General features: G+C 37.1%; 1 protein-coding gene across 1 annotated transcript; it reads right to left on the bottom strand.

The window, feature by feature from the left end:
• Positions 1–29256: 29256 nt before the first annotated feature.
• LOC116173510 lies at positions 29257–46069 on the bottom strand. The gene is made up of 10 exons (XM_031491015.1): positions 46011–46069; positions 34133–34243; positions 33942–34069; positions 33608–33735; positions 33435–33557; positions 33179–33382; positions 32937–33126; positions 32695–32876; positions 32429–32591; positions 29257–32378 (listed from the first exon to the last, which is right to left on the bottom strand). Exons 1-10 carry the CDS (start codon positions 46067–46069, stop codon positions 31900–31902), a joined length of 1767 nt encoding a protein of 588 aa, XP_031346875.1. The 3' UTR covers positions 29257–31899.
• Between the last annotated feature and the right edge of the window lie 26020 nt (positions 46070–72089).

Raw genomic sequence — 72089 nt, forward strand, 5'->3', positions numbered from 1 at the left:
AATCAATTTAAATTTATCTGTAACGTGTTCTTGCGACACAACCAACACCTACATGGCAATTTTGCAATACTTCTTGGGTTGTATGAGCTCTTTCAAGGTTTGTCTACAAGTCACGCGAGAAACTAAGTGTAAAAATTATCTCGATTCATTCATGAAAGGTGCGTTTTTTTATAGAAATGGAAATTGGGCATTTTCTTTCCTGACGAAATTGCTATACATGCAATTTTTAGAGCACATCAAATATATTCACTATGCATTATATTTTAGGGATCTATTAGCAGTCCTCCAATTGTTATTAGAAAATAAAATCCCTTCCCGTTTTGAAATTCCGTATACCTAGTTTAAGAAAAATCGTTATTTTCTACACAGCAATATTCAGATGCGGGAGTTGTAACATTTTCCACTTCCTTGACAGATTATGTTCAAAGGATTTATAAACAACCCGACAATTACCCCGTAAAAATAAAATTCAATCCCGTTTTGAAATTTCATAGTTAAAAAGATGCGCTTGTTTTCTATGCAATATTTAGTTGCGAAGGGTTGTAACTTCTTACTGGTACATCAAATATTTACATTTCCTTGATAGATTATGTTTAAAGGATGTGTTCCTACTTCCTAAATATGATGCGCATACGGAAGGGGCTAATTCTTACCTCTTACAAAAACAGATACAATTTCAAATGCGAACTGTCAAAACTAATAAAAATAAATAGTCAGGTTTACTTCTGAGGAAATCCAAATACTGAGTTATGTACAATTGGTGGTCTTCTGTTTGGACCCCGTTGATTTCGATTCCGCCTGTTGTCAAGTCCGAAAATGGACCGGAAGGGAGATATTCAAGATGACGTTCAATATATGGCGGTCTTTGGATCACCTTGGCGTATTCTCGATGCTCGATTTTTGCAGTTCAAGGATCTGGACCCACGTTTTTGGAGGCAAAAAACACGATGGAAAAATGAGATCTCAAATTTGGGCCAATATGGTGGTAAAATTTTTTTTTACCTTATTTCAAAATGATCTTAATTTTAAGGAGCTGGTATGCGGACATGGGTTTTGGGGTCAAGGAACTCAAATGGAAAACCACGAGTTTTCATATTTATGCCGAAATGGCGCCAAATTTCGAAATGTTACTACTTTTGTCATAATACTCGTAGTTTAGAGAATTCGATGTGTGGACGTAGGTTTCTGAGGTCGAGCCGGTAGCCAAGTTTTGAAGATGGCTCCTGTGATTATCGATACGCTGGCTGACAACAAAAATGCAACAAGTAATCAGGTCGACAGGATTTTCCTTAGCCGGACAATCTCGGCATGTCCTCCATGTAGCATTATTGTTTTCTTGTCAATCTCTAAAATACGGTTTTTAGCGCGTTTTTTAAAAAAGTAGTTCAACAAAAAAAGTTTCCTTCATATTGAAACTGTAGCATAATAGTTATTTACATAAAAATCCGGAAAATGACACATTACTGGCGAGGAAATATTGAAGTGCGAGGCAATCTTTGGGGCCGAGTACTTTAATTTCCGAGTCAAGTAATGTCATTTTACTGACGAGTTTTGTATTAAATTTTACCCAAAATCGTATTTTATTATCAAATTTCACATTTTGTACAGAACATTTGATTACTGTCAATCTGTCAGTGATGACAGGAGTCATTATAGCAATGTCACAGATGCGGCCCGTAAAATGACGTTGCGGCGGGTAAAGTGACAGGTGCGGCCAGTAAAGTGACAAGCGGCAGGAAACGCTCTGCTCGGCCTGTGTCATGGAAACTAAAATTTCTTGACAGAAAGTAAGCATGAAAATTAAGGTTTTAGGATAATTTTGTGTAAAATAAGTCTGCTAATGAAACCTCGATCCGTACACAAAAACGCGCTTAAGTAGCTCGAGAAATCGAGTACTTTCCAACTTGTTCCCGTTAATTCGATAAAGCGTTATCTTGGAATTTCGGCCGAAATATGAGAAATCAGGTTTCTACCGTATCCGGTCCTCTTTTTTCCCACTCCTTGGCAGCAAAAACCTATGTCCGCATGTATTTTTTGGTCGAAGGTCCGCATACAGAATCTAAAATATTCAGAGCATTTTGAAGAAAGGTACAAAAATCGGGATTTTTAGAACAATTTGGGCCCAAAAATGAGAAATCGCGGATTGTCATTTCCGTCCTCATTTTTGACCTTGCCATCGGGTTCCTTGACCCAAAAAAGGTCAGCCCAGGCCCTTGAGATCGGCAAGTTTCCTTCTAGCCCGTTTACAGACTATGACACAGGCAGAACCACAATCAGAGGGGTCGAACTAAGGGGAAACCACTTGTAACTCAATTGTTACGCGAAATGATTCTTGCATGGGCAAGGAGAGCTTTTACTAGAAAGTGGGCCGATTAAAGAGACTATCCAAATAAAACCAGAGTATTTTAGACTATTTAAAAAAAAATGTTTTCATTTAACCAACTACAGAAGATACAGATTTTTATTTTTTTCTAGATTTTTATTTTATTTATTTTATTGCCTTTAATTTATAGTGAGCGGAGTGTTAGCTAATTAGCTACTATTCCCACTCGACCCACTATACAATCACAAACATACCTTATCTGGGATTCGAACCCAGGACCCTTGTAGCCAGAGCTAGCGCTACTAACGTAAACTCATCTAAGCTACGCAGGTCGGTAGATAATGGTCGCAGATACAGAAAAATTACAAGATACCAATTATGTTTATTAAACAAATCATGAAAGTACTCTCTTATTGTACAATCTACTAGCGGTGCACTGAAAAAAAGTGCAGGGGTCGAAAATTGAAGATGATCCCTTACAAATTTGACAAAATCGTGGAATTACAACACCTTGTAGATCGATAACGAAGGGCATGCAGACCTTTTAGGCATACAATAAGACGGTGCCAATGTAGTGTACGGTCTACCTATAATAACCATGCAGGGATGGAATGCAGTTCGGACTGAAGAAGCCGCAACGAATTATTTCCTGCAGAGTGAGTTATTGTCCCCAAAGGGGTCGCTCGAATTGAAAAACTAAGCCATAGGCGTATTGAAAATTAAGAGCCCTTTCCACTGATGCCTCATTTGAGCAAACGTTCAATTTGTAATTAGTGAAGGGGTCACAATATGTCCCCCTTCCAATCAAAATCGACTTATTTTTACGTTTCTTTCCAAAAACTATTTCCTTAGGGTTATTCAGTCTGTTTCGTTTTCGTTGTGCCACCCTATGTATGTAAATAATTGTATTTTATTTGTGTTTTAGGGCATTTCCATAAAAATAAAAAATGCGCTATTGTGGCCACTTTGTCCGTCCCTACGGCTCTGTCGCTACTAGATCTGTATATTAAAAGCTATTGTTCTACTTTTTTGCTATTAGATTGGTTATGGTGTCAAGGCTTGTACCAAAGAAGGAACGGAGGTGTCGGAGGAGGGTACCATCAAAAGCGGAAAGATCGTCTACAGCTCGACGAGAGACATCCACTGGGGAGGTAAAAACTTAATTGTGAAAACCTCGAAAATGTTGGAGGAGGGTACCTACAAAGGGAAAATGCAATATTTCGGAGAATTTCTCTAAGGATTTGATTCTTCTTGCACGTGCCCACTCAATGGCCAAGATAAACGGCGGAATAAGCGAATATTATTTCACGTACATCTATATTTTATAACGGATGGTATCAAACTTTCCTTTCGTCCTTCTTCATGCAGGTTAGACGTAGGTAGACATCTTCTAGTATAAAAACAGTCACATCAATCATTCAATGGGAGTTGTGCACAAATTACGCTCTATCTAGCGCATGGAGAGAAAAAAATAAGTTTCGCAGTGGACGGCTACCTGAAACTGTTCTTAAGCGACGTATAATGCATACACGGGGGAAGGTCGGGTGTTCGAACCTGGGCTGAGGTAAGAATTTTTCATCTGTGGCAGAGATGGGAATTTCCTTAGATCAGTTTCCAGCATTCTGCCGATTACTCTGAATTAGATTTTCCTGCATTATTCCTTAATCGTAAGGTAAATACCGGAGTAGTATAGAACAACTTAAGACCCCTTCTGCAGGGGCACCTCTGAACAGCATTATTCGGGTGACTCTGTAATTGAGCACAGGCCTGTTGCCGGCCCAGAACAAGAGAAGGACAATAAATAAATAACACAAGGGCGTTGGAAGTTGGAATTTAACTGAAACGTAATTCGATTTGCTTATATAGTACCTAAACCCGAGTGTTCTCGAATGTTCGCAAGTGTGTTCGAATGTTCTAAAACAAAACACGTCATATTTCCGGGAAAGATTACGACACATTCGCCTTCGTTCTTTATAGCCGATATTTCATGGCCCCTCGATCTCTATTGAGATTTCTGGACTGTTCGCTATACAATATTCATTGGCGGGGTTGTAACTTTTATGGTGCATCAAATATGTTTTTTCCTTAATAGATTACGTTTAAAGGATATATAAGTAGTCTTCCAATTGTTATCTAAAAACGAAATTCCTTCCCGTTTTGAAATTCCGTAGTCTTTAAGGTTGTAATTCTTCTGGTACATCAACCATTTTCACTTCTTTCAAGTTTAAGGGATCTATAAGCAATCTTACAGTTGCCTCCTAAAAGAAATATAAGGTTAAGCCAATAAAAGAATTTATATCATATACACAGCTACAACCCCTAAACAGACCGAATCTGCTTATATCACACATTATTTAATGTTGTGGAATTGGTGGTCGTGTGGCAGCTAACAATCCAACATAATCTAAATAGGTTTGCGTTCAATCGAAAGTAAAGGAACGACCTTTCACCACTGTTCGAATAGCACCTACTCTAAAGCCAAAGGGTGGATAAACGTCCAGACGTAGAGATTAACATAGTTTTTTCGAAAAGGCAATCTCTCGTGTGGGAGTTTACGTCTGTCGACATCCTTCGCCAGTCGCCCAGTAAAGCATAAGTCTGTACCGGTGCAGATGCCCAAAAGGCATGCAGGAAAACACTCAAGCATGAAGATAAATAGTCCAATAACTTAATCTTCAAAGAACAACCCTTGGCCCATGGTGTAATGAGATCAATGAATTGGCAAATCTTTTTGGAAAAAGGTAGCAGGTAGTATGCGGAGATGAAAGAGCAAACAGAATCTTTTACTAAAGAATTCCAACGGCAATTAAACGAGGAAATAAGGACAGTACTGGGCACACTAGCAACTTCAGAGGATCTTGGGAAAGTTTTCGTTTTATAACCCGATCAAAGTTTTTCAGTTAGTATAATGCTTCCTGACAAGTGTAAGCTAAACGGCACAAGAAAAAAATATTTCGAAAGAATTTATGGTAATTACTTTGAAAATTGTATAATGTATCCTGTTTACTCCTTATGAGAGAATTTTATACCTACATCTCTGTAGGATTACAAACGAGATCACCTGCCTTTATGGACGTTCTCGTTGAAATAATCGCGATATATTTCCCTCATTAACTCAACAGCTCAAGGGAGCGTTTAAGTTATTTGGATACACAACTGGTAATGCGGTTCTGGCAAAACAACATTATTGACCCAATCTGATACGCGTTAGAAAGCGCCGTTTGGGTAAAAGGGGAAATAAATCCAAAAACGGGAATTCCACTGACAGTCGGATGTAGCCCGTTACTGAAGTTCGGGGTGCAACCACCCGCGACGACCCTCAGCTATTATACTCACAGATAAAGTTGATTCAATTATAGGCAACCGCATCTGCCATCTGTTGGCCATTATGAGTGCGCATTGGCCGTACTAACGTGATTAACTCATTGCTAATCTCTCGGCAGCAGCTTGACTTGGCGTCCTTTCGGCGTCGATAGCATCAGATTAGCATAGCGATAAGATACGTGATAATAGAGATGAGATGGCTTAATTTAATAGAAAGAACAGCCTAGAATTGACAAACACTTCACAGCTGTCAGGTTGAATTAACTGTGCCACTTCTGTATTTTCCGCTCCGTTTATGCGCTCTTAATTTTTTTGTTACTGTACCTACTAGGTATACCCGAAGCTCATTATCCCTCAGCCACCGGTACCGGCTTTAAGACAGTTGATTGATCGTAAGGAACGCTTTCGATGAACCGTAATTAAGTTACCTGTTGTGGCGGCAAAAATCTGTACATACATCACGTTAATTCGTCCAAATAACAGCATGAGAGCAAACATTAGTCACAGGAATTATCTGATCGTTATTTTAAAATCACACATTATTATTCTCTTGAGGCCATTATTAACACATTAATATAATATTTTTACAACAGGGCGTGCCTATCGGACCTTCTGTCAGCTACACTGAAAAAGAAGTCAGTTTTGATCGTCACGATTGGAATTTTTAAAAGATTATAAGCAGCCGCATTCAATATTTAAATCCATTTAAAAAGAGGCTGCTCCCATTCACGGGTAATCGCGTATATGATATTAATGCGCCCAGAAACGTCCTGGACAGATTTTAAAACGAGTTAATGCGACAGTATAGCTACCTCTAGCGTCTCATTTATCATATTTATAATGCCCTGTATTCAAACAACAATGGATGATGTTACGACCAGGATTAATTATAAAAATATTTTAGAAGAGGCATTGAGTGTCGTCCGCTTTTTGTGTTTGTTTCCGACAGTTACTGTGATAAACAAGGCAAAGATGTAGCCCGATTTTATGTACAAAAGACCATTTGTATTTGGAATTGGCCCATTCTGTTATTAGCTCGCGCTATATCCGAGAGATGTGCTGCCAAATGTACAGGAAAGGATGAATTTTGTTTGTATAGGCAGAATGAACTCTTCCTTTTCCTTCCTCACACAAGAAAAGTGTTACAATGACCGATTTTGCAATTGAATTCATTCCAGATAGTCAGGCTTTTTTAAGGAGTAGGTCAGAGCTGAGCTGCATAAGTGGTTTATGATCTAGGTTGCAAAAAGAATCCTCTCAGGTCAACATGTTAAACAACAGGATGTATACGAGTCGAGCCGAAGTCAAGAATATTCGCCCTCACCCCACCAGGATATTCAATTCGCCGTTTGCAACCGTTCCCGTCGTTCAGAAGACGAGGACAAATTAATATTTTAGAATTTCAGTCACTTTACGCCATTATTAGCAGGTTTTCGTTCCCTAGAGTAAATTAAAACAAACGAGCATTAAAGCTGCAAGGCCATGCAGGTTTACGTCTATGTCAGGTTGAGAAGCGACTTTGATGTCGACCTGAAAAATTCCAATTAACAATAGGTGTTAATTAGACTAGCGATTTTAGAAATTTCAATTCGGTCAATTAAGTAAGTGAAATTAACAGTAGCTAAATAAATGTGTTGCAGTAAACGTCATTCCACCTAGTCGCGTGGGGTATCAAAAGAAAAGCCCTTAATTGATATGAATTTCAAGTCCAATTACAGATTTTGACACAAATTTAGAGGTACCGTTACAACCTTCAGTAGTTTTTTGTTTTCCGAATTTTGTCACAGAAAACAAAATTGGGCATGTGTTTCAAAGCTCTAATAGTAAGTAATAAAATAGCATTACCGACTTTAGAAACAGGACAGTTTTTAATTTTTTAATTTTTATTGTTTCGGAATTTATAAAATAAGAAACAAATATACGGATTCGTAATTTTTTTCTCTTTAAAAAAACCTAAATTTGCCTTACAGGATTGTTCCGCCTGAACCCCATACTAACGTGTTCTTTTACAGCAAAGGCGACGTCCTTCGGGAAATCAGAACTAATTCAAATTTAATAAAGATTATTGATTTATTATTTACCCCTTTACCTTTATCCCTGAGGCCAGAAGAGTTATTAGCCGACGAGCAGCTGAGGCATATCAATACAATTACATAGCAAGAACCACCCCCAACTCTTACGATATATGAGTGTTAATCATAGACAGAACGGACAAGTCATTTTGAAACGTCCGTTACAAGTGTTACAACAAGAAGTTCTTCCGTTACGGGGCAAATATTCTGGGAGTGAGAGGTGAATTGCCCTGAGAAAGAATATTGCCAGGATAATCTTCATGGGCGAATTTGTAAGACTTTATAAGATTTGATTTAGCTTTTTATAGATTTTAGATAACGAAATACACTTAGTTTTGCAGAATTCATCGGTGAAAAGGAGAAAAAAGGCTTCTCTTCAAGACATTAAATCTCGGCATTTGCAAAACTGAGAATTTTCGCTAAGAACCCAGTTAATTAAGAAACCTAGCATCTATACATATGGTGACATTTCCGAATTAATTCAAATACAGAGAAGTGAATAAAAACAAGGATGGCACATTTAAAATGACAAGGACAAACTTAATTCCCGTTGATCGTCTTTTTGTAAAAAAACCTGTTTATTCCTAACTCGATCCTTCTTCAGAGTTTTAAATGGATCCACAATTTTTATTCAATTAACTATGTGTTATACATACGATTTTGTGTAACGTTCTAAAACGTAAATCTCAAATCGATGGTGTACTAAAATACCTTTTGTTCCCCAAAAAAGTCCCGAAAGTTGTGGATAGCCAAGTGAAAAAGCCGTCAAGTAAAGCTTTATTATACCAGGTGTCTTCTACATATACCATACTCCGTAATGTGCTACATACAGGTTCAAGTCAAAAAACTTTTCTATAAAATTGAGATCTTCGTTAAGAGGGGTTTGCTGTTAATATAATACTACGTAGTCATTTATATTTTTGTATTAAATTTTCTAAACCTAACTATGTTCAAAAATAAATATAAAGAGATGAATAAATATGGCCCAATTAAACGAACTCTTTTTTTTTCCAAAAATGTTCCCTTACTAAAAATAATTGTATGCGGCGCGCGGGATCGTAATGAATTTTTGAAAGTGGCCCACAAGATCATTTGGGTTGGCCGAGCAACGTCCTTGACCTTAATTACTTGCATAACTAAAAGACGATGGTTACATATTCATCAAACGTTGAAGGTGATCCAAAACACGTTCCTTTCTTACAATTAATTATAATACTGGAGATGTGTGCATTAGCATTAGTGACATTTTGTGTATCAGTTTTCTAATTAATGGTGTTAGATTTTGTTTTTATATAATGCATTTTGAGAGAGAATAGGTTGAAATAATTCGAATCCATTTCTAAAAATTTGGTATCAGTGAAGTTAAATAGACGATTTAATTTTCCAGCGGTCTAAGCCCGGGCTTTGTCGGCTTATAGGGTAATACACCACTGTGCCTGGGGCTGTGTCTTCCACGTGGCGAGACGCAACAGTTTTAAGAGGGGAGCAGTGTAGCGAATATTCCAGAAATCCCGATAGACATCGAAGCGCCATGAAAGATTAGTCATTGGTAATAAAGAGTAATCCTTCCGGGAAAAAAGACGTGTTTATTCATGAACATTCGGAATCGATCTAAGAACTTTCTAGAACAATTGTTGTTTACTATATAAGCAAATTGTAGTTGTAAATAAATAAACGACGAAATTAAATTTACGTCACATTCAGGTTCCCTTCCCATACAATAATATGATGCTTCGACACCTTGTGCATTGTATGTGTTACAACCCCTTTAACTAGAGTAGCCATATTACAGTCATATACACTACAACAGTTTACTTTCCTCCCATTTTCCATTAATTTAGACCAAGATAAGAAGAAAGACTTTGCATTACTGTGTGACATATTTCTTTCGAATTTCAAAAGCTTCTAAATCCCTTGACGATATACCTACTTCTTGCATGAATGCTCTTGAAGTACAATTTTGTTATGTTGTAGCTCAGTTGTCAAATTTACTTTACGTCGTAGAAGTGTTACAGAACGTTAAGATATATACTGTAAGTAACGGTAATCAACTCAAACTGGAAGCAAATTATTCATTAAAGTTGAAAGTGGTTTTGATAAGATGATTAAAATTTAGTGTACTGTGTGGATAAAGCACGTTATTATTCCATCTATTAGGGTAACATGACACATTAAAATTACAAACACTACAAAACTTCTCTAGCAGCTTTCCTCCCTAAAGTAACACCTAAACAATAAACTTAGATTAGAGCAGCTTTCAAACATAAATAATAATCACTTGCAGTTCCTATTTGCAATTCCCACGTTCCGCCTTCGCAAATGCCACACGCGTGCACCGCATACATTAAATATCAACCGAATCCGATTCATACGTTAATCCATCAATACGTCATTTCTGTCGACTAAACCGCATTTATGACGTTTAAGTAAACAAACCATTTAGAATAGTATACCTCTAAAAGTGAAATCCCTCTAGACATCCCTCCCTTAGAAAATTTTACAACCAAAAGGCAACGTTGTTTCGCGAAGCGATTTATTAATATATTCCTTTCGTGGACAATATATTTTATTTGACACCATAAAAACATCACATACACTTGCTGGTTATATTTCATATGTTGTTATCAACCCTCGGCCCCCTTTGTGTGCGTGCAGCAGTCGGAGATCGTCACCAACATCGCTACTACCTAAATACAAACAGAGAGATTATTGCATTGCTACTTGTTTTTTTTGTCACTACGATTTCTATTTGTTTAACAGATATGGTAGTTGTTTGATCATTCGGCATTTTTCTATCCATGGGAAAGTGACGAATTTGGCTCTGGAGCTAAAACTTTACGGAATTAGTATTTTTTTCAACTTCAAACGTTAACACAAAATTAACATGCAATTTATATGCAAAGAATTTCAAACGACCACTACCGCACTGTTAGTATATATTTAATTACTGTTAGTATATACTTAATACGTACGTTGAACGCACTCTAAATACCTTAACGTTGTGTAATCTGTGGAGTTTCTAGTTCTATTACTACTAGCGTACCAACATTGTCCGGAAAAAGCACTCTGGAAGAGGTAGATACCACAGATTTGCAAACTTTTGAAATTTGAAAAAAGTTTGCCATAATTAATGCAAGTCTTGCTTTTCTTCTGACCGTTGATTTAAATAAATCGAAAATTGTAACAAGAAAGGAAGGTAAACTGCTTAATGTAGCTACCCCTGTTAAAGGGTTGCAGCGAATGTGTGTCTGACGTTGAGCTAAGTATGAAATTTGTATGAGAAACCAGCATCAATAGAGCTATGATTTTCAATTGCGTATACGGGACTTCGATCCATATAGATATTTTAAATATGTCCTGGTTCTTTTCCCTGTATTTCTATTAAATTGGCAATAACACTATGTGAATAAATGGAAGATTTTTTAATTAATTGAGCTTTTCCAAAATTCTAAGTTTTGCATGTACAAAGATTGTTTTTTTCTCTCACCAATGCAATGCAAAATTTCGCTCGTTTATCATCAATTCTACAAAGAAAGGTAAAAAAATCGCTTTTCAATGAAATTCGAACACCTCAACAAATTTTACGAACTGAATTGTAAAAAGACTCTATACCCACCCCATACTCGTTTATTATTTAAAACTTTCGAACGAATTTGAAGGAAACGTTACCTTAAGATAAAGTTTTCAACGGTATTTAGATTAAATTTAAGTGTGGATTACATATTTTGTGGGGTGTAAGCAATTAGAGGAGTGATCTCATACATTTGAAAATACCTACTGCCAAAAATTCGAACATTTTTTTTAATTTCCTTAACGAATTAGGATCCTAGTTTTTCAATTATAGTGTGTTGGTGCATATGGTAGCTCCTACGCATGATAGCAGTAGAATGGCGCGATGTCAACAAAATCAATACTGCGTGAATTCATTCTACTGTGAATTGTCCTATAGTAACCAGTAGAGACAAGTCGAGCTGTGCTATAGTGAGGTATTACAACGAAGACGACGCTCTTCCCATAGTGAGACAACCGACGAAAGAAAAATGCCGAACACGGAAATGGAGGCCCCCGTGGAAGTTCATTGCGTACAAATAAAACTTTTTCCATTTTGATCAGCTGATCCGGAATTTCTTCGATTAGGCGCAAAAAAAATAGCTTCCAGACAATCCTCGAAATACAGATAAGTATAAGCCAATTTGAGACTATACGCCAGATCAAAGGAGCATGTAGTACATTGGCCCTACAGTTCTTTGCTTAATTGGTCCTACCAGGTTGGTTGTTCTATGCCCACCACACTTCTTTGTTCCTTTTTGTTTAGCCAGAAGTATCATCAAAGTCTTCAGAAAATCTTCAGACCGTTCCCCTGATTTGTGTATTATGTCATATCATAAAGATGTTAATTCCTTCACTCCATCTTTCTCAAGACACCTTAATCTCTCTACTGAAATTCCATCTATCACTCTAGCTTTACCTGATATATCTTTCATGGTTCTTCCTACTTCGGTAAACAGTGCAGGCTCCTACATTGGCAGGACAGACTGATTCTTCGCTTTTCAGTTCCAATTGCCTCGGTTTTTCATGTGTTTTAAAGAGATCTACTCCATCGACTTAGAATTCTTTCTCTTCTTGCAGTACTTTTCCATTCCTGTCTTCCACCTCATTGCTACAAACAGCTCCTTGATGATCTAACCCAGGTAATCTCTTTAACCCTGTTGCAAAAAATATAATGTGCTTTCCTATCCTATCAAGCTTTTCTATTTCATTACATTGATCTTCCCACCACCTTTTTCTAGCTTCATCAGTTTCTTTTCTTAACTCCGATATGGTCTTCTTCCTCTTTCGATATTGATGTTTTGGTACCTTCTTACCTCTTCCATCTTTGCTATCATTTCCTGATTTATCTTCAGCTGCTTTGAATATTCTCGCCTTAATTCTATTTCAACTAAATTCATCACCTTCCTCGAATTGTGACAACTTCGGATTCATTATTTCTTACACATCAATTTTCCCACTTCATCCTTGTCCATAAACATTAATGTGTCTAAGTTTCATTTTCTTTCTTTAAGTCTAATTCTTCCATGTGTAGAATATGGTCACCATAAATATTGGCACATGGTAGTTTGGTTACACACCTGGAAAGTTTCTTACTGACAATCCTACTCCGTTTTTCCCTATCTTTTACCACTGTAAAAGAACTTTGCATCATCACAATTCTCCTGTTCCCGTCCCTTCCATCTTGTTTCACTTACTCCAATTAAAACCAGTCTATTTTTAATCATTTCTCACCGTAGCTTCTCAAGCTTTTTCCCCTTTAGTACACTCCTGACGCCCCCATCCTCAATTTACATTGGTCCTTCTCCTCGCTGTTTTTCTTGAGTATACTGCCCACCCCGGAGATCGGAGATGGGGTGTATTTTAACTCCGGAAAATTTCTTTTCATCTTTCTCTGACACTTCTCGAGGGATAATACCGTGAGGTCTTTAAGGAGTGGTTTCCCCTGACCTTAGCTCCATAACGCATTGTGAGAATAATTACAGGTGTTCGGTACACTGAAGACGTACGACATAAGTTTAAGGAACATCGTATACTAACTGTACCCTGTATTTATATTTATCACACCCTCCTCGAAGTGAAAAACAACGTACATGTATATACGACTCAAAATGACATTCATGCACACGATACGCGTACCAAAGACTTAATCAACATAAAACGCTTAAGACTCAACAGGAGTAGGAATTCAACCAACTATCACGGTCCCAAATTGTTTAATCATCTACCTGACACGCTAAGGACTGCCTCTTTAAATAAATTCAGAATTGATCTTAAAAAAATCTTGCTAACTGGTAGCTTTTATTCGATCGATGAATTTTTGTCCTCCAAGCTGTGATGTTAATTTTAATTTGTTTTATTTTTAAATATGACAAGTGTAAATACAGTAATGTATTTTTAGCACAAATATATATTATTATTATTATTATTAATTCTCATTAAATAAAATTTTAAATATTAATAATAACCTCCTTTTCCTGGATTAACTCCCTTATTTTTGTACCTTACAACCCCCTTTTTTTCATTTAATTTTAACTAAACTTAATTCGATCTACGGGTTCTAACTGGTGCTTTCAGCAAAGAACCAGGTATTTGCCACCCCTTCAATTGTCATTAACACTTTGTTAGTTCTAAAAAATAATAGTTCGAGTGAAACTTACTAAGTACTTTCCATTTCCCTTCACCTTCTACGTTTATTTTTGAACTTCCCGCCATCTTTCGACCTTTCGACCACATTGAACTTAATTTGATTTAACATATATATAATTTAAACAATTTTGAATTTTTTTCCCGTGACTTTAAAATCGCCCCTTAATTGTCATTACCCTATCACCCTATTTGTGTTTAAAACTACAATCAATTTCGTCTTAAAATTTATCTTTAGGTAACTCTTCATTTTCTTATTTTAGCCGCCTGATGAAGACACGCCCTCCTTAAATAATAAATGGGTTTGGAGAGGCTTAGAAGTTTTGGACAATTCAATTTAATTCAACACTTGGAGTGTTAACGACTTGGATATAACCAACGAAATTTTATGAGGATACATAGAACCTCAATTCTATATTTCTGTGACTAAAGAGTATTAAAGACATGGATAAGTAATATAGGGGTGATTTTGCGTAGGCCCATTTGGTTGTAGGAAGTTTCTTCGGAAGTCTTGCCTCGGGAATATTCGATTCCGAAACACGCCCTGGAAGATTCGACCACCGGGTAGGATTTGATTAAAGATTCGCTCCCATTTGAGAATTCGCACATGGAGAATTCACCCTGGACAGAATACTATCTCATCAGAAACTTTTTCAAAGGAAAACTCACATTCAAGAAATTTGGAAGTCAAAGGATTCATCTTAAAAACCTCGTCATTGACTGAACTGGTATGCATAGTCTGTGTCAAATTGTCGAGTAAATCTCATAATAAGTTACCTACCCTTAAGAATACTTACCTCAAACAAATTCCATCCAAAGATTTATAAAATTGCTCAAAACGGCTGATTGCACCGCAAGATGTAATCCGGAGGTTACACATACTTTAATATCCATGGTAACGCTCAAAACAATTTGCTATTCACGGAATTTGTAATAATAATAATATTTATTGTCCAAACAGACTATCTAGTCTAAATAAAGGACAAACTTAAATATTGTTCAATAAAGGCCGCGCAGAAATATAGAAAAATTAACAAAAATTAACAAAAATTAACAAAAATTGAACAAAAATAATTATAATGATAGAGTCTATAAAATGCATTATAGGAAACAGAAAATACCTTTTCACCAACTTTTATATTTGATCAGGGTATGCCACAAATTCTCCCTGGAATACTCGCTCTGGTAATTGGCGTTGGAAGAAAAGACCCGCTAAAGTCGCCCCCAGTAAAATCCGATCATGGAAAATTCATCCCCATATCCGCTCACGAAAATTTGCTTTCGAGATCATTTCTTTATTTACACAGACATTTATACAGGGTGGCCATTTGAAAACGAAACAGAGCCTATTTTGGGAACCTCAAAACTTTTACGAAAAAATCCTCGGACCCGTCAATTTTTGATTCAAGGGGGTACCATTTTTTTGCTAGCTTCGCCCCCCTAAGGGCAAAGCCCTAGCGGGGGTGACGACGACCCCCAAAATTTTAAATCGAATGGGGGGTCGAGTGATACCTTATTTTGAAGGTATTTTTATGTGGATTATAACCCTTAAGTTTTAAATCGCTACTAATTTGCCTAGCCGATACAGGGGCTAATAAAAGTTACAAAAACGTGTCAACATTTTCTTATGAAAAATAATGCTTGTAAACGAATTAGTTAAATAACAAAAATTAGTACAACAATAAATACAAAAAATGTTGTTGTCCTACATTCTGAACCGTACTCGTTGTTCTTTTTCTTCTTTTTAATACCTGTAAGTGGCTATGCCAATTCTGCAACGGAAATCTTGGTTATTGTTATTGTTATTGAAGAAGCCACAAATGATCAACACTTTCTGTTTAATGTATGTTTTTCTGACGAGGCGCATACACAACGCCCCGAAAAATTGAATGTTTGGGCTGGCATTTTTGGTAACCATATCGTAGGCCCCTTCTTTTTACCTGGCAATCTAACAGGAGAGATGTACCTGGAGTTATTAGAAAATACGATTCATCCAGCATTAGTGGAGATACTAGAAAATAACAACGAGTACTTGGAAAATCGTCTAGTATTTCAGCAAAATGGTGCGCCACCCCACTATGCTGCAAGGGTTCGTCAATATTTGGACCAAACGTTTACAGGACAATGGATTGGAAGAAGAGGAGCTATTGAATGGCCTCCTCGTTCCCCGGACTTAAGTCCGTTAGATTTTTTTTATGGGGACATTTAAAAACTAAAATTTATGCTAGTCAGTCAACATCGCTAGAGAACTTGCGACAAGGAATAATTGATGAATGTCGTCAAATCACCCCAGAAGTTTTGCAAAATGTACGGGAAAGGTTTGAACAAAACCTGTATTATTGTATGGAAGTCGAAGGCCAACATTTTCAACATTGACTTGAAAAAAACTGATTTAAATCTTAAGAGTTATAATCTACATAAAAATACCTTCAAAATAAGGTATCACTCGACCCCCCATTCGATTTAAAATTTTGAAGGCACTTGTCACCCCCGCTACGACTTTGCCCCCAGGGGGGCGAAACTAGCAAAAAAATGGTTCCCCCTTGGATCAAAAATTGACGGGTCCGAGGATTTTTTCGTAAATGTTTTGAGGTCCCCAAAATAGGCTCTGTTTCGTTTTCAAATGGCCACCCTGTATTTGATAGTAACAGTGATAGCAAATTTTCCGGGGCAATGCTTCGGAGGACCAATATTCCGGGGGCGAATTTGCCGGGGAGAGTTTTCCAGAGCCAATTTACTGCACATGGTAATAACTTTCGTTTTCGTGAAATATGGGAACTGTATTACACTTGAATCCCAAGCGATTAAAAAGAATTGAATCTATTAGGTTGATAGGACCATCAGTCAACATCCAATAATTAATAGAGTAACATTTGAACCATATTTTTTGAAAATTGTTTCCAATACACACGTCCCTTTGTAAAACTTGGCAAGTCATTTACCCCCAACTGTTTTCAAAGGTACGTAATTAATCTGAATTTTACCTGTACATACTTGAAACTATAAGAACGATTATAAAAATTAAAAAGTATATTACAAACCCTCAATCAGTCCAAAACGCATTTCTATATAAACACAGTGTTAATATCTATACTTACCTATGAAACAGTTTCTGTTTTACGTATAAAATTGCTGTAAACTTCGCAATTTTAAATCATGTAAAATATTATTATGGCTTGATCTCAATCTTACTTAATCGCTATTTTAATCACGTCCTCTGTATAAAACTACCCACCAAAGAAGCAGAAAGTTCGACATTTAAAAATTGGAAATTGGTGATAAACACATAATAAGCATATAATAACCGTTGATTAAAGATAGTTTCGTATAATATCGAAAACAAGTATTTTGCCATACCGTATCGTTTAGTATGTGTGACAACGTTCCCACTTAATCATATGCAGTTTCACATCATGTTCAGGTAGTTAATGTACTTATTAATTTTATTGCATGTTTATTTTAGATCCGCAATTACCTACTCTGATGTAAAAGACTACAGTAATAAAAAAAGAGTTAAGCGATTGACTCCGTTGATTATAACATAACATAAATTTATCAATTATTGGTAATCGTTACGGATGTAAATTTGGGAGGTTTATTTTTCGTTCAATTTGCAATTATGGGTTGAGGAAGCCGTTGCCCAAGGTGATGATTACGGAGATGCACATATTTCACACCACTTCTTTAATTGGGGTAGGTAACATCGGAACACAACAGGTAACGTGATAGTAACATAATGAAAACATCAACAATTACATTATAATTAGCCTTCTGTTAAATTAGCTGTACATCTCACGGGAATATAAAAAGAGACATAAAAATTTGCACGAAACTAAGAACTCAATTACACTTATCAGAGTAACCTTGTCAAGAGGTCTGATTGTTACGCAACTTTATTCGTTGTGTTAAAGGTTGTTTAGGAGTAATATTAAATATATGTTCATTTTAACGAACGAGCAACCTCTAATCATTGCCCAGACTTGTAATTATCAGACTGGTAATTATTCGAATGCGTGTTTGCTTGTGTTCGGTTAGTTGGCTTGAAGTGCACGGAATGTTGCACTTTACCTCGACATGTGCATTGTCATAAATTATTACAATTTGCCTCTATAATGAACGAATTCTGCACCTCATAACAACCTTTGAGGGCGCAACCTATCAGTTTCAAATTTCACTGTGTGCTCAAATAAGTATTTGTTGGTGTCAGGCGATTCAGCGGACATTAATAAATTTGTGGAACGTGGAACACCCATGTATATATAATAATAATAATATATATAATCATAGTAAAAGGGATGGTGTAGATAAGCCGTGAAATGCCTTCAATTCTGGGGCACATACGCTTGCTCCATGATTCTTGAGAGCTTAAAGTGATGGATGAATCCAGTATCGTCTTTAGTTTTGTATTTTATCACAGCACACCACATAACGACGACATCTTTTATTGCTTTGGAATACGAGACAGCATAAAATGCATTCCCTGTTGCTTATTTCCTTTTGCTGGTTGCTCATTGCTTAATGCTCCGGTGTGCGAGCTTAGGGATCTAGAAACAACCTTCCAATTGCCATCTAAAAATAAAAGTCTATCTCGTTTTAACATTTTGAAATGTTTACGAAAATTCGCTACTACTATATCAATCTAGATATCAATAATCGATAATTGTAGGGGTTGTAAATGTATCAAACAATTTTTTAAAAAATTCGCTTTTACCTACATCAATAATTCAATTTTTATTCCATTCCATTCCACTTGTCACCTCCTCCCCTCTAATCCAGCAGCTCACTCCTACCACTCCCTGTCATTTCCACCTCCGTACAGTTCCATAACATGTGTTCTGTGCCCTCTTCTTCTTCTCCGTATGTTCTACATTTCTTCTTGTCTCCATGTCTCTTTCCCTCTCTCTTCATATACGCATCTAAATTGTTTTAATATTTTTTCTTCCTTCTCACTAATATTTTGATAGGGACTCCCTTATTAGGGCTTTATAAATATTGCTTCCGCGTGCGCTCTCTAGATTCGCCTTCTGGTGTTGTATTTGCGCATCCAGCTCTCTTTTTGCCTACTAATTTTCCATTTTGCCTCCTCTCCTACTTCTGACAACAGCCCATCCGAATCCATTTCTTTCGTAATATTTTCCTCTTAGTTCTGTTCACATTTTTTTTACGTTCATCTTCACTGTCAAACATTATTCCACTTACCCACTTTTTCTATTGCCCCCTACCTCGAATCTTACCGCCCTGCCTCCATAGCTCTCCATTCTTCCTATCATTTCTTTCACATTTTTTTATAGGGGTTTGGGAAACCCTTTATAGACTTCCCCGCTCGGCTCTATAGCGAGGGATGAGTGGGACTTCCTTGCGTCTAGGTAAGGTTTATCCACTAAAACCCTATCCTCTCTCTACTTTAAGCAAGATGACGTCAAGGGCCCTCCGACGCATTCTCGCTCGAGAGGTAGCTCGAAAACAGGTGGTCGTCTCCGGATGGTAGCCTTAGTGTATCAGTTTATTCGCGTTAATCCGCGTCGCGTCTCTATCTTTACCGGTCCTCGCTCTCTTCTCTGGACCCCACTTCCGTCACCAGCTTTTGCACGGCGTTCCGACCCTCCGGTGTACTCAATATGATGGCAACCACCGTTTCCATTGTCAGGCATTCCCCTAGTTCTACTTCTGCCGCCAGTCTGCGCGCGTGGCATCTCTGCATGTCGGGGTGGTCCAGATCTGCGTAGGATTCGATTCCCAATTCTGTAGAGATCAGGGGCGGACTGGGTACTTACGGGCCAGGTGAAATTGCATAGGTTACGGGCCATTAAAGTATTAGTGTAGTAATGAAGGTGGGGGGGGGGTAGCTCTGAGGTGCACCACAAAAACATTTTAAAGTACTCCTTTCTCGAAAATCAATTACCATACAGTTAGTTTTTTTTTACATTGCAGCTGATAATTAAAAGTAACAAAATACAATCCACACGAGGTGCGTCGCCTATCATTGTATTTCAGCACTTTCATGCTACGACAAAAAATGATAAATTCATTGTAAAACACTTCAATTAAAACAGAATTTTTTAACAACCTAACATCAACCCCAATAAGAGAAACGTGTTAATAACTTATTAATAGTGCAAGAAACTAAATACAGCACATAGGTACTTATAAATTTGCAACGGGCCATTATGATCTACAGGCCAGGTGGCGATCGCCACCCGCCCCTCCCCGGTCCAGTCCGCCCCTGGTAGAGATAACTAGCTAATTTACCGTGGGAGACACAAACTGGGTCAGATGGTAATTAACTTTCCCGTGCCTCCTGTTTGTCCGTTCCCTGACATCCCTTATCAATGTTCTTGTCCAGGATTCCCGTTTCTCCCATCTCTCTTGCTATGCGCCCATCAGGCCGTCGACGACCCAGTTCTTCCCTTTCGCGTGATTCCAACTGGCGGCAACACGGCTATCACTGAGGGTGGTTCCTCAAGGCACACAGGTTCCACAGCAGAGGTCCGAGGATCCACCCCCGTACATGCGGAATGGAAGGCGCTTTGTACGTCTAAAGACGCCACCAAGCACTCTCGCTGGTCGTCATCGTACCACGGTTTTCCTCCCGCACTTCTTCTACGATCTGGAGCAGTGCGTCCTCGGTGAACCTTCCTCTCCGGAATCCGTATTGGTACGGTGTTATTCTCTCTTTAGTGACCTTTTCTGTAATTTTGCCCGAAAAGTCCAGTAGGAATATTCGCCTTCCACCACCTACCGGGGTAAACCCCACTCTCCAGCACCTGTTGATGATCTACTTCCACATCCAAGGAAACAACTTTGCAACTCTTTTCACGATAACCGCGGGTATATTCTCCGGTCCCGGAACCTTATTTACGGGTATCGCGGTCGCGCATTTTCGGATATCCTGGTCGGTGATGGGAGCTGTTTTGGTATCTCCCCTATCAACAGTCAGCTGGATTTTCGGGTCTGTCAAAAGCAAGAGTCCTAACCGCATCCTCGTAGGCCTCGTCGGTCAGCCCCTGAAGAGGGCTTTATTTTCCTAGATTTTTCTCCACGCCGTTCTTTTGCTTTCGCCGATTGACGTTCGTAGCCTCGTTCTTGAGGTGGTCGTACTCCCCACTCCTCCGGCGATGCGGGAGCCGCCTTCGTGTCCTGATGCACGCACGTCTTTGCTCCGATATCTCCTGATTCCACCAGTAGACACAGCGTGGCCGGGCATCACCTTCACACCTGTTCTGCTTCTATTGCCATGATCACTACGTAGTCCACGTATGCCGGGGACGATAACTTTCATCTTCCCACTACCACCCCTCCACCTTGGCCCTGCCTTAATAGATACTTTTTCCTTAAGTGGAGATTAAATAAGGTTGGTCTAAGTGGGAATCCCTGAGTTAGCTCTTTAAATGTCCAAACTTCAGACTCCTTTCCCACACAATCTTCGTTCCCTCTTATGAAGACCGGCACAATTACCCCTTCCTTCCATTCTTTGGGTAAACACCCTCTTTTCCGCACCTTTTGTACTAGATTTCTCATCCTTTCCTTGGCCCTATCTGTGACGAAAATTCTAGCCTCATTACATATCTACCCAGCTACCGCTTTCCCTTTCTTTTTAATTGTTGCTTGATCTCATCTCATTCAACTTCCTCATTTCATACCTCTTCTATAGCCTCCTCTTTTTATTGCTTTCAACATGTTTTTATTCCTAATTATGTTTCCTTCCCACATGTTCTATTTTTCTTTCTTCTCTGTTTGTCACTTTCCAAAAATTTTTTTCTGTTTTTATTTCCCTGAATCGCTCTTCGTATTCTTTCTGTTTTGTCATTTTTTTTCTTTACATTTTTTTTACTTGTTTTTTGTTCTCTGTTCTCTCGCCTGTTTCTCTTCTATTTCCCCTCTTTTTTCTTTCACCATCATTTAATCTATTTTCTTTCTTCTGTACACTCTTGGTCCCATCACTCCTTTCTTTGTTCTCCCCCGTCTACTTCAGTTATTGGTTTCTACGTTATTGCTTTTTGAATATTCTCCTTTATATTATTCCACTCGCCTCCTTATTAGCCTCCCTCTATATAGAGCTCCATCGAGTTTCTTATCCATAACTGTGTCTCCCTTCTCTGTTCTCCCTTCTCTCTTCATCTCTTGAACCTCTTATCTTCCCTTTTATTTATTTATTTGTTATACCTCTCTTGTTCTGGGCCCTCAACAGGCTTGCGCCCAATTACAGAGTGACCCGCATAATGCTTTTTAGAGGTGCCTTTTAGACTCAATACCACCGGTTGGTGATCCGATAGTATTATCCTTGATAAATTCATCTCTTACTTCCATTTCCATTTTTTGCTATTGTGTAATCAATTACCGAACTCCCCTTTATATTTCCGTTTAAAATTCTCCAACTTCTCTTTTCTGATAATTCCAGTACCCTCTTTGTTGCACTCTTTATCTCTTATTTTTCTATCTTGCGTTCCTCTTCCCATCTCTACCCATTTCCTTTAATACCTATTCTCCTCCCTTTCATCTACCATATACTCTATTTTATATTTTAAGCCCATTTTCTTTCTCTCCAGTCATTCTCCTCTGACCTGTATTCCTTCCTTCTCTTTTGTTTCATCCTCCCATATAAGAATTAGTTGTCCAATAATTGGATTTATCTGTTGGGCATTAAATTAAATTTCATTATCTTTACCCTTGTTAATATATCTCCTTTTGCTCGTCCCTTTATATTGTCCGTCTTCGCAAATTGGTTCTGCATATACATACATTAATTCGGAATTATGTTCTTTATTTTCCTCCAATTCTTTTCTTCTATCCATTATTCTACCATCCCCACGACATCGTACCATCTTACATATTCCCAGAATTGAGATCTTGACTAGCTACCCCCGCTACATTTCAGAATATCATTTTCATGTTCCATTTTTGTTTCGTTTCTCTCTTTTTTCTGGTGTGTCTATACCACCCGCTTACCTAGATATCAGGGGTTGTAAATTTTCTGGTACATCACATATTTTTACTTCCGTGATAAATTATGTTTTAAGGTGCTTCGTCTAACATATTCTCAAACATTAGTTTGTTGGGTATTTATAATCGATGTTGCGCTTCTATGGTTCATCTCGTGGTAGTTACGGTCGCGTTGCTTCCACAAACCACTCTTGTCACTTACCTCAATTACAATCACCTAAATCCTAATCGTTGTACTTATGTTCTATGTCTTAAAAAGCGTTCAACGCACGAAAGGGATTTGCAAATATGAGTGCTAGCAATGAAAACTCTGTTATTATTGCGAATCCGAGTAGCATTTGCATCTAATCATTCAGAGCATTTCATTAATTTTGCAGTAAGGACGTGCCGTTATTGTGCATAGTCCTTTTATAACGAGAGTGTTCTGAAAAGTAATAAAATGCATGTTTACTTAAAATCTACAATAAAAATTCTCATAACGGCGCCTCAGCGCTGCGTTTGTATTCCGTGTTGAAAAGCCAATTAAGCAAGGCTCGATTCAAGAAAGAGAATTTCAGCCACTATATAATCCACTTCATCTTTCTCGACAGCCGAAACAGAATGGGTGGCGTATAAAAAATATGGGGTGCAATAAAAAGCATCAAATTCAGTTTTATTATGAAACAGTGTATAAAACGCGTTTTTGATGAATAATGTTATCGCGGACGTCGACTTGGGTTCCCAGTCACGTTCGGCGGTCCTGGATAATCGACAGTCGCGCCAGCACTCTCACGTAGGGTAATCCTCAAGAAAAACTTTTCAGCCGGACCATTTCCTTCCCACTTTCCAATAAACTAGCAAATCTGCTAAAGCGAGATGAGGATAATGGCATTGTGTAGGTTTCGAGTTAGGATAACCTATGCATTGTACGCGAGTTTGTATAGGAGATTCTCGTTCGGGGAATTTGGACTGTTATTGTCAGAATTTCAACTCTCTTGTTCCTTTTACGAACCTTTTTCTGTTTCGGATGATAAAAACCGGAGAAGCGGGTGTTTGTCGTTGTTCTTTTTCAATTACTTTGATATCCGACTTGTTTTACTTCTCTTTGGATTTTCCGAACCGCGTTTCTCGCAAATGACCATAACGATATGTATAATATGAGATAGAATGTGGTTCGTTTCACAGTTACATAAATTATTTTTGACATCGAATATTTATTGCGTTTAATATTGTAAAGGTTTCACAAAATCCTTCATTTTTAATATACTTTACCCATCATCTTTTGCATATGACATTTTACCTGTTCCGGTTGATTTATTAAAAAAAACTTCAGAGTAAATTTGACATGTGTACCTACCTAGTTTCTAAAACTTCCTCTGCTCCATTTTTATCAGTTTCCATGAAATATGACACTTCGCAGTAGATCTTACAACAAAGAGTTTGGCTATGATAAAAGGTACAACCGTACCTACCAGTTTCTACTCAAACATCGAGATAGTTTGGATGACAGCTCCGAATAAAAAGTCTGATAAGGTACCTTGTAATCAGGTGACAAAAACTTTTACTTTGTTGCTGTTCATTTTAGTTGATTTAGTGTTTTTAAATACCATTTTAACGCTTGCGAATCCTGAACGGTACAAAGAATATCGATGAATTCTAAAAAACTGCCAGATCCTATAACAAAGTTTAAACAAATTCTAAGGGCTCTGAGAACGCTGAAGATTCTAACGATTTTATAGCGATGCTATCAAGATTCTAAAAGACGACCCTGGGTGGATCATAAATTAAGAATTAAAAATAATTCCCAGAGTATCCCCAGGGAGATAAAAAATTGTCAAAATATTCGAGGCATACTACAATTCCAGGCGTTATTTAATAATCCCTTAAAAATATCAGCCTCAGAAACCACTTGTGTCAAAAGATGAGTGCGTGCAAGAAGATGATGAACAGAACAAAACTCGCATCCCAGACTGGCCTAGCTCTATCGTGGAGGAAAGAAAAAACTTGATATTTGTTATTAAAGAAAACACAACGATGAAGAGCGGCAGCAAAAAGAAATTACAAAAACGAGACAAATCTGGACAGAACAAACAATAGAAAAATACAGAAAACATCTAAAGCAGATAGAATTCAAAGAAACTGAATGTGATGCTGCACTAGAAGAAATCAGAAAGGCATATATTAAAGCGGTGACAGAAAACACATCAAAAATAAACAACTGGACACCAGGAAGGGGCAAGTGGTGGGACACAGAATGTAAAGAGAAAAAACAAATTACAAAAAAAAGCCCTAATGAATTGGGAAGCAGGAAAAGACACAACGCAAACGCAAAAAAGGAGAATTACAAAAAGAGGAAATAAGAGAAATACAAAGCACCAAAAACGAAAATGGAGTGTGGAAATTTATAAACAAAGGGAGGAAGAATAAAGAAGGAATACCGGACGACATTGGAGAAGAAGAAGCGAAAAAGTACTTTATACAAAGTTTAAACGAACATATAAGCTTCAGAGGGGAAAAACAAAAAGAAGTAGTGAAAAGGAGGATAAAGAAATAGGGGAAGAAGAAATGGAAGCAGAAATAGCAAAGATGAAAAAAAAGAAAGCTCTTGGACCAGACCAAATAACAAATGAGATGATAATACATGCGCCGGAAAAATTATTAACAGGGTATGGAGAGGAGGAGGCTTTCCGGAAAGTTGGAAAGAAGGAGAAATATGCCCAATATACAAAAAAGGAAACAAAGATGACATCAAAAACTATAGGGGAATCACACTCCTAAACTCAAGATACAAACTTTACGCTAAAATACTAAGCAACCGCTTAAATGAAGAAGTAGAGGACAAAGAAATAGTAGATGAAACAAATGGGCTTTAGTAAGGGAAGGGGGACGATAGACAACATATACATAATAAATCACGCAAGTACAACAAGAACTGGAAAAGAAAGGAGGTAAAGTCTACCCCCTATTCATAGATGTAAAAGCAGCATTCGATAATCTAGACAGGAACGAATTATATAAGAGGTTGGAAAAGAAAAATATCGACAGCAGCACAATAGAAAAGATTAAAGAAATCTATAGAGAAACAAAGAGTAAAGTTAAAGCCAATAACAAAAAACACACAGACTATTGTTGGACGGAAAATCGAGTCAGGGAAAGATGCCCACTAAGTGCAACCCTTTTCAACATTTATGTGGCAGACCTGGAAGAAGCATTAAGAAAATGGCAAGCAGGAGGAATAAAAATTGGAGGACAAAAGATATGGTCATTAACATACGCGGATGACATGGTGCTCCTTGCAACAAAGCAATCAGAAATGAAGAAAATGATCACACAGTTAGAAAGATACGCAAGAACAAAGAAATTCATAATAAACACAGAAAAATCAAAAATAATGGTTTTTACAAAAGGAAGAAAGAAGAATAAGGACGAGACATCGTGGAAAATCGAAGGAAGAGAAATAGAAGACGTTTCGGAATTTAAATACCTTGGGTACACGCTAATAAAAAACGGAGCACCTAGTGCTCACATAAGACAAATAAAGAAAAAAAGCAAATGGATTAATACCGCAGATATGGAGCATAGCAGAAAGAAAATTCATAAATAACTATAGAATCAAGAAAATGATGTTCCGACTACCTGATCAAAAGCAGAGTGTAGTACGGGGCAGAAATATGGGGGTGGAAGGAGATAGAGGACATCGAGCGGATACATAACAAATACCTAAAATAGATTCTAGGATTGGCAAGAGATACCCCAACTTACATACTTCTGGAGGAAACCAAACAAGATAAGATGAGGATAGAAGCGGGATATAGAGCAGTTAAATACGAAGAAAGGATAGAAAGAGGAGAAAACGGGGTTACTAAAAGAAACTCTCAAGGGTAGAAAGAAGACCAAAAAAACAAAGTGGACAGAAGAAAGAAGAAGATATTTCCAAAGGAATGGGTATGCAGAAGATGAGGCGGAAAGATTAAGGAGAGAGAGAGTAAATATACCAATGATTATGAAGGAGAGAGACAAAGACAACCAATTACAATACCAAATCTATCGAATAGATAACAGCACCTACAATACTACGAACGTAGAAATAAAAACATTATACTTGCCAAAATATCTACAAAAGAACAACAAAAATATAAAAACCATTGCAAGATTGAGATGCGGAAATGAAAACAAGAGCGGGAAAAGATGGAAGAAAGAAAAGTGCAGACCATGTAAAGAAGAAACAGAGACCATAGAACACGTGATATACAGATGCAGCAAAACCAAGACGAGCAAAACAGTAAAGGAAATATTACAGGAAGATGGAAAAGGAATCGACTGGATGAGAAGGACGTTGCAGAGAAAAGAGGAAGCGAAAAGAGAGGAATAAGAATAAATATTATGCAGCTATTTCTGATTTGGTACTACTTAGTATCATATGTATGCTATTGTACATACCTAAGAGTCCCCGAAGCCGAAAGGCTAGGGTTAATAAATAAATATTAAATAAAACGTGAAAATAATGAATTCAAGGTTAGAGTAAAATTCGCTGCACATGCTAAAGCAAAGTTTGAACACGATTTTAAGATGATTCTATGAAAATTTGTAGGCGATTCAAAATAATTCCAGGGCCATTCTAAGGTGAGCCTACTAAGATCCTACAGACACTATTCGAGATTCTAAGGAAATTCTAAGGGGTTCCCAAGACTATGCCAATATCCCAAGGAACATATTTTAGCAAAGGGTTCTTACACGATATTAAGAAGACTTGAAGATTCATAGAATCCACGGGGCATTCTAAAACCTTAAGAAGTTTGGAAGGTTCCAAAGGTTCAATGAAGATTCCAACAACTATTGGAAAGTTTTAAGGCGTCAAAATGGTCCCAATGTCGTAACAAATTCAATGGTGTTGAGGAAAAGGAGAAGTAATTTTGAGGGGTGTTTGGAATAACGAACCACTTTATTACCGATTATTCCAGTCACCCCTCCAAAATTACTTCTCCTTGACTTATATAGTTCCTTCATTCTATTCCTTTAGGAAACTGAATGTTTATATTTCTCAGTCGTTTATTGACGGATTTTAAATTCTTTTGGACGTGCATATTAGTTTTGATGTATATTTTAATGCCATTAGATTAAATATTGTATTATCAACATCATGAATCTTCTCTATTGTTATTGTTTTGTGTACAACAACAGTGACAACCCCCGCAATTATATAGTCTTCTAATAGTCCGAGAAAATTCCAAGACGACTCTGAGAAGAATGTAAGAAGTTCTATGACGATTCTAAAAACCGCAATGGTTATGACTTATGACGATTCTAAAGGTTTCAAGGATTTTAGGAAAATTCAGTAGAAATTCTATAACAGATTGATTCTCAGAAAATTCTCAGGATTCTATACAGTGAATCTAAGAAAGCGGGAGGAGGCTCTAAGAAAATTCTTACAATATTCCAGAAGAATTTTCAGAAGATTCTAAGATTACGGGAAAGTATTAAAGTTTTTTATTTATAATAATCATTTGTGGTATAATTCCTTTGTCAACTAGTTGGGGGCAATTAGATCTCTAAAAAAACAGTACCATACCTTTAATTATTCTTTAATTAATACACATAGAGCTAATTTACGATAACGACACCATATTTGGGCTTTGCGGAATGACACTTTGAATATATCGCAAATGACGGATTCAATTAACGGAATACCTATAGTGTCCCTGCAACGGGCATGCATATGTTAAAACGTGTCTGGACAATACGAAAAAATTAGCCCGATGCAGTAAAGTGTTGCAGCAACTTTACAGCCCATGCCATCAGTTACCCATAAGTTGGCCGTTGCTCAGGTGTTTGTTTTATTCTTTTATCAATAAATTTAAAAGTCTCGCACATGTACAATTTATAACAGCGTGAACTATTTATTATTTCGGCGATAAAATTGGAACTGAACTGAAACGCAACGATTTGCTTGTATAGCAAACTCCAGTTTTCTTAAGCGCTCGCGAATGTTCTCGAACATTCTAGCATTAAACACACCATATTCCCCGGAACACTCAAAGAAAAAGAGAGGTAAAATTAACCAAAAAGAGCATATAAAAAGGCGTCATACATCTACTTTGGTATATTTTACTGCTTCAAAATGGTTAACATACTGTTATCATATTGACTGTTGAAATGACTGCAAACAAAGTTATCGTACCAATTATACTGGTACTTGACAAGAACATTTGTAGGTATACTGTAAAAAGTGCTTGAGGAACTAATATTTGGGTTCATTAACAATGTTCTCGTTTTTTCAACAATTTTGTAGTTGTGTAACGATGACACTGTGTTTCAACTATACTTTAGTTAATTAACTGACTAAATGGTCTATTATAACAAAGTTAGCAGTTGCTTTGACCATGCATTTTTTGTCCGTCTGTCTGATTACAAAAAAAACTTTTCTAGAATAATTGCTCTTTATTTTGGAATAATCATTATAAGTACACAGAAAATACAAAATACAAATAAACAGTTACCACTGTGGTAAATAGAATACTTAAATATAAGATTAGTATGTAAATTAACATAAATACACTTCATTATAAATGCTAAATATGATTAGGAACTAAAGAGCTCTTGTTGTGTTAAAAATATTTTGGCCGAACATAGGTTTTACCATTTGGCGACATATAAGTGTGAAGTGGTGAATAATAATCAAAATGAGAAGGAGAAAACATAAAAAAAGTGTCAGTGGATTCTGTAGTAGGTAACAAATATGATTGAAAATGATTGCAAAAATTTCCAAGTTTGTACTGTGAACATACGAAGTATATATTTTCGTTACTTGTAAGAACAATATCCACAATTCTATATAACTGCAGTTTTTTTGTTAACAAGTAATAGTCAATAGCATATTGAGTTCCTTTATATATGATGTCTTTTTTAAATGTCATAATATCATCGCCTATAATATTGACTGCATCTAAATTGAGATTTTTATAATAAAATTGATCCCGGAGATTTTGCTGTTTAGTGGATTTTGAATTATATGCTATAATATTCTTGAAACCATTATTATTTAACAAACGATAAGAAAATTTTAAAGAACATTTAATGCCAATGGTATAAGGGATATTTTTACGGGAATTCGTATTATTTGTGTACATTTTTAGCTCGCGGTGTTTTGATTCAAAACGGAAACACCAGATATACTTGAGAGGACCTATTTTTTTTATAATTGTTGGATAATGCAGAAGGAAATGAAATTTTGGTTTTAGGGTATTTCCAAACAGTTTCACATACTGCAGATGGTGTTGTTCAATTTTCAATGTCATTAATTTTAAATCTGTGTCATTAAATTCGGTCATTAATATTAAATCAATCATTTCTAATAAAAGACGTAATAATTTCCAGTATTTGTTATTAATGGGAACTAAATCACCGATGATAAGAGGAAGGAAGTGACAAAATGTCCACATCTCCCTGGCCGACATATGCAGCTTTAAGTTAGTTAAATGATTTATTTTTATAGGAGGGGAAATGTTTCCAATTTCTGTTTTACCATAATTAAATAGTTGTTTTCGACTATTCAATATTTTTAGTGAAAATAGATGATCCTTTTCAATCAGGTGGGTTAGAATTTGGCATACATCATAATGACAGACTCCTTCAAAGAGGTCATGCATTATGTCGACGGCATAGTTATTCACGACATGGAATGAATCAATGGTATTGAAAATTGAAATTTCCCGTATACCACTCTGTTTAGCCCTATTTTTTACTTCAATTTCATTCGAAATATCTTGTTGATAATTTTCAATGGTTCTAAATTTTGAAAGATTTTCTTGACAGTCGGATTTAATTTCACTTTGATTACACTTACAAAATCTGCATGGAAAATTAGCGCTGAAACTTTTCGTAAACCCTAATATGGAATTCAGCCCCAAATTGTCTCCAACAATAGCCATCAAAATATAATGAATCTGATGACCATGTACCATTAAGCCATCTTTTTCTAGTAACTGTATTTCTTTAATTAGTAAATTCAGGGTTGCATCGTTTCCGTAACACTTATCAGTAGATTTAAATAACAGAGCTGTAAAAATATTTTCTAATGATGAAACATGGTGCTGTGGTAGTGTTGGGAAACTGTAATAAAATGCAGCAATTGACTGACTGCCAGCATGTGAACCAAGCGCATTATTTATTTCAAAATCATCAAAATACAGAATGTATGGAATCAAAGTCTTATTTTCAAATTTTGCCTTTTTTTGTTTCCAAATTTCTCCATTTATTATATTATGTATTGTAGATTTTTGTGCAAGGTTTGTCATGTTTTCAATAGTGTCTTTCAATACGTTTGGCAACTCAAAAAATTTTTGAAATTGAAACTGTAGTGGCATTAAAGCGCCTTTGCTTGATTTAGAATCTAAACAGGGTGTACTATTGAGAATTATATGATCAACTTCATTATTGGTTTCAAAAATTTTTGGTTCTCGATAGAGGTCCCGATTTTGAAGACTTTTTGTGTACTTGTGATAAGTATTAAAATTGCAAAACGGATCCAGGCAGAAAGCCAGAAGTTTATCTATTTCACCATTATTATTATTCGTCGTATTAAAAATGTTACTCAGTTCAGTAATAATCGTACCCAACAAATTGTTAGTAATGTCGTTAATAAGTTGGTCGACATCTTTTCGGGCATAATTTGATTTACTGTAAAGTTTAGTAACAAATATTAAAGCAGTGGCTTCAATGTTCTTTAAAGCTGATGCTAAGTCATATCGAACATTTTCTCTTTCCGAGTTACCTACAGAAGAATCCGTGTTATTTTCATGTTGACTATATGATTTTTCTAATCGATTTATTGTATCTGACGATTTATTTATACATGATTTATTATTACCTTTAAAGTGTCTTTTGAATGCTTTTAAAGATTGATAAGTATGACAACAGTCAAGGCAGTAAAAGTTGCCATACGGTGTAAAACTATGAAAAAGTTTAAAATGTTTGATAAGTTCATCCACTCCATCAAATTGATTAGAAACACTCCCTGCGTTTTGCTTACATTTGTAACACTGAGGCATGTTAATAGTAAAATAAAAATTAATTTTTTAAATCGTTAAGCAAACAAAGTAAATTTGAGCACGGATTATCTTCCGGCAAGTGAATATCAAAAAAATATTTTTGGATAAAGATCCACGTATTTTGACCACATCTTGGATACTTCAAATTTAACACATGAAATATTTTAAAACACGAATCAAGAGCGGCTAAACAATTATCAAATTTATACTTTATATCATCATAGAAAACATAATAACTATTAATATGTATTAAATCGTCACCTACTGCTACTATTATAGGTTGAAGTGTTTCTCCTCTTTCTAGTAGAGTTGATTTTAATTCTTCGATTTTGTTGTCAAAGTCATTAATGGTCCGCGTGTGCAGAAAGATCGAATTTTGTGAGTCTTTTATGGTTGCTTTAATGATCAATTTCTTGTTCTGTTGATTTTTCTTTACATGCTTTATTGTGGGCGGTAACACAGCATGAAGAAGCAGTGCTACAATTACGTCAATAATTTCTGAAAGACAATTTGTTACATTATTGTAATAAACAAGATTAGGAAATTACCTTCAGTGTGATTTAGACTATTTAAATATTTCATTAACGTTAAATTTTGCTTGTCTTTAATTTTAGTGTTATAAATTGGAATGATTTTATTTTTAAAATATATCCAATTCCTTATTAGTCCATAAGTTTTGTCCTGGTATATCGAAAAAAAATCTTGTTCAATCTAAAAAGTGGAGTAAATTTATATATAATAATAATTACAACCTACTGTTAAGCAGGAGGTAGTAAGTATACTGTATGTAATTATAATAATAAAAAAAACATACCAAATTGAAGCCATGAGAATTTTTTAAAAGAGGCCAGTTCGCTAAAATAGACGTAATTCGTGTTTCTTCTGTTTCTTTCAAAATCTCACTTCTTCTCCTTGTAAAAGTCTTTCGCCAATTTTCTTGAACGTCCGTCCAAGGGGAATTATTTATCCGAAGCCAAGCAGTTAAATTCAAAATTTCTAGTGCCATAAAATATAAGTTTTCAAGTAATTGTATTACACCTGTATCTAACTACATACCATCGTCCGTTATATTCTGATCATCAATTACACCAATATTTTCGATGTTTGCGACAGTACTTGTTCGAGGAGTGATTGGAGATTGTTGGATTAAACCAATTTTTTTGAGGCGTTTTGTGTGATTGTAATATTTGTCATACAATCGTCCCGATGGAATTTGTTTTAGTCCCCTTTTCTTATAGTAGATAAACTAAAATGAATTATTTGATAATGTTAGTACCACACCAAATAGTACAAAATACCTTATCATCATGAAATCTTTGCTCTATTTCTTCGGATATCCTTTCGAATCCTTCTCTTCTCAGTTTTACATTATTTTCAATATGCCACGCTGTAATAGCATCTACCATTATTTTACGAGCTGCGTCATTGAGTTTTTTATTTTTCTCGAATACTAAGAACACATAGTTACCATTAGGGAAATTCTTTAGGGCATTCTCCAATTGCTGCAAATGTTATGTAAATTATATGATATAACACTACATGAGCAAATCATACAAAAGTTCTGCCAAATGTAGATTCCACCGATGATTCAGATGACGAGTTGGCTGCGTCAGTGTCAGTATTTATCCATAAATTTGTGTAACTATTTGAGTTACAAGGAAAATCGTTGGGTATGTTCTATTAACAAATAGTTTGTACACATAAATGTTGACATTTACAAAACTTACGTTTTCAATTTTCCATCTGGTAAGGCGATGCCGAAACTCTACTTTTATACCTAATTTTTTCTCTTTAAATAGTTCATTCAAATCCGCTTCAGTTAGCAGTTTTAGGCGTTCAATGGTTATATCCTGATCTGTAACAATAATTTCCCAAAATAATGAAGTTCCATGTGGAACAATTGTTTTAACTGTTTAAAATAATATAATTCTTTAACAAAATGATTAAACAACGTTGCGTTCCATCGCGAATTTGTTTTGTGTGTAAGAAAAAGAGAAATAACTGTAATATGTACATTCCAAGGTGGTGAATACATTCATAAATAATGATAAAAATACTTACCTAAAAACTCCTGGCAAAGGCTTGAGAACCCCCAGCTTTGTAATAAATTGAATAAGTCGCCTTCTTCACCCGCACTCCCATTAACATTAGCACCCTCATCAAACAATGTCAAAGTGTCGATGTTAGAACTAGAATTATTATCAATGTTGTACAATGTACCAAATACACTTCCAATATTTTCCATAGCGTACCGTATGACTGACGAGCATTCAAAATGAAAATGCTGGGTTACATTAGCTACATACAATGCGTAATGCGATCTTCGCGAATTTATCACGATTATGCAGTTACTATGAAACGAACTGCAACGTTAACTCAAACAAAGTCGCCGTTTATATTTCATTTTATATTGTTGATGAACAATTTCGTAGTTAGAATTTACTTATGACGTGGTAAAGTGACTATGGTTTCTAAATAATACAACTATTGATGTAAAACGATTTATCAAATTCGTTGTTACATTACCACAAACAATTGTAGAGGTTTACAACATGGCTGTTACTTCACAATTTTCACCAAATAATTTGACAATTATCACAACATTTTAACAGAATATGTTGTTGAACTACAATAACCATTTGTAAAAATATAAAGTAATTGTTATTTAACAATTTTTGAAACAGAAATGACTACATTTCGGGTAGATTGTACAGAATTAATATGACAATGTTTTATTGGTAAATGAAACAAACCAAATTTATAGAATTAAACTAAATTCTATTTAACTGTACTAACGTTTAAGTAAACTGTTGGTTAACAAATATATTTGTTTACTTTAACTGTCGATATTTTTTTGAGTGAGGTGATTGGGTCACATCCGTCTTCTTTCTTCATCTCAGATGGCAAATCTTTCATGGCGCCTCGATACCTGGCTCGATATTTGGTACTATGTTGTCAGTAATTAGACTCATTAATCAATCAGTGACGGAATGACAAAATCAATGATAAAAAAGGGTTTAGATTTAACAGAGGACCAAATTTAGATGACTTTGCCAATGGAAATAGTTTTTTACTTGAGTGAAGGAAGGTAATGTCAAAATTTGAAAGAAAGGAATAAAACTCTATGGGTCACCTTATATTAAGAACGTTTCAAATGAAAATGTATAAAGCAGAATCTCTAAAATTCAATTTTTGGTTTATGAAATAGGAAGGGGTGTGGGGGGATATAACACGTATGGTTATGTAATTGGGGTACACTTCCCATGAACAATACTATGTGTAGCGCAGTGAATGGTGCTGAGATGACTTGCTCCACTATTTTTCTACCCTTAGTCAAGTCGAGACGGTGGAACAAGTTAGTGGAAAATTAAAGTGTTACCATAAAGTTTGTTACTGTACCAAATAATCAGTTATTGGCATTCTTGACGCATAACAAATGAAACTTATGGCAAAGAGTAATTATTATTAAGTATTCTTCGCTTATGGTTCGATTAATCAAAAGAAACCATGACCTGGGCCTGATAAATTTAAGAAAAATGCACCGTTGTAAGTCTTCTGTTAAGTAGACGCGTACATGCCGATTTAAGTATAGAATTTGCAAAATGAGTTGTTAAATAAATATTATTGCTTCACACTTGCCTCAATCCTTTTCGAGTGTGTGACAGATTTGAAAAGTACCTGAGCTCGCGTATAAGCAGCGGAACAACAAATCTAAAGATATCCTTCCTTCGACTCGTTTAGATAGCACATCAAAGACAACCGCCATGTTTATGAAAACCGCCAAGTCCGTACTAAACAGACCTATATAAATACACCTGGAAGAACCTAAATCACGCATTGACAGGCCGTTATAGCGATCTCACGTGCAATATTGGTCCTTATTGGTTGTTGTGTACTATCGGCAGTAAGGAATAACTAAATATAGAAGACTGAGTGTTGGCAAACAGACAGCTTAGCTGGCGGTAAATGGGCAAACAATACAGGAGAACCCCGTATATTGATAATCTGTTGTCTACATCCCCTTATACTGTTAGGTTAGGTACTACAATATTTATACATGGATCGTGAGGTTTTAAACATTGTCAGTCGGTCAACCAAAATGCACCCGACTCGCATTTATCATAGTTGTTCCTCTGTGTCGCTCGTCACTCTTCGCTTTATTACACATTGTCATGCAAGTTTATGTTTGATTATTTCTCGTAATGTTCACCGAGGGGAAGGTTGGCAGTCACCCTTTATGGCCGAAAGCTCGTTTTAAATAATAGCGATCCGAAGACGTTTTACTGGCCATCGTCGCAGAGAAATATCGGCAATATCTCAAAACAAATGTCTCGAGTGTCTCGACGATCCTACATATTTCACATATGAAACAATATTAAAAATATCCCCTGCTCAATTTTACAATTTTACACTTTTGAGTGTAGCCCTAATAAAAAGTATAAATTTAGAGCGACGCTCTTGCTGTGTGTCACACGTGACGCTGACGCCTGGACGTCAAACCGTTGTTGGAAGGGTTTCATAATTGCGATACTATTGACATTCGAATCGTTTTAAACTTCTATTTAGCATACATATTGCCGATTCATGTTCACACTTTTTTTAATATATCAAATCGTTTAGCAGATGCAATGAGTAAAATGGGCGCGTTAATAAATTTTACCCGGTTTAATTATTGTAAATGGATAAGCAAACAATTTTTGTTATCGTCCGAACAGATTTTTTGACCACAAAACTGCCGGGGGCATGTTAAATAGCGCAACTAAAAACCGGACAAAACCTAAACTGCGTTGTATACACAAACCCGATCATTATTCGTGGTCATCTAAAAATTAAGCGATGTGTTGCAATTGTTAGCCTGCGGTGGTAAAGGGTTTCAGACTGACGCAAGGGATACCTAACCGCCATCATTGCCGTGTCTGGACTGGATACTCGAATTCAAATCGTAAACACAATCTGTTCGGATAAAATTTACCGCAATAGGATAAGGGCAATATTATTTATATTAAGGTACCAAATCGGGGTTGTTATTTATTATTATGAGGGTTTTTATTTTGCGTTTCAATACAATTATACACAGTCGCACGACGGTGGAATTTATGGAATTTCTAGACCCGTTTTACACGCAATGTATTTTTTATGGGAATATTGAACACACGCGTTAGATGAGTTCTAGCTAACCAGAACTTATCAATCATAGGTTGGTGAACTCGTTTTAGCATTTCATAAGAGAACGGTACTTCATTGAAAGGAGTCTTAATGCTCCTTACACGAAAGATACATTCAAAAACTGGAATACGAATATCAGACTAAAATCCAATTAATCCAAACTTAGGTGCCCAATTAATAAATGAGTTTCGGTTGGCGATATAGGTAAGAGAAAGATAGGTAATTAAAATAAACATATGGCATAACATAAAAAGAAAGGTGGTTAACCAAATAAGGAATCCTATGAAAATAACTTTACCTCGAAAAGATACAACCAATCTCAGTTCACGTAAATACTCTTAGATCCTAAATTTGGACAATTTTAGCTTGATGACTTGAATTTTCCACTTCAGTTATTCAACATCCTTCGCAAAATAAGAACCTGTCATTTCAACTACAAAAGCAAAAGAAATATGTTCTCAATTCCAGTCCTAAGGGTACATTGAACGAAACAACGGGACGTTACATCCGCAGTGCAATCTTGACTTACCCATTTTCGAATTTCGGTTCTTTTATCTGTTGGACCATGAGACATAATTGAGAAATAAATGTTTTGTGCGTAAGAAAAGACAAGAAAAATGAAATATACTATACACATAAAAAGGTCAAGGCAAAATCTTTCCTCCTGGAATACTCAACTCCAGAATATTCGCCCCAGAATTGTCGCCTCCAGAAGATGCACCAAAAACAATTGCCCAAACATCGTTCTCTGAGAAAATTTACTTCTGCTAGGATACTCACCGTGTACAAGCTCCTCGAGAAAATTAACGTTGTGATAAGTGTACTTGATTTTAACGTTTCCTTTTATATCTATGTATACTTCCTTAGGCAAGCTTCGGGGCGGATCTCCCGAAAGCGAAGCGAAGCTTTCTTCACTGCAATGCAAATGTGGTATGTTAGAGCATATTTTTTTAGCGATTTTTCCAACCCATGTTGGAAGGCTTCATTATGGCCATTTTTTCCGTCCGTCCGTCTGAGGCTTTAACTACTCCTGCAGTTTTCAATATAATATTTAGTTAGTTATTTTTGCATTCGGTGGTTTATAGCTCTGACAAACAGCAAAAGTGATTCTTTTCCCAATTCCAACTAAGTTGCGTGTAAGAAAAGACAAGAAAAATGAAATATAGTATACCTACAACCAAAAAGGCCAAGGAAAAAAACCTTCATTGAACAAAGAACCTGCCATAACACACACAAATACTACAAAAAGAAATAAAATTACGGTAAGAGAAAAATATACAAATCAAACCGAGAATGAAACACTTCAAATTAATCGGGATAATAAATACGAATAGTAAACAGATAAATCAATTTAGTACGATAACACATCAAGCACATCTCCGATCATTTTAGACAAAATAGCTAGTATAATGATAAATAGTACATACATAAAGAACATCAAAATGGCATGGCTCCATTCCAGCATCGGTTATTATTAATTTATCAACCATTACCACGAGAAGAACATGTGAAAGTGCCATCAGTATTCGCTAAACCGAAGAAAAGTTAATTAGAAGCTCCCCGTCTCATATTGCTAAGACACAAGAGCTGCAGTGCTCACATGATGGAGGTGCAACATGATACAGCGATGAATCTGAACTTTATAAAGGTACTTCCTCCCCGAAATAAACGGTTAGTGCACACGTACAGGACAATATCACACTGATAATATACGTGAGAATTGGAGGAGTTCTGTTTCAAATCCAGGATGGACAAGAAAAAGTAATCAGTTATTTCAGCAAGGCGTTATCGAAACCAGGACAGAACTATTGCGTTACTAGGAGGGGAGTTATTGGCAATACTCAAACCCACAAGTACTTGTACGAAAGAACATTTTTATAAGGACCGACCATGCCGCTTTGAAATGGCTGTTGCAATTCAAGAATTCCAAAGGTGGGGTAGCAAGATGTATCGAACGTCTGCAACGAATTCGAAATGTTGATGCTCTTTCAAGAAGACCATATCCAGAATATTGGGGGACTGGCGACGAACCGAGGAGAAAAACAGGTTGATGGTAGATGAAAATATGGCAACCTACGGAGGGAGCTAAACAACAAGAAGATCCTGACTTCAAATTGTTCCCGGGCTAGAAAGCAGCTGGGAAACGGCCCGCATTGAACAAGGTTACATGTAAAAACCCGTCTCTCAAATCTAATTGGGCGCAATGGGTTCCTAGAAATAAAGTTACAAAAGTACTGAGGGAGGTACATGATGGGACGGTCGGTGGGAACTTGAGAGTTAGGAAAATCTGTAAAAAGTGCGGGAAGATTTTAGCGGATTTGTCGATTTGGAGCTTCGCATGAAATTCATTCGAACCTAGTCATGAATTTTGAGTCTATGTATGTTATTCCAGGGCGTCTGCAAGAACCAGTACAACTCCATGTGAGAGAACGATATGACTACCGAGATAATGCAAATGGATACCAAGCTGGAGATTTTGTCTGGTTCTTTGATCTTTGATTGAGGAAGACGTGGGTATTCTCCAAGGTACAAACGTCATGTTACGAAGTTATAAAGCACTGCTGTACTTTACCAGATATTGAAACCACCTCGAGGAAAACCAAAAATCCTTAGGAAGAATATTCGTCCGTGGAAGTACTTGTAGAAATTCTTCAAGGACTGGATTATTGCCCTGCTAGTGAGACAGTAGTTCTGTTTTAGTTTCGATAACGTCTTGCTGAAATACCTCTTTCTTCCCCATCCTGAATTTGAGACAGAACTCCTCCGATTCCCACGTTGTTAGCGTCCGTGTCCAAAACAAGGTTGCCGTGCGTATCAGAATATCCAAGGATAGGCGACGGAATTAGGGTTGCCTTTTGAGCCATTTGAGCGTTGTCACTCCACTCGAACCTCCTTTCCTCTGTTAACAGTTTTGCGATGTCTGCAAGTCTCTGTATAAAACGTCTGTAGTACGCACATAAACCCAGGAAGCTTCTTAGTTGGCGTTTAACTTTTGGAGTAAATACTCCTTCACTGGACACAATGAGCCCTAAATATCACACGTGACGTCGGAAGAAATTGCATTGTTTTGGGCTCAGCTTTAAGTTGGCCTTTCTGAGTCGTTGGAATACGTCTTCAAGGTTCTTAATGTGATCCTTCAAGGTTTTGCCAACTACGATAATATCCAAATAAACCAGGAAAGTCTCTTAAGAACCGATTCCACTAGTCATTTAGGAATGGTTGTCGGTTGTCGTATTGTACAATCCGAATGGCATGCCGGTAAATTGCCACATTCCTGATCTAAGAGTAATCGCCGTTTTTTCCTTAGCAACTCCACTTGCCAATAGCCACTTTTTAAATCTAACGTTGTAAATACCCTTGATCAAGCAAGAGTATCTAAAGTGTCGCCAATTCTCGGTAACGGATAGTAGTCCAGTAAAAGTAGACATTGACCCAGAAATTTGAAAAAACAAGCTGGAAATTGGCATACTTGGTGAGGATGGTGCTAGAACTAAATCCTGAAAAGTCCCAAAAGATCCCGGTTGGGGAACGGACGCCATCTTGAAAAAACTACCTCTAAATTTGATTTTCCGATTTTTGAGCATAACAAATGAACGGATGGTCCAAATTTCGTCGTCAAGGTGTCAAAATGGTTGTTTTTACGTTTGTTTTGAGCGAAATAATTATTTCGTATAATACGATGCCCTTGCAAATGTGACCTTTTTAAAAAAAACCACCCCCATCATGGGTTTCTCTCTTTTCCGGCTATTGTTGTTAAATAAAGCTTCGGATAATTAGTATTGATGTTTCTAATCGTTCTTCTTGACGTTCTCTATCTGAATGTCAAAATTTCTGTTTAAAAAAAACCTTCAGAGTTTAGAACAAGATTGAGAGTACTAACTAAATGAACACTATTTTATTCATTATATTATTTTTCATTATTATTTGCAGTCAGGTTAAGTTGCACGTAAAAAATATTTAAATGCATTTTACAATTAATGTAAATAAGCGGGATCCTTTCAACTATTCGCACATAACTAAAAAAAACGGCGTGAAAATAATCCATCCATACACAGGTTTTAAACTGGAAACATTCTGAGACCGAACGACAACACAATGACGAAAATCTATACTATGAGTAAACATCAGACACCGATCTACTCTTACAAAAGTAACCGTTACACCTGAACGCACGGTATCGAAACGTGATATAAATTTGGGTGTTTCGTTACTAAGAAACCGTAGCTTCCAGATTTATTTATTTCTTTTAGGAATTGGAAACAGAAGGTGATTTAACTTCTAGGGCCCCTTTAGCTGCAGATGAGGAAACCAGTTTCCGTATTACATAAATGAACACTTTCTAAGATAACCGTTCCTTTTGCTATTTAGGTAATAAGGTTACACAAGATAATCGTTGCAAGGAAGATATAAAATCCAGGATAGCGCAGGCTAAAAAAGCATTGGAATAAAAGTGGGACCTGCTAAGACCCGAGATAAATATAGGAATTAGAAAAAGATTGCTAAATACGTACAAATGGAGTGTAGGCCATACAGGTGCAAAACCTGGACGATAGGCAGGCAAAAGTAGGATAGAATGAGGATTAGCTGGATGGATAGGGTAACAAACGAAGCAGTCTTGGAGCTAGTACAGGAAATAGGGAAATGTTGAAAACCGTACAGAGAAGAAGAGATACAATGATAGCGAACGTGCTAAGACACGGAGTAATAGCACTACTAGCTATAGAAAGTAGGGCAGAGGGCAAGACCGGACCAGAGAGGACAAGCAAGGACCACAGATACTTAAACACATAGACCAAATAGTTAGGGACGTAGGCAAGGGTAGTTATGTAGAACTGAAAAGATTAGCGCAGGATAGGAAAAGGTGGAGGACTTCGTCCAACCAATCCTAGGATTGCGCAAACAAAACAACAATTGGCGAAAACGTGAAAAATCCAGGTTAGGGGTGATTTTCATGAAAAAGTTCGAATTTCCAAGGGCTTCTTTATGTGCCGAATTATGTTTTTACTCCAAATACACATTAAAACAAACATTTTGACACCTTAGCAACGAGAATCAGACCATTAGGTCATTAGTTTTGCTCAAAACTCGAGAAATCGAGTTTAAGGGTAGTTTTTTCAAGATGGCGTCCGTTCCCCAACCGGGATCTTTTGGGACTTTTCGGAAATTGGTTCTGGCACTATCCTGAACATGTCCGCCAATTTTCAGCTTGTTTTTTCAAATTTCCGGGTTTGGCCCTTATTTTGTCTAATTTGACTGGACTATAGCTGTCCTTCTCAGTCACGTTGTTGAGATACTCCACACAACATCTGGTGGAGCGGTGGGCCATTTCAAATGAATCATTTGAAGATCAGATGGGTATTTCTTCTCCATGAAATCATTATCCATGAACCAGGAATTGTTACTTTAATTATGTAGATAGGCATTGTAAATAAATAGGTATTTTTAAATTTAGCTTTTTTAAACTTTCTTATGTAGAAATCCTTTTGAAGATAATAATGGCATTACATAGTACAACATTCCAATTTGCTATTCATATTTTGTACGAATGTATTGGATTGAAGTCGTTGGATTGAAATCAGTGAACCTGTGACCAAAGTCGGTACGGATCCCGTCGGTTTTACAAGTGTACGTCGGAGTTTCCGAATGTATAAGTCGAAAGTTCCGGTTTGGAGATGGAGTAAGTCGGAATTCGTGTAAAAAAACAATTAGGTACATGGTTTTCATGTTCTCTCGTATAAGTGGATTGTCAAAATAGAAGAAGGTGGCCTGTAATAATATTTTTCGCGCGATAACTTCGACAGGATTGGGTTAACTCATTGTCAATTTAAATACGAAATGGTATACCTACGACAAACTGCTACAAAGGTGTTAGGATTTCTACAATTCCAACACTGCAACAATTTACATAAAAGTCAGGAAAATGACACATTACTGGCGAGGAAGTATTGAAGGGGTCGGGTACTTTAATTTCTTAGTTACATATTTACTGAACTTTTCTTCAAATCCACTTTTTTAATATAAAATATTGCAATTTTCATGTAGAACTTTTTATTCATATTAACGAGAATCTGTAACTGACACAATAAAAATAGATTAACACTGTTCCTCTAGGCCTTCAATGTCTAGTCAGATGAAACCTAAAGTAACAGAACATAATTTACACCTAAGTTAGAGTTTAAAGGCCGCATACCCATCTCCTTCAATTAAATGTATAGAAAAGTGCGGAAAACTCACCCTAAAATTTGATATTTGTAGGTCACATTTCTTAGTCGAAGTGAAAGAAGATCGTCGTGATCATGATGAATGTAATTTGCCTGTGGATGTAAAGATAGGAAACATAAATGTCGTAAAATTATCATTCTGTTAAAATTATGAACAAAAGAAACGAACTGGGGTGTCATCCCTTTAATCCATTTTACTTCGTCCGCTACACCTACGGAAATTTAGGTATACTCAAAAGCAATAAGTCCGGTATTAAAAGAAAAGAGCTGCTAAAGAAAAAGGAAAAAAATGTAATTTTTATCTGAACATCATTCGGTATCCAATCTTATCTACAACTGCTGGAAATAATGAAACAGCTTATACAGCAATAAAACAAGACAAGCATGATTCCTTTTGTCGCCAACAGATCGCTCCATCGTGCTCAGGATGCTACATTCAGGCGTGGTTTCAGGAGGAGCAAGGATTCACGCCCCTGAAACAAGGACCTCCATGTTAGATCATCCTTTACCGAGCTCGGACATGTTAAGTCTTTAGAACATTGTCACAGTTTTAGATCTATATATGTATGTGAATGTTACTCGCATGTACAAACTTCTGGTGGATTAAGAATTTTTAGTACCGGTTCCGTTAAGCCCACGTATACTTATTTTGTCTTAATAGGTAAGCCATTAGTTGAAAGCCGACCGACGGAAAGCCACCCTCAGCGTCGCGGTTCGTTAACCTTAATCTAAATCCAATCAGCTAATTTAATATCCATCGGCTGTTTGCGTTACAAACACCCATAAACACACACACCTTGTCAATATCCAATTATAAGTAAGTAAACGGAATTGAATTAAGGGCGAAAAGCTTTGCGAAATATCGGTATGTATAAATCTTGCGCTTTTAAATTGGAGAAAAACAACATTACAGATCTAAGGGTCACAGAACATCGAATGCTCGTATTTGGGAGTGACAACCGAGGCATTAAACTAAACGTATACGTTGTTGCGCTTGGGAATTGGCATCATTGTGCCGCGTCGTCGAGCGTCGAGGGGCGCGATAATGGGGCTGCTCCCTTGGGATTCTGCATTAAGGGAGCCCTCATATAATTTAAAAAGAAAAAAGCGTCGATCCTCTTCGTTAATGCATAAAGGTATCTTAATCCATGAGTGGGCATTTCTATTTGTGTTTAATCGCCGGTTAGCAAGACTTTGACCTAACAGAATCGATACTATATTTTGTTCTCATGTCACTATAATTTGACCAAAGGACGTCTTCTTATTCCAAACACATGAAAAACGAGATGTTTTAAATTTGTAACCAGAGGTAGGTACCTATACGTATTTTTCTCATTACTTATACTATTAAATAACGTCATTTTATATACCTAGGCATTTTTAATGCACTTTTTTAAACTTCTGCAATTAGTTCCTTATATCAAAAATCTTTTCAAAATTTCCATTTTATATTTGTGCGACATTGAAGGCAAAGTAAGTAAAGTAGGTATACTACTTTTTCGGGAATTGTACGCGATTTCCATTGTTTACCTACTTACTTTGCCTTCAATGTCGCACAAATATAAAATGGTAAAGAAATAAAGCCTGATTATACCTACAGCACAGATACACGCAAAGAAATGGTACCTAGGCACTATTAAATGAATGAGTTCTGCCAAGCCTCATCATTCACATCTAAAATATTTGAGGTTTATTCTTACTATTCACCTATATGCCCTGTGATTATTTTATAGCGCAATATTGCGACAAGAAAATATGTGGGGTTGTTTAATATGTTTTAAGCTAATACATATTTTGACACCGTCGAAACAAAATTTAGCGCGTATACGATATTTCGCTTTATTCCAATGGAACTTGGTACCACCTCATCAAAGTGGAGTAGAGTAGAGTAGAACTGTCCATAATCCGTTCACAAACTGACTTTACTTTACTACCTTTAACAACAATAAAAAAACGTCTAACACTTGACCCCACGTACACTCCAACATGCCTCGGGGGAAAGCCCAACTTCCCACAAACGACCAAAGGCGAAGATGCCGCGTTACAATACTTTCTCTTCCATTTAACAATTCCTGTCTCTCTTTTTACTGTCAATTTCCTTATTATATTTTTGAAATACGCACAATTCTTATCTAAAGCGCAACACCTGCGACCATCTGTTTACAAACTACATAATTAACTTTTTGTTGTAATAAGCGCAATTCTTATCACAACAACTGACTTACAATGAATCTTTATGAAAACGCCTAATACAATTTTAACAAATGCACCTTGCTCCTCATACTTTCACATGAAAACAAACAAATTAAATATCGTTCAAACTACGTAACTTAACGCAACAACATGCACGACTGGTTTAGTATCTAAATCAAAATTTAATGAAGGTAAGAAATAGGAAAGTCCAGCGGTAAGTCAAAATCTGTAGACGGGGACGGCGGCGATAGTCGACGGAAGATGGCAGGAAGGCAGCAGGAAATCGCGGAAAGGGAGTGCTTCGGGCGTCACCAGAAGTGTTCTGTTCTCTCTTGTTTCTGGACAAGACGCGGTCAGCGATGGTACGCTTCAGGTAACTCTAATGGAGATCGACGGTCCCAGAAATTAAAAGAGTAGGTGGTTATTCGTGAATGCTAAAATGGGAACAGTAAATAATCGGTTTCTACGAGAAAGCAAATGCAGGAAGCGAAAGATTTAACGTTTCGGTTAAACTACCAAAATTCAAAAGATCTCTAAATTAAGCGTTTACCTTATATACAATTCGGCGGCTATGCCCTGGGGGAACGACGGCTTTTCCAGCTCGATCATGTGTCCTTGCGATAACGCTGGAACATTAAAACCGTTTTTAATGAATACGTCCTTCCCAGACCTACAGGACCAGTGTCAAAATTGATTTTTTTAATAGCGCACCTGACGGATGTTAATCGAAGGCGATTATCTGTAACCTACTCAACTAATTACGGTGAGGTCAAATGCATGGGTTTCATCACGTTGAGATTTTTCTTAAACTGCACAAACTTGCCGGTGAATTTTATACCGGTAGAAAACTAAAATCGATTAATGGGTAATTAATGGATCTTAAACTTAATAAGATTAATTATCTTTCTTCTTTCCTGGCAAGAGAGCTTTCGGGTTCTGTAAAACCAATTTAAATTTGCAAAGGGCGGATTAACTGCAGAGTCAATTATAGCAGCGGAAGCTCTAAAAATCTTCACCTCCTAAGTACTTTCGAAACGACAATCTTGGTAACGACGGGCCCAACTTAAATCTTTTCTTGAGACCGGGTGTTCATCTGCAGAGTGATCCCTAACACTGGTAAACGTCAGCTGGTCAGGTAAAACGTGATCGAACTCATTTTTTTAAATGACACACCCTATATATATTCTAAAAATATAGCGCATTCAATTATTTTTTTAAAAAATATGAGCGGAAGAAGTGGTGAAAGGGGATTTCAATTGTAAAATAGATTCTTAAGGGCTCAGAAGTGCTTCATTTTAAAGAGAATAGCCATATTGATGTCTCCACATAGTTTCCTTGGTGTTGGTGACCGAAGAAAAAAAAATAACAACTTTTAATGGAAGACAAAATTGTTACACGTTTGACACTATATCACCAGAGGGTTGTCTTGATACACATATTCTTGGCATTTGTTGTGAGAGACTTAAGAGGGCGAAAACAACTTGGGGAATCTAGGGTGCTAAACTTGACAGAAAATGGGTAGGTTACCACAACACAGTGTAACGTAAATTACGTGGTTTTATTTATTGACTATTGACTAACAATAAAAATGTATAACAGTCTTAAAAATGAATTAATTTATAGCAGTACATATTATTTATCACTTACAATTTATAATATAACACAAGCGCATCGAATTGAATTGAAATACGTTACAATTTGCTTATACGAGTATCGTATCGTATCGTATGGGTGGCATTCCCTAGGTACAGACGTTTTCAGGTCGCATCAACAGCCGTCTGTGTGACTTAATATATAATATAACGAGTATAGTAAACGACAATGTTTCTCGAATGTTGTTAGAACTTTCGGAATGTTCTAAAATAGACACGTCATTTTTCCCGGAAGGATTGCGTCACATCCGCCTTCGCTCTTTATCGCCGATGACTAATATTTCATGGCGCCTCGATGTCTATCGGGATTTCTGGAATATTCGCTACAATAATTACTCTTCGTATTATAGTGGCACAGTCAGTAGAACAAGTAGAAGAAATACACTTTAAACGGTAAAAGGGTTTCAAACAGATTTTTATATTTATTTATTTATTTATTATTAATATGAGTTGAGTGGCAAAAAATTCTCCTACTGAAAATCGTATGCGATTTTTCGTACCTTGTTTAATTTCTTCACCATATCTCATAAACAAGTAAAAATTTTCAAATTTTTGTTTCACCATTTCAATTTTATAAGCGGAAGAAGGTGAAGGGGGCCTCCAAATGTGGAATAGATATTTAAGGGCTCATAAGTAGGTACTTCATTTTACAGATAATAACCATATTTTTGTCTCCACATACTTTTCTTGGTATTGGTGACAAAAAAAAAGAAGACTACAGGAACCCTTAGTGGAGGAGAAAAAATGTTACACGTTCAGAAGTGTCTTGATTTACAGAAATCACGAGAGGGTTGTGTCGATATACATATTCTTGGTATTTGTCGTGAAAGTAGAGGTCGAAGGAGATTTTAGAAGAACTGTTTGGGAGCATAGGGGCTAAACTTGACAGAAAATGACTACTGGGTTACCGCAACATACTTGGTATTAGTGGCGCCCCACAAAGGTTAAACGTGAATTCAAAAGTGTTGTCCTCCTTACTCCTTGTACATGTGGTAAAAGAAGTTGTGGAAGGGGACTTTTAGGGTGAAAAATATGTTGGGAAACCAAAGGAGTTAAACCTTACAGAAATAATAGACTAGACAAAATTATCATGGTCTTCAGGGAAAAGAAATGGTAATAACGGACTGAAGAAAATTGTTACGGGTGCAGAAGGGTTTCTCTGTATACAGAATAGCCAGGGGTTGTCTCTACATACTTTTGTCGGCGTTGGTGGTGGAAGATCTGGAAAAAGAATTTTAGGGCCCAGAAAAGTTAATCTTGATAGAACATGACCAGAGGGTTATCACCCCCGGTATTTTTTTGGTGATATTTTAAGGAATAGCGAAAACTGTTGGCAACCTGCGGAACGAGCTAAACTTGAAAGAAAATGGCTGGAGGGTGATCTCGGCATACTTACACTTTGTATTGGTGGCGGAAAAAGTGGAGAATGGAAACTCCAAAAATTTTGGGAGCCCAACCTAATAGAAAACGTGCTTGTGCACATGCCGGTTCTTTGTAGGGGTGGTCAAAAAGTGGCGAGAGGAGACTTTAAAAGCCGAAAAAATTGTTTGAAACCCAAGAGGGCTCAATTTGACAAAACAAACGACTGAAGGATTGTCGCGAGATTCTTAATCTTCGCACTGGTGGCACGAGAAGTGGGTAAAAGGTATTTTATAGGGTGAACAAAATCATTGCGAGGTGTTTCATCTTACAAGATATAGATAATACCCTGAGGGATGTCTCCACATTCTTATTCTTGGGATGGGAGGCGTAAAAAGTGGTTAAAAAGTGCAAGGAAAAGATTTTTAAGGGTCCAGAGGAGCTTTATTTTATAGAGAATTAAATGGTTGTTTCCTCCTACTCATTTGTGGTATTGCTGAAAATATTATTTCAAACGCAGAAGGGCTCAACTTGGCAAAAACTACTAGAGGGCTGTTGCGAAATCTATTTTTGGATTTAACGGCATCAGAAAAAGTGGTTAGGAGCTGCTTTAAAAAGTGCAAAAAATTGTTCAGAGGAGTGCCCTTTATACAAAATAATAAGTTGGATGTCTCCACATACTTAATCTTAGTAGTGGTGGGGGAAGAAGTGGTGAAAAGGTACTTCTTTAATGGCGGGGAAAAAGTGTTTAGAACCTAAAGGGGTTCAACTTGACAAAAAACGATCAGAGGGTAGTCGCAAGATACTTATTCTTGGCTTTGGTGGCGAAACAAAGTGAATGAGAGGTATAAAGAGTGCAAAAATTAATAACAGTCACTTATAAAATAGGTATTAATTAAACTAAGTAGGTGCCATACGTGTTTAAAGCAATTCTTTGTTAGTAAATTAATGAAATAGAAGAAATTAGAACAGATTGGTTTCTTTCTTCAGCCAGCAATCATACCACCTTCTGGGGTTGTAATTTGTGGCCAGTTTTCACAGAACAATTCGCTACTGGCAGATAGGTAATCGTTTTTCTGTTGAAACTCACTGCCAATATATTCGCAACGCATCATCACATTTACACAAATATCGCGTTGGAAGTAAATTTATTTTTAAGTAAACGTAAGAAGTGCCATTAAGGCAAAGTAAGGCACTGATTATGCACAAACACCATTAATGTTATTGACTACAGTGGTTAAAAAACCTACATAGCGGATAGATGTTTAATACCGATTAGTACATCGAGCTTTCTTTGAAAATACCAACAAGCTGAAGAGTAAATATGGCTCATTATAAAAACCAATCGAAATGTTCTTCGCAAGTAACGATTACTTTAATAATTGTAGAGTTATCGCATTACTATTCTTGTTACCGTACTAATGTTTTCAATTAACATTCCTCTCAAAGCAGTATCGCGGACATTGAGTATCACAAATACTTGCACGATTAACTGTATTAAGCGGCAATTACAAGATAACAACCTACAGGAATTACGTTACCATTTGCGGAAAGCTCGCGCATTTTCAATTTTCCGAAAAACACCTGACCGCCGAGCCAATTACCGTTTATATATAGGTGAATGTCGCTTTAATGATCGTAAATTTGCATAGACGGTTTCTATGTATAGAATCTGCAAGTTGTTACGTATAATTTAATGGTTATTACGGAGGACGTATGTCGTCTTAATTCAGACATATGAAGTTGTATAAATATATAGAAAGCAACATCTTCTGATCTTCGTGTACATAAATTATATAAAATTTACAAAGCACTATTTAATTTTCATTCATAATTCACATTTTAATTAATCGTAAATGTTTTGAAGTCTCTGTAATGTTCTGTTATATAAATTTCACCTTCAAAGAGATAGCAAATCGCGGTATGTTTATTTCTACCACGTTAAATTATTCCTGTTCCTTTGAGCAAAAAATCCCTTTTGAATTTTTCTCAACACAATTTGTATGTTGTGATTTTTTAAAATAAGAATATGACGATTTAAATTAAAATGGTCATTTTTCTCTGCGCTACTCGTGGATATTTACTGCATTACATTACAACATACATGCTTGTGTGTTGTCCAATGGAAACTACTTGAGGAATGTTAATCGAAAAGGCCGAGATCCTTTTTTGCTCTTTTTCCGAGTGGAATTAATGTTTTGGGTACTATTGGTCCGCGTGTTTGGTTTTTTATAGGTTTTGAAGACTGCTATAATGCATTTGGACCGTTTTTTTCAAGGAAATTAATGTACATAATGATATAGTTCAATAACGCGGATCTAATGTTGAAAACCGGAAATCTCTACCTACGTCCCGTTGTTTAGTTGAATGTACCCTTAGTTTGAGTAACCGACTGAATGCGCTTTTAGTGTGTTAGGAGTGTGTTGTTAGATTGGAAATCATTTTTGCTTTTGTCAATGAAATGCCAGGTTTTTATTTTGCAAAAGATGAAATTTGAAGTGAAAAATTTATCTAAGCGTATTTACGTGAGTGGCATTTGTTATATATTTTCGAGGTAAAGTTCTTTTCATAGGATTCCTTATTTGGTTAACCCGTTTATTAATCGGCTACGTAAGTTTGAATTAATAGAATTTTAGTCTGATATTGGTTATTGTAGTTTTTGTGTACGTTACGAGCATTGGGGTGGTCGAATCCCGTGAATCGAAGATTGATACATGTCTGCCAAGTGACCTGACGGTGGGTGTGAAAGTCGGCAGGTCTTAGGTACACCTGCTGCACCCTACCCTTCGACTTGGGCATCATTTTACAAGAAAATTGGTACATATTGACGATTTTGGGCAACAACGTGATGGATGCCAGGATGCCAACGTTAATTTTTATTGTTGCACATCTGGAACGCATAAGCTTTCGTTCCCTGGTGATAGAGGAGTGGTTTTCGATAATGATGATCTTTAGAGTCAAGAAAGATGGTCAAGTATACGTTGTAATACTTGTAGGAAGTGAAAATTTGACCTTTGGACAGAACAGAACAATCTGAACAAATTAAGATAGGCCGATTAAATAAATTAAATAAAGATTTTTCTAATTTTCTCGAAAACGAATCGACCGATTTTAAAAAATCAAACCACAAAATGAAGGACTTCGAAAGACCTTTCAAACAAGCTATTACTAGATACCACTTGTAATTTAAAATTTTTTAGGGAATGACCCTGGGGAGCAGAGAGTGAAAGGGGGTGAAGTAGTTTTTGGCTAAAAAGTTGTCCCCCTTGACGAATCTTTTGACGTGTCGCAGCGTTTTTTCGTTCAATCAGTGGTTTTCGATAAATTCATGGTGGGAAGTTTTCAAATGAACACCCTGTGTAGGTTATTCTAATCAAGTGCCATTTTTAATGCAGCACGAGTTCAATTCGAGTAAATTGTGCCACGCTATCAAATTTTCAGTTAGAGATTCCATTACGTTTATCTTATAATCCATAGGCAGTAGTTTTCACCTTAATATTTTGGTATAAGTAGTGCGTTATCTCCAAAATAGCCAATACCTACCGACGCAAAAATAATGCAAAAAGTTTCCGCAAAGTAAATTTTATTGGATAACTTTTATTCACGAATAAATACAACTGACGAATCTCAATCAGGGTACATTAATTAGCGATAAAAACAGGGGAAAATGTGTACATTTCACTTACATCTCATAATTAAAAGTGTCTAACCGTCTCATTCGCCCTTATTGCAAACACTGTCGAGGATCCATCCCTTCAGTATCAACAAAGCTGGTGATGTGGGATATAAAGTATATGTAAACACATTTGGAATGCAATTAAGGCCTAGGTATCAAACCAGCCAATCAATCACGGTAAGTCTGGTCTCGTCTGGCACCAGCACGCCCAGGGACGTGCTGCATCCCAACCGACAGCGATTTTGCAAGTCAATATTTAGATGTAATTCTACCCAAAGCATTACAGTCGATGTTGAAACCTGTGTTCACTACACTCAAACATATTAACGCCTTCTTACTTTCAACAAAAATCCTCGAGACTCATTGCCCTGCCTTTCTATTTCATCGACAGAATTTTCCCCCACATTTTGCTAATTTTGCTTCAAGAACGACGACTGTAAAATAAACATTCCTGCATCCGGTAATCTACAACACAACTGCTAGTTATTGCGTAGTAGTAATAAAATCTAACATTTCCTATGCGCTGAAAATGAAAATAGCCGAACAAATTTATAGATGTCAAAATTAGAAGTTACCTGAAGATAAAATACGGCGTAAACAAGTTAAAGTTTGTAGATAATTATGCGATTATAAGTAACATGTGTCTAATAAACACTAAATATAAAATGTTTATTAGAATCCTGTCTGGAACATCCATAAAATAAGTTATTCCCTTCGTATATTACCTGTCGCAATTAATTCATTTGGCAACAAGTGCACCTTGCACTCTCTACATGCATTGTACCATAAATTTTATAAGCGTGGACACAAATTTGAACATCAATTAAACACCCTCCAAATGCGCACAGATAAATTCACTACAATGTACGACTATTGCATCGCAACGTATAAATAGTGAGCCTAGACATTTAAAAATACGAACGAGATGATCAAATAACGTGCCGTTGCTTTTACGACGGTGTTTTCGCGAAAATGAAAAAATACTGTACCACCCGATGTTGTTACTACCACCCTCTACAAAGTGTAGCACATATACAACATTAAGCTTTAGCACGACGGGATAGGTAACCACCAGCAAGAACAATGTTACATGCTACTCATGATATACAACAGAGGATTAAACCCCAAGGGTGGAGTTTAACACGACCCCGTATTAGTTATTAGCAACTACGTTATTGTTGATGAGTACAGCTTGCATACATGCATATAGATTGCAAGTATTATTATACTGTAGTATCGTCTCTATTTCCCATTCAATTATACCACCTTATCTAAATTCGCAATGAGAGGATTTGCTTTAGGGTTATTGTTTCGTTTTTACGTAAAAGCTTTCTTGGTTTTTGTTATCGACATGATAGGACTTTCAAATATTAATTATTTTCGCGGATTTTCCACCTCTTCCATTAATTGTCAAAAAAAGTGCGTTAACTTTAGACTATGTAAAATTAAGCATAGCATCGCAACGATTGTTCAGACAACGGAGCCGCTATTATCATTAATTAATAATAATAAAGTTGCATTCCTTCCTGTAGATGCAATAAAAATAGCACGGTCAGCCAATATGAATTTTTGGCCGAAGTTTGATTGAAAATCTGGCCAAGCACTTGCGTCTGGGTAGGTATTTTAAGGGGAACAATTGTCGTTTTCAAATTTTTTTTTCATAATGGTGTCGTCAAGAGGAGACAATGGCGCCCCACAAAAATGATTTTGATGAAAGGATGTCGAAAATTTGAAAAAAACATTTTATTGCAGTTGTCGTTTACATGCAGGGATTTTCGAAAGGTGAACACCCATGCAAAGAATCCGTAAATAAATATTATTATTAGGGAGTACTATCAAAAACTATACTATAAAAGTCAGGAAAATGACACATCTCTGACGGGGAAATATTAAAGTACGAGCCCCCTTCGAGGGGAGTACTTTAATTCCCGAGTCAAGTAAGTGCCATTTTAACCGACGAGTTCCGAAATAATAATTTCATATAAAATTGCAATTCTCACATAGAACTTTTGATTAATGTCAATCTGTCAGTGATGACAGGAGTCATTATAGACATTACCAAAGTGACAGGTGCGGTGGGTAAGGTGAGAAAAAGTAGTCTGGTAAGGTTTTACTGCCTCTCTCATGGAAACTAAAGTTTCCTGACATAAAGTAGGCAGGAAAACGAAAATTTCACGATTTTGGGTAAAAACACAAACAGTACACGTCGTCAATCACAGTATATAAAGAATTAAGAATTTAAATAAAGAAGTGATCCCAATTTCTTTTCGTTAAGGTATTATTAATTTTGTCATCTAATTATATATATTTTGCTCTTCTTGGCGTTCCTTCCATTTGCGGCTGATAATGTTGGCACACCAAATCAATATATTCCCAACATTTTATTTGTAAGAATAACATTCTCCCAGGCATTCTCCAAACATTGCTCGGCGAAATAATCATAAAAATTTTGAAGTATTGAAGTTGGGGCGATCCTTCAGTAGGGAAAAACACGGAACACATTCTGATAAGCAGATGAATTTCTAAATCACTGAAGTAGTCTTGCTGAAATCCCAATACTTGAACCTTTTGCCACAATGTCAAGGTCGGCTCTACTATATAGGCGAACTAGGCGACCGTGTAGGGCTCCAAGGCACGACAGGCGTCCCCAATCATCGGTAGACGCAGGAAGTAAAAGTGGGACGGATACTTTTTTGAGCAAAGAAAACCACCCATAAAAAGTTTGTAATTTATGCATATGCTGGAACTAGACAGTTTGTTATGATAAAATTAGAGCTTTTTTAGTTCCCAGAGCCAATCCTTCAACTCGGTCTCGGCTACGGGAACTACTCATATTACACTGACGCCGCGTTAGTCTCCCGGTGCGACAATGGAAGTTATATGAAAGGGAAAGATGTACGTTCTCAACGATGAATTTTAGATATGACCTCAAGAGCTTTTTTCGTCCTGTGCTGCATAGTGTAACCACCTTGGTGTCTCCGTAGTAAAGTGTAAAGAAGTGCAATATCCGAAAAAAATTGATACAGTAAAAAGTATAATTTGTTGTATTTTTTCAAACTTGTTTTTTAGGGAAATTATTCGAAAGAAAGAAGTTTCCCTTATTGATGGTTTTTTTCCGTCCGTCTGTCTCTCTGTTCCTCGTCTAACTCGAGAACGAAAAGAGGCAGCGGTGTCAAACCTTCGCCAATCGATTTCTACGAGTTCAAGAATCACTGCTATTGAATGTCAGTCGGATTAAAAGTCTGGTTTCCGAATACGAACTGGAGTGGCAAAAACTTCCCCTACTGAAAATCGTATGCGATTCTTCGTATTTTATTTAATTACATGGTAACTTGTGCGGAAATATACAGAACAATTGCAAAATATACTTATCAATAAAATGTATTAATTTGTTCTTTAGTAACGTGCTCTCTAATACTGCCACAAACAGCGTTAGCGGCTGAATAAGCATTTTGAAATGACTTGTCTCACATGAATTTCCATTGATTTTATTTTCAAATTTACATTCAATAATTTTTTCTCTAAGTCTTTTATTTCTTGTGCATATTGTATTACTGCGAACTGACCTACGTAAAGTTGACCAATCTTCTTAGGCACAATCCCCATTTCCACCTCCTTGACCATTTTTAATCTAAAATCATCAGAATTTGGATCTAAAGGTTTCTATTTTACATCATCACATCTTCTTGCCGTGTATGGATCTTCAAAAAGTTGAAAATGTCTATCAGGTTCAAGCCACAAAGTTTTTGCAAATTTCTCAATCAATATAAGCTAGCAGCCTGCGTTACATACGAGAATTCTTTCTTTCTAACAAATAGTTCGGCACTTTTAATGCAACCATCTTGCATTGAAATTATTGCATCGCCTTAAGTTACCGTTTCCTCGGAAGCGGTGCCGTCTTTTAGCGGCTGTTAAAATACAGTGAATGACCAGTGTGCTTATAATACGCGGCACCGTTTTTTGTGACGGCATCTACCGGCTACCGTGCTTTGACGGCCGCTAAAGGTGCTACCGCTTTTGAGGAGACCCCAGCTTTAGAGATGCTATTAAAGTGAAGAGACGCGGAAGTCCAGACCTTCAAAAGTTGCTCTGCCGACTGTGGCTTTGAAAAAATTGAACATCCGCCTTATAGTCCAGATCAAGCACCCAGTGACTATTTTTTGTTCCCGAATCTCAAAAAAACACGGAGGACAACATTTTGGAACAATGACGAACTTATAGTAGCTTCTGAGGGCCATTTTGCGGGAAAACCAAAGAAATATTTTTATACCGGATTGTTATTGAAATACAGGGTGTTTTTTTTGGAAGATTTAGTTAAATGTTTCTAGGAAAGTGAAATAGATAGGTTTCTGAAAATGTGCACTTAGGACTTACTTTCAAGACCGAATCCATGCAAAATATTCAAAATGATGGCACTTCCGGAAGTAGCTAGTTACCTCGTTATTCTAAATAGCCACCCCGATTTTTTAATGAATTTTTGGAGTATACGTGAAATTTCAGTTCTTATGGTACCCACGTATCTAAATCTATAATTTATGGTTTTATGTTATTTTGACTTGCATTCTCAATTGGTCACATTGACTACCACTACCTCTTATCAATTGTTCGCAATCTGGACGTTTTTTGAACCAACCTAATTGAATTGTAAATTTTATTTCTTCTAATTATATTGTAAATTTAATTTTTCTTCCTTCCCATGAGATGAGACGCCCAGCAAAATGACCCCTCTAAAAACACATAGTTATTCGGGAATTATGGCTATTTATTATCTCTATCCTGTTGAAACCATAACGAAGCGAGATTAATTCTCCGTCCTCAACTCAGAAATCTAAAAATTTTGGAGCTTTGGTAGGTAAAGCTCTGAGTTGACTGTGTGTCTTCCACCTTCGTGAATCTCTTTTTGGCGACTCATTTTCCATCTTTTCTCCTCCTTTCGACCTCAAACCTTCCGTATCTATTTCTTTCGTGTTATTTTCCTCTTAATTTTTGCCACATTCATTTTTGCGTTCATCCTCCTTATTACCAAATTGCTTTCTCTATCCGCCCTTTCCCCGATTCTTACCGCACTGCGGACCGGCGCTATCCTTATCTTTTCCAATTTAGTTTCTTCCTCCGAGTTCCTCTAATGTACAATTTGGTATCCTTCCGTTTAACCCCCTAATAGCTATTTATATATTGTATCTTCTTTGCGCTTCCTTCTATTCCTTCCACCCCCATATCTCCGTTCCGTTCATGAGCATCTAACTGGTGCTTGCTTGTTATAACATCATTCTTAACCCCCCCTCTCGGCAATTCCACACACGTGTCTCATCGCCATCACCTCCATCTTCCTTAATTCTTTTATCTGCGCATTTCCCTCACTGTTTCTTTGCATTTGGTACCCTAAATCTTTCCATTCTTCATATCAGTTGCTTCACCTTCTCTACCTCTGTTGCCTTAATCACTGCGTCGCGTCGTCCGCGTATGCCCGGGACCATATCTTTCTTCTTTCCACTCCCACGTTCCTCTCCCTTCGCACTGTCCTAATACATTTTCCACGTATAATATGGTTGCGTCCTTTCTATTCTTACCCTCAATCTTGGCTCTCCACATAGTTCCTTGATTCTGTCCTTTCACTTCTTGTCAACTATCCCACCTTCAATCACCTTCCATACTTTTCCACTCCGTCAAACGCTGCCAAACTCCATGAAAAACGCGAACACCTTTCCGTCCTTTTTTTCCAATTCCTTTTCCAAAGATCTGTGTAATACGTATATGCATTCGAGACAAAAGAAGAATCCCCCTTATCCCTTATAAAAAGAATATTTATTTATTATAAAGGGTGATCAAATAAGAGCTTCCGAAAGTTATTTTGAAATAAAACGCATTAAATTCAATTTAATAATCAAAAATTGTATTTGATACGTAAGTTCGGTTCATGACATTTAATGTTTAAAAATAGTTTGTTTTAAATTTTGACTGTGACTTACTCGTAGATGGTCCATTCTATGGGTCCAGATTTCAAGCGTTCTTTCGAGCATTTCGGCCGAATTTTCATTAATTGCACGTGTAATTATATTCGCTTCTAATGCAGGAATAGTTTGTGGTTTATCGGCATCAACAAGTGATTTGAGATAACCCCATAAAAAGTAATCTAACGGCGTTTGATCACATGATCTTGGTGTCCAATTCACTGCTCCATTTCTTGGTATGATGTTCTCATCAAAAGTTTCTTTCATAAATCGATGGTTTCGTGTGCTGTATGGCACGTCGCACCATCTTGTTGAAACCACAAGTCGGCTACATCAATATCTTGAATTTTTGGCAACAATTTTTTCATTGTGCGTTCAGTTGGACAATTATGAGCACCATTAAATGGTTCAAGAGCACGAAAAACATTTCTCACTGAACACTGATTTCTGATGTAAGTCTATTCATGGTAAAATGTCAACTAATAATGCACAAAAAACAGATATGCACATGACAGCTATCTTGATTAAAGTGTTTTAAAATCCCTATTGGAAAAAGTATTTCGTATTTGATCACCCGTTACAAGGGAAAAAAGTATTAGATTCCTGTTTAAAGCATTAGGATGTCTTTCCAAATTTCTGGACTCAAAAAATTAGGTATGTTAACTAGAAGGCTTTGCGAACTAGTCCAATTGAGTTGTCAACTGTAATTTGTCTACATTCATTTAGGTCTGGAATCTTGCGTTTTCAAATGTCCTCAAGAAATGGGAGTCAACGGTGGCCCTTCTATGGCACTCCCAATCAATTTACCAGGATACCGTCGATTAAACCACTGCCTAACAGCCAGAACATAACTGGGCAGATTCTTGCTAAAAATACAAATTTCAGCACAACAACAATAACAATCGTCCACTTGACCCTCCAAAGGTTGTGTGATCAGAGAGTCACTTCCTCCAATATAGATCCTGGTATAATTCTTCTGTTAAATTTCCTTCTGGGAATATCGGTCAAATAATTTATCTAACAAGAATACTAAATACCTGTCCAAACGTTAATTTTCTGCGAAAATTGGGTGCAATCTTCTCAAAACAATTATTGATTTTCGCTATCCCTGCACCTGCAATTGTGTGTGTGTGTTCACAAATCCGTTCAAGAAGAAAATACATTCGTCGCTAAAGTGATGATTTTGGAAAAATTAGGGATTTCTTTAGGTACAATTCTCCCATCTTTGACCAGTTCTTGTAAAACTTGATTCGATTTTGTGGGTATTTTTGTAAAGCGAATTTTATAAGCTCTAATCTGTAAAATTATGTATACCCAAGCATGAGAAGGGGTAGTGGTGTATATTATAATATAAATTTAAAGAAGTGGTAGCTGGAGGTGGTAAATCTTAAAACTAAAGTAAACCATCCATTAAACTTCCCCCTACTTATCTAAATGGACGTGTTTTTCAATTTTCGTGTATTTATACAAGTACAAATTACAATTGGTAGTTTGTTTTGAAATGGAAGCCCTGGATGAATCGGTGGCAAAGCCCAATTTAAATTTTGAGTACAAAAATTTTGGAGATGCTTTCAATAAAAAGCGTGTTTTTAATCATTTCTGTGCGTAATCAATAGCACCACCAATGGAACGTTACGCAGCAAATGGTGGAGGCTTTCCATTTACCATTCGCAATCCAACACAGCTTTTCAGTTGATACCTTTAATGTCAACGCTCCGGCAACCGTAAAACTTTACGCAATATTTTATGTTGGTTATCGCTATTATGGTATTACTAAGAATAAATTGGAGAACACAAAGATATAAACAAGCAATAGAACCGCCGCACTCGGCCAAACGGTTACAACTCGTGATTTTTCTCCTGCGCGTTTCCCCAACTAATTTTTACGCAGAAGACCGTAACAGTTGGACAAATTAACGATTAATTTTTATTGTAAGGATTTTGTTTCGCCGAATGTTATGTTGTGTGTGCGTTCACACGAAGAACTTATTAAAGCTTATTGAGTACAGAGTGCCCATAAATTTCTAATTACATTCTCAGCAGTAAAGTAAGTGGGATACAAAATGGGCGGACGAACAATAAAATCGATATCGAAAGAAAAACAACAAAATGTAGTTTAAATTAAATTTCCCTGTAGGTATCCTAAGAACTTAGAGTGTAGACATTGAAGACTGCTACTACTAAAGTATTGGATAGTCAGTCTCGCCCTGGACGCTTGGACCGCGGTCAGCTGTCAACCATCACTCACACTCGCTAGGCCACTACATGCTTTTGTACTTAGCCCCGCGTTAGCCCTAATTGTGTCGGAAAGCCGCCGTTCCTGCACGTTTTTACTAAAGCGGCAAACGTATAAACGTTTCTACATTTATACCGGCATCGTAAAGGTGCGTCCGACCGCTACAATAACATTCTGAAACCGAAGAATTTTGTAACTTTGTGAAAGGTTCAAAATCTTGTTAAAAAACGAACGTAGTTGATTTTACAATTGATTAGCTTTAATTAAAGGAACCGATTAACTTGTCGCGCATTTCGTTACAAACAAAAAGGTAGATTGATCGATTCGTCCATTTATATTTGCGTACACCCTCGTCGGAATTGCGTACGAAAGGGGATGGACGCGAAAATATTGCCCTATTAGTTATTATTAAAGAAAGTTGTGTTGAAACGAAACGAGTCACCACTGTTACGACTGTTAAACCCCAAGGGTCAAAGTGGACGAGGGATACATTTGTCCATGTGAGGTTGGGTGGTGACACGTTGTCGCCGGACGCGATGGCTTCTTGGCAGTCTCCTAGCGCCGCTGAATAATGGATAACGCTGAAGATTGCCGGACACTGTTGGACACGGGTCACACCGCGCATTGAGTATTCAGGAGAGCACGGCTTAGTAGATGCTCGAAAGTATGTCTGCCTTTTATCCTTGATGTTCTGAGAGAAAATATTTATACACCAAACGATCAAAATTTAAAGAAAGGCTATATAGTATATAACGCTTTTAGTTTAAGCTTGTCATTCGCTTCTTTTTCCGCTCATTTATTTTTCATAGATTGACCACAGTAAACTTTTTTAATGTGACGTGGAGTAGAAATCTTTGTCCGAGCGTCGAATTATTAATTTGCCGCAAGTATTTTTTATAATTGCTACAATGCATTGTACACATTTCTCTCCGGAACTACGCTAAAATATTCATTTTAAATTTCACAGTGGACATTGCAACTAATAAGCGAAATTTTTTTTAAATATTCGATTGTAGTAGGATAAGTACATGAATTACTGTAAGATGTAGGTAATTCTTTTAATTTTCATACGAAGATCATTTTAACGCCCACACTTTTCTATTTATTTATCTCTACCTACCCCTTACGTCTAAAACAAGACATTGTGGTTTAAGTGGAAGAAAATATATGTATACTGTAGCTACTATAGGAAAATAGTGTGTGTGTGGCTATATTTTCGATATTGTTTTTTTTAAATCGTGTACGTTAAATTTGCTTCAGAAAATTCGCACCGGAAATATTTGCGCCCGCCGTATTCGCCCTGGCAACTTCTTCCCTAGAAGAATCTCCTCCGGAATATCCGCCCCAAAAAATTTCATCCAGAAGACTTCGTCATCGATCCCATTCCCAATCTCTCTCATCTCTCAGAGAATCCTCTCTCTCTCTCTGTCTTAAGTCATCAACAATCTTTAGGATTGGTCTGTGGTAGTTCTCCATCCTTCCCGATCGTCAGCCAATCAATCAATCAGTGCCAAGTGGGAAGTACAGCCCATGTCTACCAAATTTGGTCAATGTACTCTCAACCGGGTCGGGTCCTAGCATTTGTACCTTTCACAGCACCTTCCAGCAATGTCTTTAGCAAACCTTCGTATCTTAGAAATTAGAATGCGTCCAATACAGGAGCCCCTTCTCTTTTTCAGAGTAGTCCAGAGACAAAACGCTGATATTTGTTTATTGTAAGATGGCGTGCTTCGAGCTTTTGTTACTTTCGTTACTTTTTTAAATTATTTATTTAATCCTGTAACTACATCAAGGACAAAGCCAAGTGTGGATACAAACCTGTGGTGCAACTCTTGTGTCTTAGCAATACCAGAAGGGGGGTCCTCAAATGGACTTTTCTTTCTCGCTTTAACACAAGAATTTCCATATGTACTTTTCGCGTTAAATTGATGGTAGCCATGCCCTTCTGGTGTTTTTTATGTAAATGCCATTTATCATTTTCCGGGTTGTTTTGATTTGTCTGTCTAAATTGATCGTAGATGCGTTTTTGTACTAATTTGATTTAGCTTGTTTTTTCTTGTTTTTATAAATTAGTTTAAATGCATTTGACTCGATACCTGATTGTATTTGTACAGTGTGAGATGTTTGATTTGCGTATTTTTCTCTTGCATTCCCTTCCCGATTGTCTCAGTTCAAAAACACAAAAATAATTACTATAGGACGTAGGAGTCCTATTCGTATCACCAGGTCTTAGTGGATTGCTACCGAGATTTGAAAGTGATGTAAAGGTTCGTTATTTTGCCATGAAAGTTACATGGATTTGCTTGTAATTTTCCGCAGACTTGTCAACCATAAGTTTGATCTAGAACACTCGAGAAGCCTCGCGACCCCTGGAGAACATTCGAGTTTACTAAATTAACAGCAAATCGCAGTGCGTTTCAGGACAGTTCCAATTTCAATGCCGAAGTAATAAACAGTTCGAGCTCTTATAAATTGTGAATGTGTGAGTGATAAATAATATCGTGCAAGTGCCGCCTGGCGCTATTGAACAACAGTTACCTGGGACTGTGTTTCCCCTACAACCGTAGTCCGTATTGCAAGACGTAACAATTTTAAGAGGGGAGCAGTGTAACGAATATTCCAGAAATGTCGACAGACATCTAGGCGCCATGAAAGATTAGTCATCACCGATAGAGAACGAAGACGGATATATGATGATATATTCAAGAAGACTCGCCACCACTTGGTAACACTCGATTTCACTATATATAGTAATAGCAAATTTAATTGCGTTTCAGGACAGCTCCAATTTCAACGGCAAAGTAATAAATAATCTTAATTTGGTAGAATACGACATGAAAACTCGAATCAATCACACAAAAAACACAAACATGTTCTTGTATCCTTGGAGATTGTTCAGAGGCTATTCAGGCTATTTTTTAAAGAGCCTTCCGAGACACTCACAAAGGGTTTTGAAAAGGCTCGCTTCATACATTCGTCTGGATTTCTTTATGTATTTGTCATGTATTGTAGTTGAGGTTATTATATGGATTCTTCAGAGATTCTTAGCATATTTGTATGGATTTCTTGCGGGTATCCATAATCTACTCTACAGATCCCTAAAATTTCCATTGATCCTATCGAGAGCGGTTGAAATATTTTTTTGTTTTTAGTTTAGAGATTCGGGGTCTATTTTACGGACATTCTACTGGAAGTGTGCAACTTGGCTTTGCGGCGAATTTGATCTAATAGGACAAACGCGCGACTATAATCAAAATAATTATTCGGACTCAATGATTCTTTAAGGAGCGGTTTAGGAAAATTTCTACCAAAGTTTTCAGAAAAGCCCACTCCTACTTCTAGAAATATAATAACAAAATGTAGCCATATTAAACGACTCTTCTCAAAACTTACATTGTTGAACGATTCGTCAGGGGTTTTCTGAGAAATTATTAAAGATTTTAGGCATCTTAGATTACTATAGGTTTTTCACAGAATTTTTAGATATTTTTAGACATTCTTGAAAGGTTTTTAGAGATCCTTCAAACATCTACACCTTAGAATGGCTAAGCGTGTTTCCCAAAAAATTAAATTTTTATGAGGCTTTAGGATTTATACTTATTGAATTTTTTAAAAATATTACTGCGCCCACAAAACGCCTGTTCAACTATCTCAAAATAAATCAAAATTTAATATCATCCGGCATCTGCTATAAGAAAAATTCTAATATCGACTCAAAATTTTTCAAATTTGGGAGAGCAAAACTGGCTTTATGAATAAAAGGGGAAACTTTTAATACTAAAAAATCCTTAACAAAACTGTACTATTACTGCTTGCTTTTCAACTCAAAGAAACTTTTTCCGTAATCGTACAACAGGTGTTAAACTTCCCACACAACTTTGGTTAACTTGCTTCTGCACAGATTTATTATAAAAAATAAAGTGCTGCGTTTTCAACAAAACACATAGGGCTGACTGCCCGTAATTTAGCGTAGAAGGACGTACACGCTCTTCAAATTTAAGGAAAAACCACTTCCACCATAAAACAAACTTCTTCTTTAAGAATTTTCAAAGAAATCGCCAATCACGACAGAACGCGCCAAACGTCCTCACTTCTCCAAACTGAAACGAACAATTCTTCGAAACACCTGCGTCTTCGTTATCAACACCAACACACGTGCGTTAATTAGATTACGCCTAACAAGCTTCTTCTTATCGCAAACGACCAGATGTGTCTTACTTGTAACACCTTACCTAAATTTGATAAATTTTAATAGCGATAAAATTTAAATGCAGGATGTCCCGTTATTATTTTTGGTATTTAAATCGAAATAACGTCCACATGACGTTATTTGAACAACAATAGCTTAACAAATAAAAAAACCTGCACAGAAACCGGGGCTTTCTCAACAAAATCTTTTCTTTTCGTCCACTTTACACGTGAGTGTCAATTAAATGAAAGGTACTTACTCGACGTAGGAAGAGACAAGCAAACGCAGACATTTTGCCGCTCAGAGGCAATTACTATAAAGCATTTTTCAATTTTATGCATCCTCCACTACAAAATTGGCGAACGTGCCAAAAATATGAGGGGTTGAAGCTTTTTTAATTTAGATCTGCGCATAAAATTAACAGGTAGCAAGTTAACTTAACAACCATTGGTACATGTAAATAATCCATTTCGTTTAACATACCCATACTAATAAGAATTATACCTACCTTCAAGTTAAAATAGTCGCAAAACCACCCCGAAGTTTAAGGTTTGGTAAACAATCTATAAACGATAGGCATTGCAAGCACGAGTCTACCAGTTAATCCCATCGGGTCATTGTTTATACGCTCCCACCCCACAAATTGACCAAAATCCCCTGTGAAGAACGAGGTGAATTTAAAAGACGCAGATATGCAAATCTAAACCCCGCATACAGATGAAGTTATACGGCACAAAAACTATCGTAAAGCTCGAATTACACTAATTTTGTCGAAATAATTCATTGAGTAAAGATGGGCGTGTAAAACATATTTCTCTGGAAAGTACGGTTTAAATTTATCCGCACTTCATGTAAGTATCAGCATGATGTTAATTCGTTTAATCCTGGGATCGGTCAGTAGGGTGAGAAGTTTATGAATAATAATTAGTGTTGCAAACAAGATCCTAGTTCACGGCCAGCGCGGTTTTGTGGCACACCGAGGCGGCTATTCGCCTGTCTACCGCCATCGCCAAAGGTCTTCTACCCTCCAACTCCATCCCTATGTATATGTGTATATATATAACATTGTAACAGTTATGGGATTTGGTTGTTTCATCTCTGTGTTATGTAGGCGGTTTGTGTTAGGATGATGCAAATTATCCCGATAACTTAAATTCCGTTTTGCTGTGTTTTTGTGATATTTTCCAGTTCATTTGCATACTTTTTAAAGTTGAATTTGTATACCGGACGAATTCTAATCCCATACGTCGCTTTTCCTTGTAAATAATAGCACTGAGTTTATTAAAAATGTTGTTTGAAAAACAATGAAATAGGTAGGTACCTAGTAATCCTATACAACTCAGAAAAACAGATAGCATTATACCGTATGTTTAAACGGGACGCGTTGCTTAAAATCTAAACAAAAATTAAGTCAAATTAGAAGTCGCTGATCTCTTTTTATTTATTAATGAATGTAGTTCTCCATATTATCTGTCGTTAGGGTTAATCTAACGTTCCTTGTTAGCTTATTATTTTCAAGACAAAGCTGGCTTAATAATCCGATTCAAATGAATACTGACGATCCTAGCGATCTTCCGCATCCATCATTTTACCATTGAATAACAACATTTTTCACTCAAAGATTTTACTGCGTGACTGAAAAACAATAGCGACCATTCCTATGTACTGTACTGTACCAATTTTCAATGCGACCGGACGTTTTTAAACAAAGTGATCGCGCACACGGGCAGACTGGCAGACACACAGGGCAATATATACAGGTTCTCGAGGATATCGTTAATAATTTACAAAATTTAACAAAAAGAGACGGTTTTCGCCAAGAATGAAATGGAAATGTACAATAAGCTCAATATATTCTGCAACACTTCGCTAGTTTAACTTTCTTCATCCTGTCTAGTAACTATATACAGGGTAATTACTAATTAGAAAAGGCTTTACAACTTGGAGATCTCTTATAAGCAAGGCTACAACCACTTTGAACGAAATTCTTCTGCCAGAAGGAAATTGTAGGCCCACTAGGTGGTTGATTTTCATACTCTTGCTGCTAACTTGGTTTCTTCCATCCGAAACACCCAAGGAGCACGTTCAGGCTCTGTGAGAGGAAAATTGTAAAGTCATTTTGTAATCACCCAGTATATAACAGCGGTAGGCATCGAAGTATAAAATGTGCAGAATTCCCTCGGGCCAAATTTGAAATCTTTGCATAAGGTGCAACGATTTTTGGGAAAATAGTCTCATCACACTCAAACATGGAATTCTATTCAAATTATGCCCGTATCAATTTGTGTGTGAGAGGGGGGGGGGGGGCATGTAAAATATCGTTAGGTTACAGAATTCGATGGATACAGAATATTATCGAAAGCAATTTTCTAAAATTTTATAACATATTTTGATCAAAATTTTAGGGCAGTTTACTACGGCCACAGAGGTCAGCCAGAAGTGACTGTTAATATTGAGTAGGTATAGATATTTACTACGTGTGAATTTTCGTGACTTTTGATATAACTAGGTTACGGTTGGATGAATGATGCTGATTTTTTTACAGACTAACTATAGGTACACCCAATGACTATAGCAGTGTTTCTTTTTTCAATAGGCGTTTGACAATTATCGTGTTCACAGACAGACGGACACCATGGACTCCCCTATAAAGCTTGCATCGCTTTGCTCTGCCGCTTAACAATATTTAAATCCGAATTTATATATTTCGCAATTTCGAAATTGCGAGGACTTATATATTTTAAACACAAATGTCCCTTGATTCCTTTAATCGACAAATAAACGCTGTATCAATTAGAAATAGTAGATACGGCTCAGACTTATGCAATCTAATTTCTTTTTTTTTTGTAATACAGTAGTAGAAACGGGTCTTACTAAATATTTGTGAAATTACGAGTATTAAACAATTTTTCTTTTAAGAGGGAAAGTGTGCTAAACCGTACTTCACACATAATTAAGTATAGGAAGTGCTTCTAATGCACCAGATTTCCCTAGAAAATTTCATTTTCCATCATTTTGATATCCATTCTAATTTTTAATTTTTATACCATTTATTTTTCTCAATCTTGAACTTCACAAACTCCCCGTGATATGAAAAAGTTTTTTTATTTTTAAATATTACAATAAGCTACAAAGCAAAATTCGACGATTTCGACGTTTTCGTCGATAAATCGAAATCGGCAAATAGGATCTTCGCCAAATTTTTACACGAGCCTCGAATTCCAACGGCGCGACTTTTACGATGCGCCGCTACCCCAGGAAAATTCGTCTTCACCTCTCAGCCACTACCCCCCAAAAATGCGCTTTCGGAAAAAAATTCGCAGAGGGGGTGAACGGTCAAACTCGAAGAATCGAGCTCGCGGATAGGGGAGGTAGGAGGGTCGAGGCTTTCGAAAGACGCGATCGCGAAACTCGCGACACCCCCCCGCGGGGGAGGACCCGTACCGGAAAACGGGGGGGGGGCGGAAAGAGGGCGGAAAGAGGGCGGAATTGCTCGAAAACGTGACCACTTTTTTCTTTCGAATCGCATCCGATGTAAAGTTCGGAAGGTCCCGCTCCTAACGTATGGGGTCGCCATACCAGCTATGAGTTTGTTTGGGGGGAAGGGGGGTGCAAAGTTGGGCGTCGTCGACGTCGCTCCGCTTTATCCTTCGCGACGCGAATACCCGACGACCTAAGAAAAACTTTCCGCGGCTCGAACGTCGCCCCGAACCTCCCCCGACTTACGGCGTACCGCACGACCCCCTTCGTCGAGGGGTGCGAGAGGGGCGAATTTTTAAAGAGAGTCGGACCGAATTCGAGACGTGGAATAATCGCCCGTAAAAAATATTTACGGCGGCCGAGCGGCCTCGGGGAGGGTAAGTTTTTGGGAAGTCTCCGAGGTCTTTCCCCCGACGTTCCTTTCGCAACCCCCCCCCCCCCCCCCGTTAACCACCCCCGGGCATTTAAACGATACTTTTTCGTCGTTTCGACGTTTATTCGGAAACCGCGAGGGTTAGAACGATGCGGTTTTTTACTTTGGGGTCGTATTTGTATTCTCCGACTTCACATCCGACACTCCCCCCTTCCCACCCTCTCCTCGTCCGTAGATTTCATATTTTGATGTTTATTCGGGATCGCCGAGAGATAGAACGATGCGGTTTTTTTACGTCGGTCTCCTATATTGATCGGTCGCGTTCTAGAATCGACGGCGAACCGAATAAAAACGCGCGAGGCGAGGCGGCGAGGCGGCGAAGCCGCCGAAGCCGAGCGATGTCTTTTCTCCTACCCTCCCCCCCCCCCTCATAATTGCATAGAGATGGCACTTTTTCTATAATTTGGCGTTAATTCGGGAACGTCGAGGGTTAGAACGATGCGGTTTTTTATTCTGGGGTCGTATTTGTACCCCTGGACTTCACATCCGACACTCCCTCCTCCCCACCCTCTCCTCATCGGTAGATTTCATATTTTGGCGTTTATTCGGGATCGCCGAAAGATAGAACGATGCGGTTTTTTACGTCGGTCTCCTATATTGATTGGTCGCGTTCTAGAATCGACGGTGAATCGAATAAAAACGCGCGAGGCGAGACGGCGCAGCCGCCGAAGCCGAGCAATGCCTTTTTTTTGCGTCGCAACGAGCGAGGCGAAGCCGAGCAACTGGGCAAAGATTCTACGCGAGCAATTCTACAAAAACTGGGTAGCATCTACATTATGATTTTACGTTAACCTACCCCTACCCCCCCCCTCCTAATTGCATACAGATGGCACTTTTTCCATAATTTGGCGTTAATTCGAAAACGTCGAGGGTTAGAACGATGCGGTTTTCGATGTTGGTCTCCCACATTGCTCGTCCACATTCTAAAATCGACGGCGATTTCGGTATACGGGCGAGGCAAGGCGGCGCAGCCGCCGAAGCCGAGCAACGCCTTCTTTTGTGTTTCAAACTGCGAGGCGAAGCCGAGCGATGTGTCAACGGCTCTACGGTTCTATAAAAAGCGTGAGGCAGGATGGCAACTACTTTAGGGTCTTATGTCCCCACCACCCCCACACTTCATTGCTTTCGGAATGCGCATTCTTCATATTTTGACGTTTATGCGGAGACGCCGGGAGTTAGGACGACGCAGTTTTTTACATTGGTGTCCATTATTACTCGTCCACATTTTAGAATCGATGGCAAATTGGGTACGTGTGAGAGGCGAGACGGCGCGGTCGAAAAACGTAACTTTCTTATTTTCGGCGGTATTTATGAGAAACTCATTCTAGCGGAGACTTAAAATGCGAAGCATTTTTACCAACCTATACGATGAAATTGACTAAAGAAGAGCTGACCAATATGTTGGTCCTTTTTAAGCCGAATGGAATTGTGCCGCTTTTTTACCTTATACAATACGACACGCAAATGTCCGTGTCCGTCGTTGCACCGAATTCGGCGGGTGATACCAAAACGGCGTCGGAAACGAAACTCCGTTATCGGTCGGAGCGAGCGCAGCGAGCTCCATTCCGATCTAGTTTATAATTAAGAAGCCATATAGGTCATCTATTTTATTGCGTAAGTAAATGTACTGGGTTAAGTGGAAAAGCAGCATGTCAGTAACTCTTTCTTTCTCTTGCCCAAATGCCCACCTGTACATTTGAAGTCTCCGATGTTATAAATAATTTAAATGTCAACAAATCACCTGGTATTGATGTAATCTCACCTCCAACCATTAAAATGTCCAAAACTCCAAAGAGTTCAGTAGTCAGTACTCTCGTATATTTTTAATCTAAGAGAAGCAGAGGAATTCCCTTCCAAATTAAAGACAGCTGTAGTAATTCCTTTATATAAAAAAGGAGATTCAACAGAGTTGAACAATTATAGACCCATTTCACTGCTATCCGGCTTTGCGATAATATTGGAAAAGTTACTAAAATCTAGGCTACTCAAGTTTTTAAATTCAAAAAATTGTTTAAGTTCAAACCAATATGGATTTCTTGAAAAAAATCTACCGAGGACGCCTTACTATCGTTTTGTGCCAATATATGCAATAGAATCAATGCAAAATTAAATACACTTTTGAACTGAACTTTTTTTTTACATCCTACTTATGTTTAAATCAATTACTTATTCCATAGAGTGTATCTATTGCAGTTCCTGCAACTGATATGTTACTGTGCTAAATTTATATACGGAAGCTAACCTCAACACAGCATTGCTCAGAGGTACCTGCCATGTGTCACGTGAAAAAATTTTCTGTTACGTAAGCTATATACTTTTTTTGTGCTCTGTTGTGAAACATGGAAATAAAATTTCTTTTTCGCTCTCTCTTTCTCAAAAAATTCAAAAATATACTTCATAAACTCAATGGCCCGTATGAATAAAAGTAAGCAAATGATTATACTTGCAAAATTCAAAGTTAATACTCGTAACTGCCCCTTCATACTGGTCTGTTTAGCATGGTTTAGCAGCGCTGCACTGCGTCCTGTCCTTCTGCTTAGAAGCGCTGCTAAGTCGCCCAGTGCGAAGCAGCACGTACGAGTATTTACTTTGAATTTTGCAAGTATAAGCATTTGCTTACTTTTATTCATACGGGCCATTGTGTTTCTTTTTATTAGCATTGTACCCTATGAACAATTTTAAATGTGTCGTTTGGATGAAGTATTCTCGCTTTTAAAATGTAAGCGTTCCACTGGTTTAGAGAGTTACCAGACAACCTACCTATCCAGAAATTTTGGGATAGAGGACTGTCCGAGCAAAGCTCATTCTAACATTTTACTAATTCGTATAGAAGTATTAAAACTGCTTTCCATTTCACCAAACTAAAACTAAGGTGATTTTGGGAGGACTAGACTTCAAGACGGAGTAATCACTAAACATTGCAACCTGTGTTGTAATGATAATAATAGTGTCATTAAGTTGCAACATCTTTTTCGATTTTACAATTCCTATCCTACGAGCTAATTCAATTAGTACTACAACTCTGTGGGGTTGCACAACGCTAGAGCAAGTTAACTCGTGACCTACCTGTACCTTGTAAATGATTTAAGTGAAGCCATTATAAATTCAATGGTGAAGCATGGACAATTTAGATTGAAAAATAGCATTGAAAAATGTAGTTCTCCATTTGAGATGGCGTATAAGAGCGTTAAACGCAAAAACACGTGTGGCTAAAAGTATGGCAAATTCATAAAAGTGCACCAATGAAACCGTGAAAGCTCATAGAAAGCGTTTTCTGCATCAACTACTTCCATATACTCAATTACAGTTTATAACTTCATTTTATTGCGCTGAAACAAAGGCGACAATGCACGTGATTATATTAGCTACAAAAGTATTTTATGGAATAATTCATTACATCGGTTACGATGGCCGCATCTGGCTGATATTGCAACATAAATATTACTCGTGATGTGTAAACGTCTGAATTTTAATACAACAAATTTTCTGCATTGTTATAAACTGCGCTGCATTCATAAATTCTACACATTGTACAATGCAATTACTTTTCTTGTACCTACCAACATATACACCTAAACCTTGCGCTTGTGTAACAATTAAATTTAGCTTGTTTCTAAATGTAAGTTTCTTTGATAAATATCGGATTGGTCTTA

Source organism: Photinus pyralis, unplaced genomic scaffold, assembly GCF_008802855.1.
Source record: "Photinus pyralis isolate 1611_PpyrPB1 unplaced genomic scaffold, Ppyr1.3 Ppyr1.4_LG6, whole genome shotgun sequence".
In the NCBI taxonomy this organism is placed as follows: Eukaryota; Metazoa; Arthropoda; class Insecta; order Coleoptera; family Lampyridae; genus Photinus; species Photinus pyralis.

Bases quoted from the DNA above. Each gene is read 5' to 3' on its own strand.
- LOC116173510 (XM_031491015.1), bottom strand. From the start codon at position 46,069: ATGATCGAGCTGGAAAAGCCGTCGTTCCCCCAGGGCATAGCCGCCGAA. The intron at 34,070-34,132 runs GTACGCTATGGA...TAATAATTCTAG, and splicing joins GAATGCTCGTCAGTCATACG to TTCTAACATCGACACTTTGA. The intron at 33,558-33,607 runs GTAAGTTTTGTA...ATTTGTTAATAG, and splicing joins CCAGATGGAAAATTGAAAAC to AACATACCCAACGATTTTCC.